This window comes from Eleutherodactylus coqui, chromosome 10, assembly GCF_035609145.1.
Source record: "Eleutherodactylus coqui strain aEleCoq1 chromosome 10, aEleCoq1.hap1, whole genome shotgun sequence".
Taxonomy (NCBI): domain Eukaryota; kingdom Metazoa; phylum Chordata; class Amphibia; order Anura; family Eleutherodactylidae; genus Eleutherodactylus; species Eleutherodactylus coqui.
Genome location: NC_089846.1, coordinates 38,761,331 through 38,833,419, shown reverse-complemented (window position 1 = coordinate 38,833,419; position 72,089 = coordinate 38,761,331). Strand labels below are relative to the sequence as shown.

At 43.8% G+C, this 72,089-nt stretch overlaps 1 long non-coding RNA gene across 1 annotated transcript; it reads right to left on the bottom strand.

The window, feature by feature from the left end:
* Nucleotides 1–38,953: 38,953 nt before the first annotated feature.
* LOC136579719 (uncharacterized) lies at nt 38,954–54,672 on the bottom strand. The gene is made up of 3 exons (XR_010786902.1): nt 54,550–54,672; nt 40,870–40,932; nt 38,954–39,263 (listed from the first exon to the last, which is right to left on the bottom strand). It is a non-coding gene; the product is annotated as an uncharacterized lncRNA (long non-coding RNA).
* Between the last annotated feature and the right edge of the window lie 17,417 nt (nt 54,673–72,089).

The window sequence follows — 72,089 nt, the reverse complement described above, 5'->3', positions numbered from 1 at the left end:
ACTGTTACCTTTCACCAGTACTGAGGTGCTGTGTTGCTAGTTTAATTTCTGTTCTTCTTTTCATTCTCTGCTCTCTCTTCTAAACAGGAAAGATCTGATGGAGGACCTCCGGCTCACTTCCTTCAACGTGAGAGGCCTAAATTCGCCTTCTAAAAGACATAATGTCTCGCTCCTCACTAAAAGGTATGGCACAAAAATTCTTTTTATCCAAGAATCCCATTTTAAGGGAGACAGAACCTTTAATTTACCAGGTAAACACTTCTCCCAAGCTTTCCACAGCACTCACCCTTCATCGGCGTCAAAGGGAGTCTCAATCTACATACACAAGGATATTCAATTCACGGTAGAAACACAATACAGAGATGAAGAAGACAGGGTCTTATTTTTAAAAGGAACGCTAAATAATGTTAAAGTTACCCTAGCCAATTTCTACTCTCCAAACTCGAACCAGATTCAGTGGCTTTTACATCAACTAGAGACCTTGAAACACTTGGCTGTTGGCCATCTAGTGATAGCGGGGGACTTCAATGTCACCTTAAATCCGCTTCGTGACTCGTCCTCGGGCCGCTCACAAATTTCACAAATCAAGTTAAGGAAACTAAGGAAGTGCCTAATCGACCTGGGAGTAGTTGACGCTTGGCGTCTTCTTCACCCCTCGACGAAAGTCTTTTCCTACTACTCATTGGTCCATTCCTCGTTCCAGAGGTTGGACTACCTCTTTGTCTCCTCCGCTCTCCTCGCGACTCTCGAGAAGGCAGAAATAGACACAATAACGATTTCGGACCATGCTCCGATACATTTGGTTCTTCGCTCCCCCCACGGTGTGTCAAGGGAATGGAGATGGAGATTGAATCCGTCCATATTAGATTCTCTAGAAGACAGGGATCACTTAAATAAATCGCTTGAGGAATATTTCCACTTAAATAGTAATGGAGATACCTCGATCCCAATAACTTGGGAGGCTCACAAAGCCTTCATTCGGGGCCAGCTGATCTCACTTGGTACTCGCATTAAAAACGTATCCAAAAAGAGATAGATGAGAAGCTGATAGAGATAGCCAAATTGGAACACTTGACCAAACTCTCTCAAACCAAACTGAATCTTGAAAACCTAGCCGCTCTTAGGACAGACCTGAGACGTTGTCTAGATTCCAGATTCAATAAAAAACAGCTCCACCTAAAACATATTTTCGTTGCTCAAGGGAATAGAGGGAGCAAATATATGTCATCCATTATCAAAAAGACAAAGACAAAAAATTTAATTAAATCTATAAAAACCGAAAAAGGTGACTCGGTATCCGCCTCATCTGATATAGCAAGAGAGTTTCAGGTGTTTTATTCTAAGCTCTATAACTTAAAAGCTAACTCCATCCCTGATGGACAAAAAGACTCCACTCTACTGATAGACCAGTTTCTACAGCAGATAAATCTCCCTAAGTTGAGCTCCGCCGAAACATCCGCTCTGACCTCTCCGGTCACCCTACCTGAAATTCAAAAACTGATAGCATCATGCCCACCAAACAAAAGTCCAGGCCCAAATGGTTTAACCATACACTACTACAAGACCTTCCAAGCTACTCTATCACCCAGACTCGTTGATCTCTTCAACGACCTGCTGAAGGGAGCCCCCCTACCAAAACAGTCTCTAGAAGCCCACATTACCCTGATCCACAAGGAGAACAAGGATGCAGAACTGTGTGGCAGTTATCACCCGATTTCCCTGATCAATCTGGATGCGAAGCTCTGGGCCAAGCTTCTCGCAGAGAGACTGGGTACATGCATGCCAATCCTGATCGGAGAGGAACAGGCGGGCTTCTCTAGGGGAAGGGAGGGGAGAGACAACTGCCTCAGACTTTTGCACGCTGCCCGATACACCCAATCACATAATATACCCTTGGCCCTAGTAGGCACAGATGCCGAAAAGGCCTTTGATAGGGTAGATTGGAGCTACATGGAGGGAGTCTTGTGACATTTTAACTTTCCCAGAGAATTTATTACATCCATTTTCTCCCTCTACTCGCAGCCGTACGCTTGGCTCAAGATAAATGAGGTCCTCTCCCCTCCCTTCGATATAAGAAATGGCACGCGCCAAGGCTGCCCTCTTTCTCCAGCCCTCTTTATATTAGCTCTTGAACCTCTCTGGCTAAAAATCAGACATGACCCAGCCATAAGTGGTTTAAACTGTGGGAACAATTCTCTATCTTCAGCAGCTTATGCGGATGATATTGTGTTCCTAATCACAAATCCAGAGGAGGGGATACCGAGACTTACGGAGCAACTTGAGGAGTTTGGTTTGGTCTCCAATTTTAAAATCAATTTTTCAAAATCAACAATTTTGAATAACTCCATTCCCTTGGCCCGTTATGACGCACTCCGGACAAACTCGCCCTTTTCTTGGTCAAACACCTCACTCGACTACTTGGGTATTAAACTTACAAAGAAAGCAGAAGACCTATACAATGCTAACTTTGCCCCCTTGATTGGTCAAGTGAAAAACCTGCTAAGGTCTTATGATGTTCCCTTCGCCTCCTGGTTTGGCAGAAAAAACATCATAAAATCATACATCTTGCCAATCATAATCTACAAAATACAAATGCTTCCCATTCACTTACCAAAAAGCTTTTTTTAAATATCTCAGCTCTGCCTTCTCGGGGTTCGTGTGGAGGTGGAGGAGGCTGAGACTGGCCCACAGCCTGCTGATAAAGAGGAGTGCAGAGGGTGGGATCGACCTTCCTAATCTCTACGAATTCTATCTGGCTTCCCAGCTGGGATATTGGATAAGTCTAGTTAAACCTTCTAAAGACGGATTACCCCGGATCCTTGCGGAGGGTTGTGACGGGGACTCTCTGGATAAGAACCTTTAGCGCCCATCAAAGACTCGCCTCAGGGGTCAAGGCTTTAATCCCCTGCTCAGAGGCCCATGCGAGGTGTGGAACAAGCTGAGACCCATACTGGCGCCAGACCCCTCTCCTCCCTCTACGTTCTATAGGCAGATTATTAAAACATCCTTCCGATTCATGCTCCGCCTCGACTTGGAGGAGATCCGGATCTTTGACAATTTCAAACCAACAATCTTTCGCACACTTTCCCTCGGACTCCATTGTTCAGGCATTGGGCTTTGCCGATAACCTCTCCTTCTTACACAAAGCCCAAATTAAAAACACTGTTGAGGAATTTTTCAACTCTTACCAAGCATCCAGACCGACATCGCCCTTTGAAAAAACTTTCCTGGAAAACAAACCATGCCTAAGAAAAATTGCGTTCCTCTGCGAAAACTTCATCACCCCTCCCACCGATTTCAAACCGGCATTTCTATCCTCGTGGGAGAAAGAGTTAGGCATCACGCTCACCCCACCCGAGTCCACCCTGATACTCAAAACTTCCTTCGGGCTGTCGCCATGTATCCTAGCCCAAGAATCCCATTACAAGTTATTAGCTAGGTGGTACAGGACCCCACAATGGCTTTCTGACCACAATCTGGCCACTCAGAACCTCTGCTGGAGGTGCAAAAGCGACATAGGCTCCTACCTCCATATTTGGTGGGCGTGCCCGTCCATCACTCCTTTTTGGAGAGGTGTAGAAAAGATTCTCCAGAGAATCTCCCCTGACTTCACTCTCACTCCTGACATAGTCTTCCTATGGAGACCCTCCAATTCCTTCCACCCGCTGAAGAACAAGCTGCTAGCATCTCTGATTGATATCGCTAAAGCCTTAATTCCCCCTCTCTGGCAACAAAGCACGCCGCCCACACTGAAACAATGGAAGGACAGGACAGACCTCCTCTACAACTTAGAGGAACTGCATAGCTGGTCCAAAAACACATATGATAAATTCCTGCAGACGTGGTACCCATGGAAAGCCATAAGTGACTCTGACGTTTGGACCCAGTGAGCGGAGGTCTCCCATCCCCCCCCCCCCCCCTCCCTTCTAGGATGGTGAGTCCCTCTTTTCTCTTCTATTCTTCTCGATGACACCCATTCTGATATAAAAGGATACCCACTCTTCCCCCTGTCTCCTTTCCCCTCGCCCCCCCGCTCCCCCCCCCCCCCAGTACCTACCTACTCCCTCCCAGTGTTTATGATATTGTTCTGCCAATGTTCGTTCTATTTCTTCTCATAGTGACTGTACACTTTTGCGGGGCTTATACAAGGATTTAACTTAGAACGTAAGTTTCACAGTCCCCCTTTTAATGTAACTTTAGTTTACCCAAAGCGATTTGTTGGCGCGCAACCAGGAGCAAATTTATGTCATTCAAATCTGACCTGTATTTGTTTAGGCTCTTCGTTGTGTGACTGTGTACAATTTATATTATAAAATCTAAATAAAATTGATAAAAAAAAAAATAAAGAAATAAAAAAAATAATATAAGGACTAAATAGACCATGTGCTCTTTTTCTGCCATCAATCTTCTGTTTTAATGGAGAGACACCGGTTAGAGATTACAGATTAAGTACCGTATCTCCGCTAGAGTAGTCTTTATTGAGAATCGCCTCAATGAGCTTGCGGGTATTGATGTTGGACAAATGACACTGCCAAATAACTCCACTTGCACCTTTGACCTCTGTTTTCTAGTTTTATTCCTGTTTGAATACGAGATTTTTCTTGTAAATTACTTTCAGTGGTCGAGGTGAGGCTTTCTGCTTTGTCATGTACTGTAACTATAAACCTTTCCGAGATACAATTACTGTGTTCAAAGTAGAGGGTCAAATGCCTTACTGTACACTAGCAAAGGACATTCATGGTGTGAATCACTAAAACGTAACCTTTATTAAATAATTCTAAGATCTAAAAAAGCTGATGAATAAAGTAACATAAAACAGTATTTAAGGCTGAAAAAGACACACATCCATCAAGTTCAGCCCATTACCCCCCCCCCCCCCAATGTTGATCCAGAAGAGGGCAAAAAAATCCCAATGGGGTAGAAGCCGATTTATTATTCATTTAAGGGTGACTACCCACTACAGTTTTTTCACTGCGAAATTTGTAGCGTTTTTTTTTTTCTGCAGGGGTCTATGGGCTATGGGACTTGTAAAGTTAAAATCGCGATCGTGCAAAATCGCGTTTTTGCGGTAAATTGCGATTTTAACATTACAAGTCCCATAGACCACTGCAGAAAAAAAAAAAAAACGCTGCGAATTTCGTAGTGAAAAAAAAACTGTAGTGGGTAGTCACCCTAAGAGAAAAAAAAAATCCTTCCTGACTCCAACCTGGCAATCAGAATAATCCTGGATCACCGACCCTTCAGAAGTAATTAATGATTATAACTAGAGATGAGCGAGCCTACTCAGTAAGGCAGTTATTCGTGCGAGCATCGCTCTTCTCGAGTAACTGCTTAGTGATCCGAGCAGGCTCGGCTTGGCTGCGGGGGGGCGGGGGGAGTGGGAGGAAGAGTGAGAGAGATCTCTCTCTTTTCTCCCTGCTCCCCCCCCCCCCCCCGCAGCCAACCCGAGCCTGCTCGGATGACTAAGCAGTTACTCGAGAAGAGCGATGCTCGCTCGAGTAACTGCCTTACCGAGTAGGCTCGCTCATCTCTAATTATAACATATAATACTGTATCGTTAATAAGTTTATTCAACTACAATGTGGCTCAGGGCGTAGTTTCTCAATGCATTTGTATCGTTCTAAGGGCTTCTTCACATGGGCGTATCTAAGTGGGCATAATGTGACAAAAAGAAACCATTGATTTCAGTGGTTTCATTTTCACTATCGGGATTCTTGCCTGTTAATTGTACGGGTGAGAAAAAATAGGACTTGCCCTATCTTTCCCATATGTAGTTAATACTACGTGTGGGAAAAAGATAGGGCAGGACCTTTCTTCTTGCTGTTTTTTTTTCAAACTCCTATGGCATGGAGTTTGAATGGCCAGAGAAAGGGGGGAAAAAAAGTTCATACACAACTACGCTCCATGCTGGCAAACATAGATGTGCATACAGTCATGTGTTTTTGCTCGAAGAGCAATATGGGTATCATACTCCTCTACACATATTGGCAGGCCTTAAAATTCTTACATTTCTTCGTATCAACCGGTCTATCAGATCCCGACCACATTATTACGAATAGCTTTATTCTGTTGTTTTAAAACTTCATTTTTTTAACTAAGTAATTGTTTTCATAAAATTGAGAACTTAGCAGCATAACTTGAAAGCCGCTCTTCTTTCTGGATTTGTAACAGATGAGGGTATATTTACATGGTGCAATCACATCACTCCTAGGGAGCATTGCATGGCCTATATAACTACCTACACCCTCCCGCTGCTCTTCCCCTCGAGTAGAAACTTGATCCCCCTCCTGGACTCTTTCTTTAAGAAAATAAATGAAATCATTGAATAAAGAAATTTCAGCAATTTTCAAGATTGTGGTATAAATAGAGAATTCTAATGGTGGCTTCACACAGGAGTATATGTAATTGTAAACATATTTGCATTTTCATTTGCGCACGGCAGACAAACATGCCTCAATTTAAATGGGTATTTAGTGTAATGAGTTGCTGGTATGTTCTTTTTCCAGTGGAATTGCGCAACGTATTTGCAAATTGCCTTCCATATTGCACGTACATTTGCGCACCCCCATAGACTTTAATGGGAACCCTCGGTGCGCAGTTGCACACAAAAGTAGACCATGCTTTTTTGTACGTGACTAGAGATGAGCGAACGTACTCGTCCGAGCTTGATACTCGTTCGAGTATTAGCGTGTTCGAGATGCTCGTTACTAGAGGCGAGCACCACGCGATGTTCGAGTTACTTTCACTTTCATCTCTCAGACGTTAGCGCGCTTTTCTGGCCAATAGAAAGACAGGAAAGGCATTACAACTTCCCCCTGCGACGTTCAAGCCCTATACCACCCCCCTGCAGTGAGTGGCTGGCGAAATCAGGTGTCACCCGAGTATATAAATCGGCCCCTCCCGCGGCTCGCCACAGATGCATTCTGACAGAGATCAGGGAAAGTGCTCCTGATGCCGGAGCTGCTTTAGGGAGAGCGTTAGGAGTGATTTTAGGTTTCAAGAACCCCAGCGGTCCTTCTTAGGGCCACATCTGACCGTGTGCAGTACTGTTGAGGCTGCTTTTTGCAGTGTTGCACATTTTTTTTTGTATATCGGCCGTGCAGAGCATTGCGTCCAGAGCATTGCGTCCTGCAGTAATTTTACATAGTCCACGGCCAGTAGTGGTGGTGAGGCAGGGACAGTGAAAGACATATCCAGTCTATATACAAAGTGGGCTTTTGCAAAAAAAATTTGGGAAAAAAAATCTATTTGGGCTGCCTGTGACCGTCCTGACTGTACTGCGTCTCTGCTGGGGGTAGTTGTCCTAATTCATACGCAGCCAGCTAAGTGTTACAGCAGGCTTGCGCAAAATTCTTTCCTGCCTCTGCTGTGCGTTCCGTAAGCGAAGTCAGCCTCCAACCACAGGCCAATAAGCGGCACATTTAATTACAGCGTTCTGTTTCTGCACTACTGGTAATACAGCATGCTGAGGGGTAGGGGTAGGCCTAGAGGACGTGGACGCGGGCGAGGACGCGGAGGCCCAAGTCAGGGTGTGGGCACAGGCTGAGCTCCTGATCCAGGTGTATCGCAGCCGACTGCTGCGGGATTAGGAAAGAGGCACGTTTCTGGCGTCCCCACATTCATCTCACAATTAATGGGTCCACGCGGTAGACCTTTATTAGAAAATGAGCAGTGTGAGCAGGCCCTGTCGTGGATGGCAGAAAGTGCATCCAGCAATCTATCGACCACCCAGAATTCTGCGCCGTCCACTGCTGCAACTCTGAATCCTCTGGCTGCTGCTCCTCCTTCCTCCCAACCTCCTCACTCCATTACAATGACACATTCTGAGGAGCAGGCAGACTCCCAGGAACTGTTCTCGGGCCCCTGCCCAGAATGGGCAGCAATGCTTCCGAATCCTCTCCCACTGGAGGAGTTTGTCGTGACCGATGCCCAACCTTTGGAAAGTTCCCGGGGTCCAGGGGGGTGAGGCTAGGGACTTCCGGCAACTGTCTCAAGAGCTTTCAGTGGGTGAGGAGGACGATGACGATGAGACACAGTTGTCTATCACTCAGGTAGTAGTAATTTCAGTAAGTCCGAGGGAGGAGCGCACAGAGGATTCGGAGGAAGAGCAGCAGGACCATGAGGTGACTGACCCCACCTGGTTTGCTACGCCTACTGAGGACAGGTCTTCAGAGGGGGAGGCAAGTGCAGCAGCAGGGCAGGTTGGAAGAGGCAGTGCGGTGGCCAGGGGTAGAGGCAGGGCCAGACCGAATAATCCACCAACTGTTTCCCAAAGCGCCCCCTCGCGCCATACCACTCTGCAGAGGCCGAGGTGCTCAAAGGTCTGGCAGTTTTTCACTGAGAGTGCAGACGACCGAAGAACAGTGGTGTGCAACCTTTGTCGCGCCAAGATCAGCCGGGGAGCCACCACCAGCAGCCTCACCACCACCAGCATGCGCAGACATATGATGGCCAAGCACCCCACAAGGTGGGACGAAGGCCGTTCACCGCCTCCGGTTTGCACCGCTGCCTCTCCCCCTGTGCCCCAACCTGCCACTGAGATCCAACCCCCCTCTCAGGACACAGCTACTACCGTCTCCTGGCCTGCACCCACACCCTCAACTCCGCTGACCTCGGCCCCATCCACCAATGTCTCTCAGCGCACCGTCTAGCCGTCGCTAGCGCAACTGTTGGAGCGCAAGCGCAAGTACGCCGCCACGCGCCCGCATTCTCAAGCGTTAAACGTGCACATAGCCAAATTTATCAGCCTGGAGATGCTGCCGTATAGGGTTGTGGAAACGGAGGCTTTCTAAGGTATGATGGCGGCGGCGGCCCCGCGCTACTCAGTTCCCAGTCGCCACTACTTTTCCTGATGTGCCGTCCCAGCCCTGCACGACCACGTCTCCCGCAACATTGTACGCGCCCTCACCAACGCGGTTACTGCCAGGGTCCACTTAACAACGGACACGTGGACAAGCACAGGCGGGCAGGGCCACTATATCTCCCTGACGGCACATTGGGTGAATTTAGTGGAGGCTGGGACAGAGTCAGAGCCTGGGACCGCTCACGTCCTACCCACCCCCAGAATTGCGGGCCCCAGCTCGGTGGTGGTATCTGCGGCGGTGTATGCTTCCTCCACTAAACCACCCTTTTCCTCCTACGCAACCTCTGTCTCGCAATCAAGATGTGTCAGCAGCAGCACGTCGCCAGCAGTCGGTGTCGCGCGGCACGGCAGCACAGCGGTGGGCAAGCGTCAGCAGGCCGTGCTGAAACTACTCAGCTTAGGAGAGAAGAGGCACACGGCCCACTAACTGCTGCAGGGTCTGACAGAGCAGACCGACCGCTGGCTTGCGCTGCTGAGCCTCCAACCGTGCATGGTCGTGTGTGACAACGGCCATAACCTGGTGGCGGCTCTGCAGCTCAGCAGCCTCACGCACGTGCCATGCCTGGCCCACGTCTTTAATTTGGTGGTTCAGCACTTTCTGAAAAGTTACCCACGCTTGTCAGATCTGCTCGGAAAGGTGTGCCGGCTCTGCGTACATTTCCGCAAGTCCCACACGGACGCTGCCACCCTGCGCACCCTGCAACATCGGTTTCATCTGCCAGTGCACCGACTGCTGTGCGACGTTCCCACACGGTGGAACTCTACGCTCCACATGTTGGCCAGGCTCTATGAGCAGCGTAGAGCTATAGTGGAATACCAACTCCAACATGGGCGGCGCAGTGTGAGTCAGCCTCCTCAATTCTTTACAGAAGAGTGGGCCTGGTTGGCAGACATCTGCCAGGTCCTTGGAAACTTTGAGGAGTCTATCCAGATGGTGAGCGGCGATGCTGCAATCATTAGCGTCACCATTCCTCTGCTGTGCCTCTTGAGAAGTTCCCTGCAAAGCATCAAGGCAGACGCTTTGCGCTCGGAAACAGAGGCGGTGGAATACAGTATGTCGCTGGATAGTCAGAGCACCCTCCTGTCTATATCTCAGCACGTTGAGGAGGAGGAGGAGGAGGAGGGGGGGGAAGAGGATGAGGAGGAGGGGGAAGAGACTGCTTGGCCCACTGCTGAGGGTACCCATGCTGCTTGCCTGTCATCCTTTCAGCGTGTATGGCCTGAGGAGGAGGAGGAGGATCCTGAAAGTGATCTTCCTAGTGAGGACAGCCATGTGTTGCTTACAGGTACCCTGGCACACATGGCTGACTTCATGTTAGGATGCCTTTCTCGTGACCCTCGCGTTACACGCATTCTGGCCACTACGGATTACTGGGTGTACACACTGCTCGACCCATGGTATAAGGAGGACCTTTCCTCTCTCATACCTGAAGAGGAAGGGTTCGAGAGTGATGCTATACCACAGGACCCTGGCGGACAAACTGATGGTAACATTCCCATCCGACAGCGCTAGTGGCCGAAGGCGCAGTTCCGAGGGCCAGGTAGCAGGGGCGGCGCAGAGATCAGGCAGCATGTACAGCACAGGCAGAGGAACACTCTCTAAGGCCTTTGACAGCTTTCTGGCTCCCCAGCAAGACTGTGTCACCGCTCCCCAGTCAAGGCTGAGTCGGCGGGAGCACTGTAAAAGGATGGTGAGGGAGTACGTAGCCGATCGCACGACCGTCCTCCGTGACGCCTCCGCCCCCTACAACTACTGGGTGTCGAAGCTGGACACGTGGCCTCGCGCTGTATGCCCTGGAGGTGCTTGCTTGTCCTGCGGCTAGCGTCTTGTCAGAGAGGGTGTTTAGTGCAGCTGGGGGAATCATCACAGATAAGCGTACCCGCCTGTCAACCGACAGTGCCGACAGGCTTACACTCATCAAGATGAACAAAGCCTGGATTTCCCCAGACTTCTCTTCTCCACCAGCGGACAGCAGCGATACCTAAACAATACGTAGGCTGCACCCGCGGATGGAAGCATTGTTCTCTATCACCATCAAAAACGTGGACCTTTTAGCTTCATCAATTTGTGTATAATATTCATTCTCGTCCTGCTCCTCCTCCTGAAACCTGACGTAATCACGCTGAACGGGCAATTTTTCTTAGGGCCACAAGGCCAAGTCATATAATTTTTGTAAACAATTTTTATACGTTTCAATGCTCATTAAAGCGTTGAAACTTGCACCTGAACCAATTTTTATTTTAACTGGGCTGCCTCCTGGCCTAGTTACCAATTAAGCCACATTAACCAAAGCGATTAATGGGTTTCACCTGCCCTCTTGGTTGGGCATGGGCAATTTTTCTGAGGTACATTAGTACTGTTGGTACACCAATTTTTGGGGGCCCTCGCCTACAGTGTAATCCAATTAATTTTTTGCCCACCTGCATTAAAGCTGACGTTACATCAGCTGTGCTGGGCACTGCAATGGGATATATTTATGTACCGCCGGTGGGTTCCAGGGAGCCACCCATGCTGTCGGTTCACACGGATTTGTAACTGCATGTGTCCACTTCTAAAGAACCCCAGTCTGACTGGGGCATGCAGTGTGGGCCGAAGCCCACCTGCATTAAACATGACATTACCTCAGCTGTGATGGGCAATGCAATGGGATATTTTTATGTACCGCCGGTGGCTTCCTGGCACCCACCCATGCTGTCGGTCCACACGGAGTTGTAACTGCATGTGTCCACTTCTAAAGAACCCCAGTCTGACTGGGGCATGCAGTGTGGGCCGAAGCCCACCTGCATTAAACATGACATTACCTCAGCTGTGCTGGGCACTGCAATGGGATATATTTATGTACCGTCGGTTGGTTCCAGGGAGCCACCCATGCTGTCGGTCCACACGGAGTTGTAACTGCATGTGTCCACTTCTAAAGAACCCCAGTCTGACTGGGGCATGCAGTGTGGGCCGAAGCCCACCTGCATTAAACATGACATTACCTCAGCTGTGCTGGGCACTGCAATGGGATATATTTATGTACCGCCGGTGGGTTCCAGGGAGCCACCCGTGCTGTGGGTCCACAGGGACTTCACAATAGGGAGTTGTACCTGCCTGTGTCTATAAATTAAAAACCCTGGTCAGGTTGGGGCATGCAGTGTGGGCCGAAGCCCACCTGCATTTAATCTGACGTTAGCTCTGCTGTCCAGGGCACTGCAATGGGATACATTTATGTACAGCCGGTGGGTTCCAGGGAGCCACCCATGCTGTGGGTGCACACGGAATTCCCATTGCGGAGTTGTACCTGCCTGTGACTATTTATAAAAAAACGCGGTCTGACTGGAGCATGCAGACACCTTGACAGAATGAATAGTGTGTGGCACATAGGTTCCCCATTGCTATGCCCATGTGTGCAGCTCCTGATGGCGGTGGCACAGGATTATATTTCTCATTGCTACTGTACAGCATTGTGGGCTATCGCCCCGCCCCTTTTAGAGAGGGTCGCTGCCTAGCCGTGCCAACCCTCTGCAGTGTGTGCCTGCGGTTCCTCCTCATGGCAGACGCACGTATAAATAGACATGAGGGTGGTGTGGCATGAGGGCAGCTGAAGGCTGCGCAGGGCCACTTTGGTGTGCGCTGTGGACACTGCGCCGTGCAGGGGGGGGCGGGGGGGTTGGGCAGCATGTAACCCAGGAGAAGTGGCAGCGGAGTGTCATGCAGGCAGTGATTGTGCTTTGTTGGAGGTAGTGTGGTGCTTAGCTAAGGTATGCATTGCTAATGAGGGCTTTTCAGAAGTAAAAATTGTTGGGGGGGGGCACTCTTGCCGCTATTGTGGCTTAATAGTGGGACCTGGGAACTTAAGATGCAGCCCAACATGTAGCCCCTCGCCTGCCCTATCCGTTGCTGTGTCGTTCCCATCACTTTCTTGAATTGCCCAGATTTTCACAAATGGAAACCTTAGCGAGCATCGGCGATATACAAAAATGCTCGGGTCGCCCATTGACTTCAATGGGGTTCGTTACGCGAAACGAACCCTCGAGCATCGCGAAAATTTCATCCCGAGTAACGAGCATCCGAGCATTTTGGTGCTCGCTCATCTCTATACGTGACCGAAATGCGCTGAAAAAATATGTTTATGCTGACAAACCCATTGAAATCACCGTGTATTGAATACATAAATGTGGAAAAACGCGTGCAAGTACATCCATGTGAAACCACCCTAAGGGTATGTCTAAGGGCTTCTTCAGACGCATTTTTGTGCAGAGAATAGAACCCATTGATGTCATTAGGTTTGTCCTCATGAACATGTTTGGCTCGTATATTTCATGGGCGCACAAAAATTAGGACCAGGAAGACGAAAAGCCCTAAGGCTGATGTGAATGGGGCCTTAGATAGCAATCAGATCACAATTCATTAGCAATCAATGTAGAAATCCAGGTAATTCTAAAGAGTTCCCCTTTTCTTGCTGCTGTAACCATTACGGCCAATGCTGATATTCCTAGTCATCTCTCATGGCTATACAATGGGTCAGACATTGACATATAGTGTAGCTGCCTAATAGTTAGCACCACAGGGACAGCTTTCTGGCTTCTAAAGGAATGCTAATTTGCATAATTCTCCCAGCAAGAATTGCAGGAAAGACTCTAAAAACCAGCTGATCTCCACAAGGAGAATTAGCATCCTCCAAGTTGTGTTTAATATACTGATAGCGCAACTGCAAAAAATGAGTTTAGAAACAGAAGAAATAATGGTCAGTCCTCAACAATCAATAATGTTGGATCGGCTAGCCTACTATAAAGTCAAGAAGCTGCAAGGAAAAGAAAAAATAAGCATCTTAATCCCAAGACTCATATCTCATTACAATTAGTAATTGTGAAGAGTAAGCACGTTCATGATTCAGGAATGTTTCTCAGACCACAGGGCTGACCTCAGTGTGCGAGTCCAAGATGGGAAACATGCTGCAAACGTTCAATAGAAGGCATACATCATAACCTGGCAGTGACAAACACCCACACAGTGAGAAGGGAATTTGCGGTTCAGCTCCTATCGGGATATACTGCAGTCACTTTTATTATGAGTAATTGGGAGAATACTAGTTACTGTATAAGAAGCTGGAGGTCTGTCTGTCTTATTCCTGGAGCTCCAAATCTATAATTATAGCATTATTATTTTTTCTAGTACAGTATGAGTCAATTGATTTTTCTATACGTGCACTAGAAATCAATAAGATATAGGAATGGACAAAAAAAAGTGGAACTACTATAACTGCTATGGGATTATCAACCCTAGGGTGCTGTTTGTCTGGAAACTAAAATACATGAAGAATGATACATTTCAGTTGGATATGACTATTATGTCATGCTTTGAGAAACTGTGCAACAAATTCTTGCTGTGCGGTTCAGAAGGTGGAGGTGCAGAGGTAGCAGACCCTGATAAAATGCCAATTATCTCAATGACCTCTTTAGTGTAGATCTCCAGAATCAGTAGGCTCTGCACAACCTCGCAAGACTAACTGGGCAGATCTGTAAAACCGCCTTCATGGAACCATGTGGCGCTGAAGCCCTGTGTGACAATTAAGGTTGCCACCCAGCTTAGTAACTCACCAGCCGAGCCAGTAATTAAGTCGAAAAGGTCAGTGCAGGTATTGATTTTTTACTGGTTATAATAATGGTTGGTAAAAAATAATTGCTATCTGAGAGTACCTCTGGCCGAGCAGCAACCACACATTCTCAAGTATTTCACTCGCTCACCTTCTCTCTCTCTAGCTCCCATTCAGTTTTTGCTACTGTAATCAGAGGCTGTGACCCCTGACCCTCTCAAGCATCTTCAAAGTGTATAGGAGGTGTAGGATGAAGGCTAGAGAGGGAGAAAGTGAGTGAGTGAAATACTTGATAGTGTGTGGGTGATGCCCAGCCGGAGGTATTCTTAGCTGGTGGTTCAGGGTAGAGGGGCCATATTACTACTGAGGATACTATTGGGGCCACTGTTACTATTGGAGCCACTAAAGGGGATATTATTACTACTGGAGCTGCAACTGGGGGCACTATTACTATTGGGGACACTACTAAGGCACCAGTACTATTGGGGCCACTACTGAGAGTGAGTTACTATTGTATCCACTACTGAGGGCACTCTTAGCATTGTTGCCACTGAATGGGGCACAATTTCTAGTTGAGGCCACTAGAATAGCAGAGGTAAAATCATACATTGTGATAAGCCACACCCCTAACCACACCCACTTTTAATTTGGACATTATTTTTTGCGATAAAGGTGGCAACTCTAAGGGATAATGCTGGTGGGGTGGGGTGGGGTGGGGGTGGGGGGTGGGTTGTCTATAAAGGAATAGCATTTGGTGCCAGACAGGGAGTGTGTACAGTGAGACTTCATGAGCGGCTTAGAGAATCTCATGTTGGCTTCTGACAGCAGTACTGCAGATCTTACATGGTGAAGAATACTTTCACCATGTAAGAATAGAGAGTTGAAAGTTAGAGTAAGTGACAACCAAGCCCTCTTTTCCTGATAGATCATTTGTTGCATTTCACATTACACAGGAAATCCTGTTTATCAAGAGAAAGGGATCTGGTTAGCTTTGCAGCTCACAAATCAGTGTGACTCTTCTTGACGAGATGACTCTTCTCTGCTGATTTGCATATGGCATGTGATAACTTGAAACCTAATTGAAGTACTATGTGGGCTCACTAGAAAAAAAGAGGGAATCAAAAGTGATTGGTTTTTCATCTCCTGACAGTCAATGAAGTCAGTTTTAGGAGTGTGAAGGTCGACCTAAAGTTAAAGTGTACCTGAGTTTTTAATAAGTTTTCTAAAATCTAACAGGTTCTCCTTACCCACACATTTGCCGCTGGTGGCACCCTTCTTCATGTTTTTAAGTTCTGATTTTCAGGTGTCCTTCCCCATTTTTCTCCTACCTTGCTGTTTACAATCCACTTTCAGGCAGAGGCTGTGTTGCAAGCCTACAATTCTGGTAGCAGTTCACTGTCCTGTACTTTATTTCCCTCACATTCCATGCTATATTGTGCTATCTCTGGTCCAATCAGCAGGAAGGCAGTATCTGAATACCAACCCCACTGCTGTCCCAGGAGGAGTGCAGGAGTTGGGCATTCAGACATACTGGGCAAATAATTAGAGATGAGCGAGCATACTCATCCGACCTTGATGCTCGTTCGAGTATTAGGGTGCTCGAGATGCTCGTTACTCGAGACGAGCAGCACGCGGTACTCGTCTCGATTAAACGAGCACTGACCATTGAATTCAATGGGGCCGGCAATACAGCCGGCTCCATTGAAAGCAATGGGCTGCTGGCGATCGAAGGGATGAATTGTCGGGAAGGGCTTAAATATATAAGCCCTTCCCTGCAATTCATCCAGAAATGTGTAAAAAAAAAATATATATATATACTCACCTTGTCCCGGCAGAACGATGTTAGCCCATTGAATTCAATGGAGCCGGCAATACAGCCGGCTCCATTGAAAGCAATGGGCTGCCGGCAATTGCGGTATGAATTGTCAGGAAGGGCTTAAATATATTTCACTCTTGCCCACTATTGTGGCTTAATAGTGGGACCTGGGAACTTGAGATGCAGCCCAACATGTAGCCCGTCGCCTGTCTTATCCGTTTCTGTGTCGTTCCCATCACGTTCTTGAATTTCCCAGGTTTTCACAAATGAAAACCTTAGTGAGCATCGGCGATATACAAAAATGCTCGAGTCGCCCATTGACTTCAATGGGCTTCGTTACTCGAAACGAACTCCTGAGCATCACTGAAAGTACGACTCGAGTAACGAGCACCCGAGCATTTTGGTGCTCGCTCATCTCTAATAAAATCCAAAGCCTGCATGTAAATATATTAAGCCTGTCATGTCATGGGGTGTGAGAGAAGGTATAAATAGGAGTGATTGAGAACGGGAAGAGAGTTCCATCATCTGGAGTAGCAGGTCCACCATCTTGCCTGCCACCTGAGTTCACCTAACACAGGGCTACATGAAGGAACCTTCAGCCTTCCTGTGGAGAAGATGTAGGAGCCTGTGCATCTTTGAGACATATGAGAGCCGTGTGGAGGTACTACATTCAGAAGTCAATTGCCTGCACTGTAAAGTTCCTAGAGACCCGTGGTACTCAAGAACTGATTGTGGCTGCATTTACTGTATTTCTCCGCTGAGGGTCATACCAGTGTGTATAGGAATGGTGGCGTCACCCATGACAAATACAACCCCTGTTATCCTGTTTACCGGGCATCTTCCTATCCTAGGGATGTCCAGGTGGACTGTACTGATACTCTAGCCTTGGCTGCATGTGTTCCCTTGGTAAGTGCTGCCGTGACAAGCAAGCACTCTACCCTCCCAGCTCCCCACGTATGTCAGGTGTCCGTGGTCTCCCTATGGGACGCTGCAGATAGATAGGAGATTGATGATAGATAGATAGATAGATAGATAGATAGATAGATAGATAGATAGATAGATAGATAGATAGATAGATAGATAGATAGATAGATAGATAGATAGGGGATAGATAGATAGATAGATAGATAGATAGATAACCTCAATTCAAAAAAAGTTGGGATGCTGTGAAAAATGCAAATAAATGATAAGAAAGAAGAATACAAGGATTTGGAAATCTCATATTTTATTCACCATAGAACATAAAACACATATCAGAAGGTGAAAGTGGGATATTTTTCAATTTCAATTAGAAAATCCACTCATTTACAAATTGATGGCAGCAACGCATTTAAAAAAAGTTGGACCGGCCATGTCTACCATTGTGTAGCATCTCCTTTTTTTTTTTTTACAACAGTCTGTAAATGTCTGGGAAGTGAGGAGACCAATTGCTGGAGTTTTGGAAGAGGAATGTTGTCCCATGTAGAAATCTAGCTGCTCAACAGTCCTGAGTCGTCTTTGCTGGATTTTTTGTTTCATAATACGCCAAATGTTTTATATTGGTGGAAAGTCTGGACTTCAGGCAGCTGGTTCAGCCCCCGGACTCTTCTGTGAAACCATGCTGTTGTGATGGATGCAGTACATGGTATAGCATTGTCTTGCTGAAATATACAAGGTCTTCACTGAAAGAGACGTCTGGATGGAGCATATGGTGCTCTAAAACCTCTATATACTGCGCAGCATTGATAGTGCCTTTAAGATTGGTACGCTGCTCATGCCATAGGCACTAATGCAACCCCATACCACCAAAGAGGCAGATTCTGAACTGTGCGCTGATAACAAACATGATGGCCCCTGTCCTCTGTAGTCTGCAGGACATTGCATCCGTGGTTTCCAAAAATAATTTCAAACAGTTTTACATTGGATTCAACCTTTATTATTTTTAAATCAACAGCAATGACATTCTTTACACTATTTTTGCTTTTCACAGTGTACACAAATACATACAAGTCCTTGTGCATCTTGACGCTAAATAACATAGGTTTTGCACCTGACAAACAAATAGGCCTAATGCCTTAGCATAACTGAAGTCCATCACCTCATGCCCATTGAGGGTGCCAGTCTAAGGGTCGTCCATCCTTGTCAGACTCTTGGGTCTCCCAGGTACGAGCAGGAGTTCCACACTAGACCAATGCTTGGTTTCCAATTTGAGCTGACTAGACCCTTTCTCTGCTGGATATTTCCCCCAAACCACCTGACCAATAACCCCCTGCAGCATCCCAGCCAAGGCAAGCCAGCTGTGGGGAAGACTGCTGGCATAAAACAAGATGGCAGTCACAGGTGGCTCTGCGATCTCTCTCCACAAAATGGCCATGACGGGGCCTCACTGGGCCATGCGCGAGGGCGGTTTAACTGGATTTGAAATCCCAACCTATTCTCCTCCACACTGCACTGGTATTGAGACGCTCCGGGAGCTTCTTTCCTTCCAACTACGTCTCTCCTTCTCCTCAGACTGCGACCGTATGTCTCCTCATGCTCTCACTGACTGACTTTCTCTGACGGAACGACACACTGACTGAATCTGACTTCTCTTCTCCTCATTGCCCCTCTGACTGACTTCCCACTCAAACTGCTTTGACTGAAAACTGTGTAACTCCTACTTAAATCCCAACTTGCATTGCTCTCTGTTCCCAGGCTTGGATCCCCTCTACCAATCAATGATCTGAGTGGCAGTAACCAATCAGGAGATAGACGTTGCCGAGCAGATTAGGACTTCGTCTGTGAGGAAAGAGGAAATTAGGGTATTTTTGACAGACAACCCCAGAAATGTCTCCTAAGGAGTACATAAACGGGAGTTTTTAAGAAGTAGTGACCACGTGACATCATGTAGGACCATCCGGGCCACTACACCCCTACTAGCCACTTTTGGTACTGCACTCCTGCAATAGATAAATATAGAATAAAACATATACATTATATATGAATTGTGTACATATACCCACATACATATACATACGTATTTCACTTATGTGTATTGGTGTGGGTCTATGTACATGATTGTGTATGTTTCTGCTTTATGACTGTGTGGAAGAATACATTCAGCAGGGGTAGCCTCATATGAACTTTTGTTTTGGGATCCTATAGTTATGTACTACAGGGAAAAAAAGTTAAATAATGTAAAATAACATAAATCTAGAGAAGTAGAGCATAATGAAATGGGATATGCATCCTGCCCTGACATCACATTTTATGTAAAGTACATTAATGCTAACTTGGCAGCTTATCAGAGTGTAATTACAAAAGGCATTTTAGAGCAATCAGAGAAAATGCTATGTTTTGCTGTGCCAGAGGCAATGCTATAGAAATGATGGTTGTTTGTGTCATATGTAAATAATTCTGGTACAGGAGAACAATGAGGTATTTGAATGGCCATACAAGAAAGGATCTGTATGAAATTAATTTGTAATACATTTCATGGCGCTCGGCAAGACAAAGGCTGGATTTTGTTAGCTCTCTTTACGAGCTGTACCATGTATAAGGATCACATAGTTTCCATAGAGACATGTGTAATATATATGTATATATACAGTTTGTGTGATATATATATATATATATATATATATATATATACTATGATCCTACTCTAAGTCTTCCGAGGATTAGCATTTCTAAATTGGTATGGCAGTTTCCTTGGTCCACATGATTGTGCTTTGCCCGCATGCTCACCAGGCATTTAATACTGAGTGCCAAGGAGTGCTTCTTTCTTGTAGCTGCAGAAGTTCCTTTGGGTGTCTTTTGTCCGGAATACCACAGCGCAGGGGTGTAGCTAAAGGCTCATGGGCTTTGGTGCAAAAGTTTATCTTCGGGCTCCCCAACTTCTCTTAACCCCTTAACGCAGGGACATAACTTGAAGCTCCTGGGTCCCAATGCAAAACCTGTAACAGGGCCCCCAACTACGAGGGGCGGCTGATAAGTCTTTGGCTTTACCCAGAAAGAAATGAGATAGGAAGATGAAACTTTACATTTATTCCACATACTGTCCACTGATGTCCACACACTTCTTACATCAGTATTCCAAGTTCTGTAAGCCTTGCAAAAAGAAGGATTTCGGTTGTGCCTCAAACCAGTCATCCGTAGCAGCCATGGCATCAGAAATGGTGTGAAATTTGGTACCCTTGAGGTGTTTCTTCAGGTTTGGAAACAGATGATAGTCGGAGGGAGCTAGATCTGGTAAATAAGGTTGGTGGTCAACAAGCTGGAAGCCTAGCTCCACCAGTTTTGCCGTGGTCGCTTGTGCAGTGTGAGTGGAGGCATTGTCTTGCAGGAACAAGATTCCTTTGGACAGCTTGCTGCATCTTTTGGCCTTCAGAGCTGCCTTCAATTGGTCAAAAAGTTCAATGTAATACCTTGCATTGATGGTGGAACCATTTTGAAGGTAGTCAACTAGCAGCACGCCCTCCTTTTCCCAGAACACAGACGCCATCACCTTAGTGGCTGATTTTTGCACCCTGAACTTCTTTGGGCGAGGAGAACCACTGTGCCTCCACTCTTTTGACTGCTTCTTGGTTTCAGGGTCATACAAATAAATCCAGGTCTCATCCATAGTGACCAGTCCACCCAGGAAGTTCTTATCAGTCCGGAAACGCTGACAAATGGACCGGGAAGTTTTCACTCGCATGCTTTTCTGATCTGTTGTCAAACATTTGGGGACCCACTTTGCAGATAGCTTCTTCATGTTCAAATGTTCATGGAAAATAACACAAACACGTTCACGAAAAATCCCCAAGATGTCTGCTATTCCTTTAGCTGAAATTCCCTGATTCTCCAGAATGAGGTTGTGCACAGCATCAACGATCTCCGGAACAACAACCTCTCTCAGTCGTCTAGGACGTTCCTCATCATTGGTGCTGAAATGGCCCGTTTTAAATTTGGCAACCCAGTTCTTAACTGTAGAATATGAAGGGCATTGATCCCCCAATGTATGCGACATATCATCATGAATATCCTTTGCGGACTTTCCTTGCAGAAACAAGAATTTTATCTCTCCTCTGCTCTCATTTGCTGTGAATATCGCCTTAGACTCTGCCATTTTGTATTCCTGCGTGCCGAGATCACTGTTGCCATAAGCTACAAACACAAAATTTTGAAAACATATATTAGACACATAAGGCTTTTATGTGATGTAACATTCATTACCATAGAAACAAAAAAAGAACATAAAGCCAAAGACTTATCAGCCCCCCCTTGTATAATACTTTATTCATAGTACTTGGCTCCCTATATAGTGAAAAGAGAGAGAGGCCTTATGGGCCCCCTAAGGCTCCTGGGCCCAGGTGCAACTGCATCCCCTATAGTTACGCCAGTGCCACATTGATTCATGTTCCCTACTTCTCTTCTCAGCTCAAATATCTCCTGTCGTGTATAAACTGATTGGCCAACATGGAAGCATTTCCCTTAGCCAGCCAATCAACTACAACTAGTATGTATTTATTCCAGTCCAGCCCTCACATGGGTGCTGGTTATTTTCTTGTGTGCATGCATGTTGTGTGGAGCTCTGTCTGTCTTGTCTAAGTCCTGTCCTGTTTGTGCCATCCATCCAATGTTGATTGGATGCCTAAGTCCAGCTTTGTTTGTTCCACCCGTCCAATGGTGTTCAGACACCTGAATCATGTTCTGTCTATCCCATCTTTCCAGTGGTCTGCCAGATGCTTGAGTCTTGTCTTCTCTGTTCCCTCTGTCCCATAGTGGTAGGATGCCTCAGTCATGTCTTGTCTTTTTTCTTCCATTCAAAGGTTTGCTGTCCTCTATGTGGTGTTTGGTGTAGATGCAGCCTCCTGTCAGCTATGTACCTGTGAGGTTTGTTCAGCTTTACCTAGCTCTATTAACTTTTTTATCTGTTATAAATTCTGTGCTCTATCCTGGAACAGACTAGGTCCCTTAGGCTTAAGAATTCTGATCATCCCAATCACAACGATCACCCTCCTTTAAGCAGGGTCCACCACGTTGGTTAGGAATAGCGTTCCCTCTCCTATATGTATGTTTCCCCTGTCTAGATTTAAAAATATAGTTATATCTTGATCTGTTTTGGACATAATTGTGTCTTGGTTTCACGTGTTTGTGATATTCCTGAGGGCCACCATACTTGTGCCCTGCTCAACCATAACAACTAGTTTACAATGGTTATATGAATTATGTTCTTACATTAGAACATGAAAGCAATGTCATTCATTTATCATTCACATATTGCTTAATTTTTATATCAGTCACCTCCTTTTTTATGAACTCTAGGCCCAAAGGATCAGAAGCACAAGCCAAAAACAGTAAGCAAATAATACCATTGCAGAAGGCCCAAACTTTATGTAAGGCCAGTTTCACATGTGCGTCAGAACCTCCGGCCGGAGGTTCCGTCATGGTTCCCGCTTAAAATCTCAAATGAAAAAGTGCTGCATGCCAAGCCAAGATGCTGGGTGGAAAGCAGATGGACCCCATTATAGTAAATGGAGTCTGTCTGATGCTGTTCAGTTCCAGCCAGAGACGGAACCGTTCAGCCATGGGGATTCTCCTATCCTGCTCCCCGAATGGAGCAGGAAATTAGAACCTCAGTGCAGATATGAAACCACCCCAATATCAATGTAATCTGCAGCAAGACAAACCAATACTACCGCTTATAGGCTGTACCTCCCTTACCCAACTCATTTCAATGGCATGGGAAAAAAACTTTTTGTATAGTGGCAACTTGTGTTTCCAATAAAGAACCATCAGATAGTGTTCCCTGCAATAGCAGTAATTCAATTTTACTTTTATAAGAAATTAATGAGCATTTTATAGAAAATAAATGTGTTCTCCTTTTAAGTCCACCAGGAATTTTGTTTTTGCCAACCAAAAATATTTGATTTAATAGAAAGTGGTACAAACCACCGGGGGATGATTCACTGATGTATTCCTCATTTTTTCCAATGTGCCAAGTTGCAGTACATTCCGTTCACACAGAAAAATATATACTGCTGTATACAAGCTGTTTGAATTGCAATGAGTTTTCTCTCAAACTGCAGAAAGATCCCTCGTACATTTGTTGTGGTTGTAGCATAAATGTAAATTCAAATGCTGAAATAATACAAGCAGGAGAGGCTTTTATTCATCGGTATATCAATTCCCAAGAAGACAAAAGAAAACGTACTTACAATGTAGGATGTAAGAGTTTCCATGAGTTGTTAAATTATTCTTTATGTTGTTGAGTTTCCTAGTCCTGGCCTGCCTGACTATGCTTCTGACCATGATCTAAGACTCTAATGTATCTGAGTCCATCACCATCCTCTCCAGTTTACGGACCTGTAGTCAACGGTATGTTTATGCGTTCCTGTTCAAGTATTGTTCTGTAAGCCGGGGGACTGGCTTAAATGCAGGGTCATCACACAAGGAAATGACAGAGGTGTGGCGACTTAAAAAAACATGGGTCTTTACTAGAGATGAGCGAACGTACTCGGTTCGGGTGTTTTTGGACCTGAGCACCGCTTTTTCCGAGTAACTGACTACTCGGACAAAAAGATTCGGGGGGCGCCGGGGGGCAGGGGATGGCGTGGTGGAGCGGAGGGTAGCAGTGGGGAACAGGGGGGAGCTTTCTCTCTTCCCCCCCTCCCCTCTGCAACCCCGACGCCCCCCCGAATCTTTTCGTCCTAGTAGTCAATTACTCGGAAAAAGCGGGGTACTCGGGTCCAAAAACACCCAAACCGAATACGTTCGCTCATCTCTAGTCTTTACTAGATGCAGAAACTGAAACACATGGCCACGGCATAAGGGCTTCTTCACATGACCGTATTTGCATGCTGAAAAATCCATTGAGCAACATACAGAGAATAGAACCCATTGGTTTCAATGGGTTCATTCTCATTTCTATTTTTCGTGCCTGTGGTTCTCCTGCATATAGATATAAAACAGAAGCCAGTTCAAGTATCCTCACACCAACGGGAATGTAAGGGACGTAAGTTGGCCTCATTAAAATGTAACTTTTATTGAACTAAATTAAAAATACTAAGAGGCATAGGAACTAAAAATACAAACCCCTGCCTAGCAAACCTGGAAGCGCTTAGCCACCTTTAATGTATATCATCTAATGCTGCTGTAATCTGCTATATACTGGGCTTTATGGAGCTCTCCTAAATACCTAGTAGCTATATAAGATATCAAGCGGGTCACTTCTGACTCTGCCTAAATAATATAGCCAGGTCTGCGTGTTTGAGTTTCGTTCACAACTCTAACTTGTTTCGCCAACATAGAGGCGTCCTCAGGTGTTATTAAGGGCGCACCCACCTAAATGACAGCTGTTATATAACATGAGGGAGGGATTCTCCCAATTTGACTGACCAATGAGAGACACTGCATGCTGAACGGCCAATGGAGAGAAAGCTAAATATGCAGGACAGGTCCTTAAGCCAATCATACAGAGTGCCTCCCCCATACACGGCCAATCCCGATGTGGGATGATGTAATCGACACAGAGGATGGCAGTTTGGCCTTTCCGAGCATGCTCAGTGTGTCTGACCTAGGACTTTAATAATTATTTTTCACTTCATTTTGTGGTGCAGGGTCCATACATTAAGCTTGTATTATTATGGGAGCTCTTGAAAGCCCAGTATACAGCAGATTGCAGCAGCATTGAATGTTATATATTGGAGAAGGCTTAGCGCTCCCAGGTTTGTTAGGCAGGGGGTTGTATCTCTTCATTCCCAAAGCGATGCAAGGCTGTTTCGACATGAAAATGCCTCACATCCTCGGGGATTTCACGTGCATGCTGAGCGCTATATGGGGGCGGGAGTTAGCCTGACAGTTTTTAATAAGGGTATTTAACTGAGGTATTTCTTGCCCTTTGGGCAATTTTAGTGTTAATTATTGTTAATAAGCTTGGTGTACACCCCGAGGCACTTTTTATATACTTTAGGGCTACTTCACACTGGTGATATTGTCGCAAGAAATTCACAGCCTTAGAGCTCTTTCCCACAAGTGCATAAACAGCATAGCGATTTTACATTTTCATGCCTGCTCTGTATAAGCGCCTAAATGGGCGTTTTTCTGCGATCACAGCCAGCATTTTCCCGTCCATTCCCACGACCGTGACCATCGTTCTTATAGCAAAAAAATACGCCGCACCCCGGAAAACCCTCGGTCTGCCAAAATCCTCGGGATGCCTTCCAATGCCTATATAGAGGCACCTGTAAGCTTTTCAAAGCTTTGGACACTGCAAAAATCCCTCCCTTCTCTTTCCCTGCTCCCATAGGAGTCTATAGGACCCACCAGGGTATATTGGCCAAAACATAGTTCCAGAACTATGTTTTGGCTTGCGCTACTGACGTATTTACGCACTGTATATTTGCCCATGTAAATGGCTGCAATGGCAACTAATGCGTCCCATGGGCACCGTATATATGCCCGGGTGTGAAAATGCAGCATATATGCGCTCGTAGGAATAAATCCTGAGGGTGCAATCACGCTTGCGATAAAATCGCATGATACGAATGTGAGTAAAAACGCTGAATTATGAAACCAATGGTTTTCAATGGTTTCCTTCACCTTTGCAATGTTTTCACTCATGCAATGTTCGGATACAAAAAAATCGCAGCATGTCTTACCTTTCTGCGTTTTGCGATTTTTTATTTTTTTTAAATCTCCCATGTTTTCCTATGGAGTTTTCTTTTTATCGCATTGCAACACACAAATTAGCGATTTTCGTGCGATGGATTTTTAGCAATAGGAAATCCCATTGACTTTCACGCTGATTTTATTGTGGGTGGAAGCAAAAGCATTTCCAGAACACAATTGTGAATTAACCGCGATTTGCTTGCAGCAAAAACGTGACTGCCAGTGTTGAGGAGCTCTTAGAGAATAAAAACGGACACTGCACCACCCATAATGATGGGTGCATAAGCAAGTAAGCAAGCCCCAATGTGTCCCCTGCAGCCACTCCTGCCACCCATATAGTTATAGAACGTGACTCAATGTGCCCCTGCAGGACACGGAGGAGGAGTCTGGACTGGAGCTGTGCAGGAAGCCGCAGCACTCTATAATGAGGAAGATGGAAGAGAATACACTTCCACTGCATGAACGGGCCCATTGCCTCTGTTGTAATCCGCAATTGCAAACACTATGAGAGTGGGGATAAGCACATTGGCAAGCAGCGTTGCAACTACAACATCTAAAATTCAGCTGGTTGAACTTTTTTCATCCACCAAATTTATTCTCCCCCAGCCTGACAGAGATGGCACCCATCTCCCTATCTCTGCCGACCTTGCTGCTGTGTCACTCTTTCACCAGACTGTCTCAGAAAGCTTCCTCGTGGTGTCACAAAACTATGAGGGTAGAAACAGAACCACCAAAACTACCTCCCAAAGACATGAAAGAGATGTGACACTCTTATGTCACCTGTGTCCCCATGCTGCTTTGAAATCTTGGAGTGTCTTTGTTTTCCTGACCATGTCAACCTGGCTGTAACATTCCATATGTTCTACAAGATACTATCCAATATGATACCACTATGTCTTACAATTCCTGTTTGGTATTGCTCCATCTTCCTTATTTGCATATTTCCTAGAGGAGCATGCATGGCCTTATAAGTCACCTCACTCACCTCCTAGTTGTCTCCTTAAAGAGAGATGATAGCCTGTCTGTCCCACATCATAGGTCTTTCACTAGCCAAGCCAGAAATCTACTGCACACTGTTGAGGGGCAAAAATCCTGAAAGAGCTGTCTGTGTATGGTTTTTGGCTTTTGGTTTTCAATTCCATTGTTATACAGACTTATATAACGAGTCTGACATTGGCTTGCAGGAATGCTGCCTTCCAATAGGTTGTGCTGCAGAGGTATTGTTCCATCTTCCTTATTTGCATACTGTAGTTCCTAGAGGAGCATGAATGGCCTTATAAGTCGCCTCACTCACCCTCTAGGTGCCTTCTTAAGGAGAGAAGATACTCTTCCAGACTTACAATGTCTAAAACATGCATAAAATACTATGAATTCTGCATATATTGTTAAAAAAAAACAAAAAAAACAGAAAACCAATGGTGGTTCTCCACTACTACTTTACAGTTCCTACAAACAACACCCGTACATTATCCAGCAAATCAAGCACTAGGGTTGTTGATGGCCCTAAAGTTGCTGGCTGAGTAGCTCCACCCAAACTAGACCAATCAGCTAGATGGCTGGGTCGGAGCATCTTCAAAAGCAGGTCTTGTTGGTTATTTCTGCAATGCAAACGTTGATTTGTGTGTAGGGAGTGAAAACTAGTCTGTCTGGTTCAATCCCACAGAAGAACTACTATAGCACAAATAGTGGAAATATTGTGGCCTATCACTTATGTGTATGGGGCTGCATAACCGTGTTATACACAAAATTAGGCAGATGATTTCAATGTTATGTCTGACAGCTGTATAGGTGAATTGTGCCCTACATGGGTATTGCATGAACCAGATTCTTACATGTACAGAGTTTCGAATTACAGACATATTGAGTTTTAGCAAAAAAAAGCATAAAAAAGTCACTTTTTCACCGGTTCACACAGTGGCAACTCAATTACCCTATTCCTGTACACTCCAATACTGCACATATATTATTATGGGGAGGTTGTTCTAAACATGGAGGACACAAGCAGACAAGGTCGAGAGGTTCAGTTGCTTATGCTAAACATGATCTGAATGACTTCAGTTGCGGAATGCTTCTTGGTGTCAGGTGTGGTGGTTGATTTGTAAGGCAATGTCTGGCTTAGAGCATTGACCAGTACCCTGTTGTTTCAGTTTGCGCTTGACTGTGCATTTATCTTCTTTGCGTCTGATAGGTGTGTCAGTTGTTGGTGTACACCTGGGGGCAAATAGGGAGGGTTTTTAGTTTCCTCCTTGCCTGGGTTCTGTGCTGTTCAATGCAATACAGTCTGCTTCTGCTGTTGGTAGAGGACATCTCTGGATTTCAGTGGTTCTTCCGGCAGCTCTTCAGATAAGCACAGAGATTTATTGCTGAAATTGATTCTTGTAAGGTTTTCTTTACTCATATAGTGGTTCTTCTTTGTCATTTATCAGGGTTAGTGAGTGGCACAGGCACAAGGGTTAATATAAAGTAATCAGGACAGCGCTCCACAATGTAATAATTGTATTACATAAATAACAAAAAAGGGGGGGACTTACCCGGTGTCCAGCGGGGTACCCTCCTGGGATCCAGCTAGCACCTCCACATCCCAGTAAACATGTAACTATCTGTGATATGGATCTTAACACTCTTCTTTCTAATCCTGTGGCTGCAGGAGAGCTGCTGAGATAATTATGCCCTTTCCGAAGGAACAGGCACACTGTAGCAAATGTTCCAATGCACTAAAAAAATTGCAACACTTTTGCACCAGTAGTTCAGGACAGTGTGGAAACCCTGTCCCCGCTCCACCATTTTATCCTCCCAATTGAGACTGTAACAGGAAATCATAAAATACAGTGCTCAGCAATGTTGGTATTCGGGAGTGGGGGGGAACTTCATGGACTTGACATTCACTCATGACAAGGACATTGCAATAAGACTTAAGTCCATACCGATCGATATGGAAACTGTGGATGGGTCACCCTTATCTTCAGGTCCTGTCAAACAGGAGACAATTAAACTAGAGCTCCACATGAAGACTGACCAGCAAGGAACTATCAGCTTCCAGTTCATCTCATTCCCCAAGTTTCCAGTGATTATCGGGTTCCCCTGGTTTTTTACCCATTATACCCCTATCAACTGGGAGACCAGGACCATTGCCTTCCCCTCAGAATATTGTAAGGAAAACTGCCAGATTGCACCATCCACCCCTAAACCAGTTCAAGACCTCGAGGATGATAAACATGACTTAGATAAATTACCAGTTCAATACCAGATGTTCAGGGATGTTTGCAGCAAGAAGAAGGCTGATCAGCTGCCACCTCACTGGCCGTATGACTGTCCTATTGAGCTGCTCCGTGGATCTTCTATTTCATTGGGGTGTATCTTCAACGTCTTAGAACCAGAGTTAGGATCCTTTTGGGAACATCTGGATGAAAATCTAAAGAAGGGCTTCATCCGTCCTTCTTCCTCTCCAGTAGGAGCACTCATATTCTTTGTTAAAAAGAAGGATTCTTCTCTGCGACCATCCTTTGATTACCAGGAACTAAACAAGATTACCATTAAGAATCGCTTTCCTCTCCCTTTCATCTCAAAACTGCTGGAGAGGCTTTGGACAGCCAGGGTCTTTACCAAACTGGACGTCAGAGGAGCATATAATCTGGGACGGATCCATCCCAGGGATGAGGTGAAGACGACCTTCAGAACAAGATATGGACATTTTGAATCCCTAGTGATGCCTTTTGGTCTCTGCATTGCTCCTGCTTCCTTCCAGCACTTTATCAATAATGTGTTTTGAGACCTGTTGGACGACATCCTCATATTCTCTGACAATTTGGAGGAACATCGCGGACATGTTCGGGTGGTCTTGGAATGATTCCAAAAGAATAATCTCTATATCAAGTTTGAGAAATGTGAGTTTGAACAGACCAAAATACAATTCCTAGGATACATTATCTCCCCAGAGGGCCTAAGTATGGAACCCAGCAAGATCAAAGCCATCCTGGATTGGCCAATTCCAAGAAATCTGAAAGAAGTACAGGACCTGATTGGTTTCGCAAATTTCTACAGAAGATTTATTATGGACTTCTTAAAGGTCATCTTTCCCATCACCTCCCTCACAAAGAAGGCACAAACATTTTCCAGGTCCCTGGAGGCACAAGCGGCTTTTGAGAAACTAAAGGCTCTGTTTATGTCAGCACCAGTACTGATTTGGCCAAACCAAGAATTGCCTTTTGTCATGGACGTAGACGCCTCCGACTCTGCTATGGGAGCCATCCTGTCACAGCAAGTCGGAGATAAGATGGAGCTACATCCTTGCGCATTCCTGTCCTACACCCTCCTATCCTATCACCCACAGAGAAAAACTATGATGTCGAGAACAATGAACTACTAGCCATCAAAGTGGCTTTCACCGAATGGAGATACCTCTTGGAAAAAGCCCATCATCCAGTAACGGTGCTTACTGACCATAAAAATTTAGAATTCCTCCATACTGCCAGGAGGTTATCTGCAAGATAGGCATTATGAGCTCTGTTCTTCTCCAGGTTTAATTTCATTGTGTCCTACCGCCCAGGTTCCCGAAATGACATGACAGATGCTTTATCCAAGGTATTCTCAGAGCCTGAAGAGGAGTTGAATACTGCCCACACAATTCTGACTTCAAAGAATTTTTTAGGTATCCTGCATTCTGAGGACCTCCTAATGAGGTTTAAAGGAGGCTATGAAGGTGACTCTTTTCTGAATCATCCTTCTAAGTACATGAAGCTCTTTTTTTGAGAATGGACTTTGGAGACAGGGACATCCATTATATGTCTCCAAATCTGGTTGACTCGAAGTCCTCAAATTAGTCCATGACTCCAAACTTGCCAGTCACCTTAGTGTCACAAAGACCTTGGAACTTTTACTTAGTTTTTTTTCTGGTGGCCTGACTTCAGGAAGGATGTAAGAATGTGCGTTACTTCTTGTGAAGTATATGCTCGCAACAAGATACTATGAGCTCACCCTCTTGGTTTGCTACAGCCCTTTCCAGTCCTATCCAGACCATGGGGGTCTATATTTATGGACTTTATAGTGGATCTGCCTCTATCAAAAGGAATGACTACCATCCTTGTAGTCATTGACGGACTCACAAAAATGGCTCATTTCATCCCCATAGAGAAGATTCCTACTGCTGAGCACACCACAGAGTTGATAATCCAGGAAATGTTAAGACTACATGGAATTCCTGAGGATGTGGTCTCTGATAGAGGGGTTCAGTTCACCTCAAGATTCTGGAAACACTTCTGCATGGCCCTGGGAACCTCAGTGAATCTTTCCTCTGCTTTTCATCCGCAGTCCAACGGCCAGACTGAGAAAGCAAATCAGACCCTGGAGCAGTATCTTTGATGCTTTATTAGCCATCTCCAGGATGATTGGGGGGATTACTTATCAACTGCGCAGTTTATCTATCATAATGCTAAACACAGCTCTACCATCCAGACTCCATTTTATGCCAATTACAGAGTGCATCCTTCCTTTATTCCCGGCCTCCCTATTAATACATTGGTGCCGACTGTCACTCAGAGACTGACAGCGCTGGCTAGAACTTAGCTAGAGTTAAAGGAAGCCTTACTGGAGGCCCAAGAGGCTTACAGAGAGGCGACGGATAAACACCACCAGACTGCCCCTGCCTTCCAGGTAGGAGAAAAAGTATGGTTAGCAACCATGAACCTGAAGGCCCACATGCCGGCCCCCAAATTAAGGCAAAAGTTTATTGGGCCCTTTCAGATTTCCGCAAAAGTGTACCAGGTCACCTTCCACCTAAACCTCCCTGGCAGTCTTCGAATCCATCCAGTGTTTCATGTATCACTGCTCAAGCCGTTCAAGGAGAACACTTTCCCTAAAAGAAGCCCACCACCACCTCCACCAGTGATTGTTCAGGGCAAAGAGGAGTTCCCGGTAGATCAGATTCTGGACTCCAGAAAACATAGAGGGTGGCTGTAGCACCTGGTTAGTTAGAAGGAATATGGCCCAGAAGAGAATTCCTTTGAACCAGCCTCCAACGTTCATGCTCCTCAACTGACAAAGGAATTTCATCTCATGCACCCAGGCAAGTCAGCTCCTGGGATGTCCAGTCACCATCTTGGAAGGAGGGGACTGGTGTTAGGACACAAACCCAGGACCTCTTGTGCTCCAGCATCTCTCTCCTCTGGGCTATCCAGGATTTGGACAGTTCTTTGCTGAAACCCAGTCTTGCTCTATGCTTCCTTGCTCTTACTAAGTCCATTTCCTGTCTCCCTGTCCTGGCTCTGCCCTGCTACTAATTAGGACTTACTATAAAAGCCTGATCATGCCTCAGATCCAGTGCATGATTATTATGCTCCACCACCTTGATCAAGCTCCTCCTTCTCCTGCTCCTCTGTGATAGCACCAATACCTCCTGCTGCTGACCTCTGGCTTTCATTTGACTATGTTTCTGTCTCATCCTATTGTACTGCATACTTTGATTTCCCGATAACGGCTCCTGGCTATCTTGACTACTCTCCAGTGACCAGCATGGCTACTACACCTGTGGCTCCATTTCAGCACCAGTAAGACGTAACACACCCCTTACACAACCGAACTGCGTAACACTGACTTAATACTATGTCCATATATACAGGACCTGTGGTCACATGTCTATATTTGCGAGTCCTCAAGTCAGTAGAGTAAAGCACTAAGATCACTGATCTGTGACTTCCTAAGTCCTCACCTCTTCCTCTTTCATCTAATACACAAACCTTAGTTCTATGACTTTGGTTTACCTTGATGAAGCACTGTTAAAATGCTTTGCTTTTTCTTTCTCATTTGTCATCACACCTTAAGAAGAATCTTCCGAGCTCTGAAAACTTGCAACTCTATCTTTCTGGGGAGCCAATAAAAGTATAAACTCTTTTTTATACATGCGTATTTAACATTGCATAAATGCAGGATGTCTAAAAGGGGTACACCAGGTTGGGGAAATGTGCACTTTTTAGGGAAAAATGTGCTTTTTTTACTTATATATCTTTTTTTTTCATTTTATTTATTTTTTAAATGTTACAGTATTTATATATTATTATTATTATGCAGTCACAGGTTAGCAGGGAGCACATTATCTCTGTGTTCCTTGCTGTTCCTACATACCAATCACTGATAAACAATAATCTAATGGTAACAGCCCCTTAGATCATTGTTACCCGTGATCCGTATTCACAGACATACAGAGAGGACACACACTGTCCACTCTCTGCATGCCTTCAAGCCCCCATCTACAGAGGGAATCCCTGTGACGTTATTACTGATAGCATGGGATTCCCTAGCAACAAACCACTTGAGTAACCCTTTCACAATCAGGAACATTGAGCTCAATATGAGCTTTATGTTCAGGGTTCTTTGTGGCAAGGTATTGATCATTTCAGTAGCCTTTAATACTACAGGATAGGACTGTCACACTGATAGCACGCTCCTGCTGATGGCGCTGTGTATAGCACCATGAGAGTATGTGAATGAATAGGGTGCAATCACAAGGACCAGGGTGTTTGCTGATTAACTTACATGGTCTGAGGTTAATTATGGAAAGCAATAGAAAGTATACTATTATGATCTCATGATGACATCAAATGGCAGACTTGGATCTACCATTGCCAGATTTTTTTGTTCTTTTAGTTTATTTTTAGGAAAAAATAATCTTTTAGGGTTTAAAATAACAGTCCATTTACATGGAATATGTAGCAACATTAAGCAATTTGCGAATGGCACGTTAACACTAAGCCAGCACCTGTTATTTTTCATGTCAGCACTTATATAAAATAAATGAGCCCTCCATGTACTATAGACCATGTGCTCACACTGGAACACATGCAGCTTCAGAAGATGGCGTGTGCTAGTTTTTCGCAGCCTTCCATACAGATGTACTATGTTGTTTCACGCTGGTTATTAGCCAGCTGTTACACATTGTCATTAGTGGAAGCTGCTTGCAGCAATTTTGCTTGTCAAAAGTGGACAGATTGCTGCAATATGTGCAGATAGCTAATCAGCAGCAATCTGTTACGAATTGCAGCGTGACAGCAAGATTTACAGTTGCAAAAAAAATTCAGATTTCTATATTTCCAAATCTATGAGAAAACCTTGATCTTTTCTGTACAGGAAAAAAAGTGACTATATTCAGCAATGGATATTGTGTAAGTCCTTTTTTTGAGGTTCCCTTTGCTTTTAAAGCTGAGAATAGAGCAGCACACTCTAAAAAATACTTTGTAAGAAAAAAGGAAATAAGAACCCAAAGGAGCAACTATATGGGGGGAAAAACTGATGGAATTAAATGGTAAACTAGAGTTTTCCTTGACTAGAGGGATTTAACCTTTTCCAATCCAATTTGTATCCTGGTTTTCCTAGGGGGCTAACTCTTTTTCTACTGTTATACAACGGCGCTATATGCTGGCTAAAGCCAGTACTGCATGAGGTGACACTTTGGATAGGCTCCGACAGCAGAGAGGCTGGCAATATACAGTAAGAGTACCCCGACGGACGTCTTCCAACATCGGAGCTGTACAGCCTTAAATCATAATGTCTTTAGACATCAGACAGTAGATTGGAAAGGGTTAAGACTCTGTCAAAAATACTATACCTACCCGCCAGTTCCTTCCCTCTGTTAATACTTCACTAACCCTCCAATTCTATCTATAAAACTCCGAAAATAACCACAGACATTGATGGTGGTTGAAAGTAGACAGCAGCAGCCATCTATAAAAAGCATTTTTTCAACATACTAGGAAATACCTCATTAAGGCATTCAATACAATTTGACATAACATATTAACAACATTTTAAGACGTATCAACTTTTACAGGAAGAATCAATGAAGGCAACCAAACCCACTCTACAATGGGTGCAAACTCCACTTTGCAGTAACACAGAGCAAGCACCGCCTTTACCCTTGGCCACACCCACTTGACCCAAGGACACCTACAGTAAACAGCTGGTATCTATTGCTTAGAATTGCTTAGAATGTCTCCTATATACTGCATATTGCCTCCGAAAACCATTTCCTGCACAGCATAATGTACTCATCTCCCTTAACTAAACCCCCGACTGATGGTAACCCCAGAACCCGCATTCTCCACCTCATGAGACTTTACTATCATTGTCCTGATAATGACCCACGTCATGACGCCCTCCTCTAAACAACGACCACTATGCCAGCCCAACTATAGACATCACTGCTTCCCGTTATTAACCACATGCTCTGTTTCTCGAATTTCCCTCCAAGCTGTTTCCATCTCCCCCTGCTACCAGCTATACCCCGACTACCTAAATAGCTAAACGTCCAAATCCCACCTCCTCGTCCTTTTCCTGCTTAAACGCCCATCACACTACGTCTACAACTTTTGCAGCACACCTTACTGTACACTTTTGCAGACTTGAACAAAATAAAAAAAACAAAAACTGATGCAAAATATTCACCAAATCTGCAATATGTGTTACATGCGGACTTTCATGCAAACTTCCTTGTAAATTTTACCCTTTGCATTGCAAAGGGTGCAGTCAATGGTAAACCCCAAACACGTTGCCATGCTTATGATCGCTATCTACTGTTTACAATATACAAGACTGGTGTGCAGCGTTCCACTCTCATACAATTTAAGGTAATACACAATTAATGCCCTCTACACTTACTTCTATTTTCTCTGTTTTACCCCTTCAGCAATCAGTGCCCAAGTTGACGTGAAATTGTGGAAAGCAACAGCACATATAACAAACAAATATAATTAGTGTTACTTGTTGTGACAGGCTGGTAGTTTAAATCAGGCTGATTTTTTCAGAATCGGATCAGATCAGCCCAATCCATTACTTGGCAAAAATTGGCTTTACCATAATGCATGCTTGACGGTTTTTGGTGCCTCTTCAATGTATGCGGCTAAGTCATTAGCACTATTGCCTTGCAGTGCTGGAGTCCTAGGTTCAAATCTCATCAAGGACAACATCTTGTTTGAAAAAACTGCATATATATGTTGCCCTTGGTCAAATTTGATTATAGAACTGAGCCACCAAGCTTGTTCTCTCTGCTTTCTTCTCTGGAGGAGGAGAAGGGGTAGAAGTAGGAAAAACACAAAAGGAACTTACAAAGTACATGCAGATGTTGTCCTTGGTCAGATTTGAACCTAGGACCCCAGCAATGCAGGGCAGCAGTGCTGATGACTGGAGCCACCATGCTTATTCCTCCTCCTCCTCCAAAAAAAGGAGAAGAAGGATAAGGCTAAGCGTGTCTTCTTCTCCTCCTCCGTTTCCTCCTCCAGAGAAGGAAAAAGCAGGAGAAGGAATAAGCTTGGTGGCTCATTACAAGCAACATCTGTATGGAGTTTTTTAGGTTCTCTTTATGTTTATTCTTATCCTCTTTCCCTGTAGAAGAAAGAACAAGTGTGGTAGCTCAGTTGTCAGCACTGCTGCCTTGCAGTGCTGAAGTTCCAGGTTCAAGCCTCAGCAAGGGCAACGTGTGTATAAAGTTTTTCATAGTTCATGGAAATGATGTACTTGATGAGATTTCACTGTAGGACCCCAACATTGCAAGGCAGCAGTGCTAACTATTGAGCATTTCCATTAAATTTGGGGATGGTGCGGAGGGGGGGGGGCATTAGGCTACATTTTGGACCTTCTGGAGGTCCGATCAGTCCTTGAGTAAATGAAATGGAGGTCATTTAGGCACACTACTGCTAGATTAATTTCAATGAAAGTGGTGAGAATACCAAATTCTAGAGCTTCGACAATCTCCAGTGCTATCATTGAAGTGAACGGAGCAGCACTGCACCTGTTCAACCTCCACTCCATTCATTCGGGGACCCGACCTCCCTTTTTGAGGTAGTGGGGGTCTTGGCGGTTGGACCCCATCCATCAAAAAGTTATCCCCTATCCTGTGCATAGGGAATAACTTCACAACTTGGCACAACCTCTTTAAGAGTAACTGTACTTTTTACAAACTTTTGAAATCAAAATCGTGTTCCCCCGATTACTTTTGAAAAATCAGTCCAATCACTCCTGACCTAGTTATTCCAATGCCCACTCATCACTAAATATAACTAACATCCTCTGATCTGGGAACAGCTTTAGCTACCCTTCATCATTTCACAGCATGAATGGAACACCTTTTCATGTTTCATTTTTCTCATTTCCAGGGTGGACTAACCCTTTGCTTCTGAGTCTGTTTATCCAGTCTGTTCTCGATTAGCAAAGAATCATGTGTCTAGAGCATATGACTTAATACATTTATGCCCAGTCTGCGTGCTTGAGAAAATGGGAAGATAGTTTACTTTTAGTAACTTAACTAGAAGTATAACTTTAATACTGGTAATTCCTAATAAATTACAGACAAGATGTTCCAGGCCTGTTGATAATATTTCCAATAAACACCTTGAGTTATCTCAACAGTATTTGGAGATTAGTTCAATCTGCTCTGTTTTTCATGTCCTGAAGTCTATTATCAATGATGTCACCAAGTTACAGTATCAACCTCAAAGCAATAACAAACAGTGTAAATCCAAGGGCCGAGATTGGGTCTTCATGTTTTTAACAAATTCCAAGAATATGAAGTGTGGAACAGCTGCCTTCTAAGAGTCTCAGATGTTGACTTGTCATGTCTCCACCATAAACCACACATCCTGCTCTTCTCAACTATCCGGGGATAACATTCTGCCTCATCTCATCAACGTATTCCTTGTGGAATCCTGGTGATGATTAGTGATTGATGCATTAACGACTAAGTTATCCCCTGCGACGGGTGAGTCTCGTTTCCAGAACTCACATGGAAATGTGGTTAAGGCAATCTATCAGTGATAATGTTCTTCACATCTCTTTATGACATGAATACTTTTACCGTGAAGTCATACCGTATGTTTACTAAGCATGATACAGAGATAGTTACATCACAGTCATGTTACGGGAACACAGAGAAGACAACAAAGGATGTATTCTTATACATATCCCGGAGATTACACTTGTCAAGCATCTGGATGGCTTCTTTTTCTAACTCCAGACCAGACATGGGTTCGAAACTGACCATATCATAAAACATAATTAAGGCTCGATGTATTTTGCTTTTGTATCAGCAGATGTTCTAAATAGTTTCTTGCCAAAGCCTACAATATTTCACACCTGGCTGGTGTTTTTTAGTCCAGAAGACCAGTCCAAAGACAGCTTTCATGTTCATAAGGTGCAACTTGCGTTGCAATGAAAATAACCGGACTGGTTCACCAAAAAACTTCTTTGTATTAAACTTGAATGACATTGATATTTGCATTTACTGCAAATCCCTACAATTTATACAGGAGAGAAAAAGAATTGAAAATTAAGTGCAGAGGTGTAACAAGGCAAGATAAATCCCTTATGCTTAGGGTTGTCTGTCCACAGAGGTATCGTAAAAAGTCAGTTAATTACGGAAGCTACTTTGAATCAACGAACAATTTATTCATAACTAATTTATTCATAAGAATGGCAAGCATGACTGAATACGTGAAAGTATATAAATAAAGCGACTGGATAATGACACACCATTTATAATAATATAGTCTTTTCATTTATAAGTTCATTGGTAAAATAGCATTTGTAGTATGGAGCGGAGACAGAGATTAATGTGAAAGCACCAGGCTACCTGAAATCTGAAACTTTGCAGCCTGTGTATTTTATTCTCATTTAGTTAACACAAATTAACTGGCAGATAGAGATATTATCCTCTTTGAATTCTGTGCAAGTACTCTTTGCTTCCTTGACCAATGGAGTACATGCATAGGAGAAAAAAGGTCTTACCAGAAACATTTGAAATGGTGTCAAATTTTGCAACAAGACATTTAGTGTTTATTCCCACCCCCAGCAGCATTTTCACGATCCTTTGGTCAATTTTATAAGACCGTGTTTGTTAACAATGTACAAATGTATTTGGAAAGTCTTTAGACCCTTTCACTTTTTTTTTTTAGAAGTGCTATGCTGTGGCCTTGTGCGTATTACAAAAATTATTCAACCTTTTCCCCATCATTCTGCACTCAATATCCCATAATGATAAAGTGAAAATAGAATTTTTGTAATCTTTGTAAATTTTTTAGAAAATGGAAAATTAACACATTGCATTGATATAAGTTTTCAGCTCTTGTACTCAGAACTTAGTTGAAGCTCCTTGGTAGTATTTACAGCCTATGGTCTTCTTGGGTATGATGTCACAAGGTTTGCAACCCTGGATTTTGGGAATTTATGCCATTCTTCTCTGCAGATCCTCTCAGGCTCTGTCAGGTTGAATGGGGACCATCTGTAGACAACCATTTTCAGGTCTTTCCAGAGATGTTTAATTGAGCAGCCCAGACACTAAATGATGTTCACAGAGTTGTCTCTAAGCCACTCCCGTGTTGTCTTGTCTGTGTGCTATGATATGTACCCTTTTGTCCTAGAGGAGGTAAACGTACAGGGAGATAAGTTTATTTTCTGTGTAGATATGCTCCACTCTCTAATAAAGTTGCAATCCCTATTTACTTAATAAAAGCTAAGGTTTTTCTTATCATAGTCAAAAATATGAATTTGGAGCCCTAGCACCATTGCAGGCATTTCACTATGGTAGAGTATAAACAATTACTATTGAGATGTCAATAACAGTTGGTTTCACTCTCATTTAGAAATTTCTTAGTTGATATATATTACCATTAGAGATGAGCGAGCACCAAAATGCTCAGGTGCTCGTTACTTGAGACTAGAGATAAGCAAGTGTAATCGTTAAGGCAAAATACTTGAGCTAGTATTGCCATTTTCGAGTACATGCCCGCTCCTGAGAAAAGATTTGGGGGCCGGCGGGGGTGAACGGTGAGTTGCGGGAGTGAGCATGGGGGAGCCGAGGAGTGAGGGATGTTTCCTTCATCCCCGCTAGTCCTGCGGGGGGACACAGCAGTGGCACAGAGGTAAGTTTATTTATTTATTTTTTACACTAAAATTATTGTTTTTCAGGGAAGGGCTTATGTTTAAAGTCCTTCCCTGAAAACCAATGACGGGGATGCCGGCAGCAGGATTCTCTACCATAGCTGTCATGCGTCATAGCTGCGGTACGGAATTGAAGAATTCCTCTGCTGCATCTGTCACAGATGTGGCAGATGTAGCAGCAGGGAATTCTTTTTACTAGCGGGGATGAAGGAAACATCTGCCGCATGCGGCAGATGTGTTCTTCACCCCCGAGGCGGACACAGCAGCGGCAGAGAGGTAAGTTTATTTTATTTTTTTAACACTAAAATGATTGTTTTTCAGGGAGGGAAGGGCTTATATGTAAAGCCTTTCCATGAAAAATAATTCAGGGGTGGGCAGACCATTGTTTTCAATGGAGCCACGGCTCTATCGAAAACGTGGGGAGGAAAGGGTGACATTTATTCGAGCACCCGAGCACTGCGTGGTGCTCAGCTTGAGTAACGAGTACATCGAGCAGGCTAATGCTTGTACAAACATTGAGCTCGGACGAGCATGCTCGCTCATCTCTAATTACCATCAATATCATCACCATCATCACATACCTTTGCCTATAAGTTAAGTAGTGGGAAAAGGCAAGTTAAGATAACCTTTTGTGCCACAGTTTATTTGCGCTTTCAATTGCTTCACAATGGTTTTTGTTTTGATAACAATAGCTTTCAATGGCTCAAGATAACATCTCAAAAAGTTATCACAGTTGGGTTAAACTTGGCTATATCTGTACAAATGATGTAGCTCTATGCTGACTATACTGCTGGAAGAATAATTAGTTACAACCTGCATTCTGTGATATCCAGAGGCATAACTTGAAGCTCCTGAGCCCCAATGCAAAATCTGGAACTGGGCCCCCAACTATAATGCTTCATAGATAGTACTAGTTGGGGAAGAGAGACCTTATGGGCCCCCTAAGGCTCCTGGGTCCGGGTGCAACCACACCCTCTACACCCCTATAGTTATCCCTCTGCTGATATCTCTTAAAAGTTCAGGTACCCATAGAGTATTGGCTATGTCTCGGCTATATTGACACGGACTAATAAGAATGTTACCTTATCTTAGCCTCCTCCTTCGACTCGGACAAACATGATGTGGACTACAATTCCACTGTAGCACTGGCAAAGGGAAAATGAAATATTAACTGTTACACACATGATATCAATGGAATGTCTATGTAATTTAAGGACAGGCAAAGTCAACCCGAGATGTTCTTTGCAGCCGGTCTCTGCTTTGGCTAAGAGTTGCAAGTTGTAAGCCTCATACACACGGTCAAGTTTTAGCTCTGCACAAGGTCTATATTGAAATGGAAGCATAATATGAAATCTTTACCCCCGTATATATCCAATTTGAATTCATGGTGGTCATTTTTATTTTTGCCAAATCCCAGGTTGCTCATTATAGCATATCAAGTCTTGTTGTTGCTCACACAGGTATTGATCTTAGTAATGAGGCTAAATAGCCCTCACCAATGACATTTTCCACCTGGGAAACAAGTCCCTTGGGTAGTAGAGAGAAAAGTATCAAAGAAAGCCTTTGTGAAAATATAATGGGATCTGCCACGGGGATGTTGGCCATCTGTTTGGATATCCGTTTGCTGCAATTTCATAGAAGGGTCTATTTGGCTTATGATTTATTAAACATTTAGATGCTATTCACTGATGGCAGTTAGTTCTTGACAAAACATCATAGTAAATCCTTGATGAACAAATAAACAGAACAAACTCCTAAAATGAATTATGCATTAATGCAATCATAAAGAAATGAATTCATTCTATGCAATTGCTTTTGAAGTGTCGGTGAATAAGCCTAGGCGACATTTTCCACATCTGGATGGTCTATTTTGTTGTCTGTTCCTGGACAAAGGTTAGATGGTGATTTTTGATCAAAAGAAAGCAAGGCTAATTATTGTCTACAAGTTCTATTTTTCTCAATGCTTAAATGGTCCCCGACTCACCTCACTTGGAAATAACTTGCTCTTATGTTAAAGCCAATGTGATAAGCATACAAAAGTGTTAATCAAATCTAATTAAATCTACTTAAAAAAATGACTCTAAAATGCTGGCCACTAGGGGCTTCCTTTCTTTCTAATTTACTGACCACTTTCTGCTGTAACAGAGAAAATAAGACAGATGACGGAAAGTAGAGGAGAGTGTTAACTCATGCTGGCTATAGAAATCTATAGAGAAGGGAGTGGGTAGCGAGTCTTAGACAGATGATGTAGCAGCTAACCAAAAATAAGTAATAGAGATGAGCGAGCATACTCGCTAAGGCACATTACTCGAGCGAGTAGTGCCTTAGCCGAGTATCTCCCTGCTCGTCTCTAAAGATTCGGGGGCCGGTGACAGGTGAGTTGCAGCGGGGGAGCGGGGGTGAGAGAGGGAGAGAGAGATCTCCCCTCCACTCCTCCCGCTCTCCCCTGCTGCTCCCCACCCCCGCCGGCCCCCGAAGCTTTAGAGACGGGCAGGGAGATACTCAGCTAAGGCACTACTCGCTCGAGTAATGTGCCTTAGCGAGTATACTCGCTCATCTCTAATAAGTAATATATCCTGCAACCTTATGTAAACTCATGCATAATTTTGTCCATAGTACTATTGGATGTGCAATAGTATGTTCACTTCTTGTGTAATTGCATAGGGTTTTAGGGTATACCCTTTTCCAACATGGCACTGCTGAACTCCTGCACTCACATGTATATATGCAGAGAAGAGTCATCTGGCCAAGAAGCGTCATGCTGATTCATGAGCTGCCAAGCTAACCATGCTCCCTTCTCTTGATGGACACTGGAGGAAATTCACTAAGCTCAGCATTTCCTGTTCTGAGCATAGTAAGATTTCCACCAGCAGACAGTGTGCTGAATACATATACTTAGTACATCTCACTTACCTCTATGTACTTTCACAGAAATGCACATCTGGTCCTGACAAGGTGTACATTTCTGGCATAATTTATGCCAGTTTGCGGCATAAATTATATATAATCTGTCAGTCTGGGACAGCCATGTCCCCTCCCAACAAGTGCCGCTCTCTTTTCGGAAAAGTGGCACGGCTGGTGCAGGTGGAAGAAAAGTTGTGAACTTTTTGCACAAGCCGTCTTGTGCAAAAATGTGCAACTTTTTAACACTAGAATTCTGACCAATTAATTAATGTCTTCTAGTGTCTTCCATCAATCAATCAAGAGTAAAGAAGTGTGGTTAGCTAGGCAGTTCATGAATCTGTGTAACTCTTCTTGACCAGATGACTCTTCTGCTTATTTGCGGCGTATGGCACGGTATAATTGTGGAAGACAATTGCAGAGGTTCTTCAGGTCATGGGTAGAGAGAGACGGTTACAAGTTATTAATTTTTCATCCTCCTCTGGCCTATAAAATCAGTTTTTGGGGTGAGATGGTGATACAAGTTTATTTTTTAAGCATAGTTGTCTTCTATCCATAATATATTCAGAGACAATGTCTTAAGGGTATACTGCACTTCAGATAAAACAAATATATGCTCAATAAAGTAGGGCCCAAAAGATCCATTTAGCATCCCTGTGGTAAAGGGAACCAATAACAGAGCAGGGACCCGGAGACAGGGAGCCTGACTTGGGGGGCAGGCTATATAAGAGCCCCATGTGGCACAGAGTATTAGGACAGCAGAATGCAGTCCTAAGCTCTCACTCCTGACCTGAAGGTTGCGAGTTCAATCCCTGCATGGTTCAGGTAGTCAACTCAGCCTTTTATCCTTACAAGGTCGATAAAATGAGTACCCAGCTTGCTGGTAGGTAAAAATGACTGCGGAAGGCAATAGCAAACCACCCTGCAAAAACAGTCTGCTAAGAAAATGTGACGTCACCCTAGGAGTCGCTCATGGCTCAATGTTTGCACCAGGGGACTTTACCTATATATACCTCCCCTGCTGCTAATACTTCATCATTAAGCCCTGAAATCAGCTTTTGATATGTCCGCACATATATGTAAAGGAGGCTAGAATGGTGGATTGCATGATTCATTATTTATTACAGAGTGGTTCTGTGCTTTCTGCATCAGGTAATCCTCAATCCCTCCCGCTAGCTCTTGATTGGCATTGCAAGTATAATGATCAAGAGCTATGGGGCGGGGTTGAGGATTGCCTGACACAGAAAGCTCAGGAATACTCTTTGACAATGAGCCATCCATCGGAGCATTTTCCAGTCTCAGTGGCATATGACTCATGACTACATTAAAAGTTGATTTCAGGGCTCATGATAAAGTATGCGCTGTATAAATAAAGGTGATAATACAGAGAAGAAAATCACCAAACACAGGAAGATGGTGCTGGACAGGAATCAGAGATTCTGATTAGTCTGTGGCTATTAAACTCTAAATGCAGCACTCTGGGATGAAATATTTAGCCAGCATATACTTTATCAGCAATTTGTGTTGCAGTAACTCCTTTCTGGGATTGAACAGGAAAGGCTGGTCCTTGCTCCCATACATGTCAAAAAACCTTGGAAGCCCTTGACCTTGTCACTGGATGGATGCTAATCAAAGCATACCAAGAAGACAAGACCTTCTGTTTTAGAGATGCTCTGACCCAGTCAACTAGCAATAACTATTTGTCCCTTGTCAGATCCTCACACATCGACTTCTAGAACTGACTGTGCCAGAGAAGGAGGAGGAGGAAGTAGAAGGAGGAAAGAGAAACATGGTGGCTCCATGGTTAGCATTGTTGCCTTTCAGTATTAGGGTCCCAGATTTAAATATGACCTAGAGTAACATCAACATGGAGTTTGTATCTTGTCCCCAGGTTTATGTGAGTTTCCTCCCATACACTAGAAACCTAATATGTGAATATAAATTGTGAACCCCAATGGGGACAGAAAAGATCAAGCGGTGTAAATCACTGTGTAATAGCATTTGCTATATAAATAAAATTGGTTATTGTTGAACACAGGGAGAACATCCAAGCTCCATGAAGATGTTGTCAGATTTCAACCTAGAATCCCAGCACTGCAGGACAACAGTGCTAACAACTGAATGACCACCTTCCTCCTCACTGGGTTCAGCTGGGACAAACCACCTAAGGTTCAGGTTACTGCAAACAGAACTTTCAGCAAAGATTGACAGATTCAGTTCACACGACACTATCCAGCATGAACAGGGTTTGGGAAAAGGGCTATAAAGGCAAATAAATGCATACATGTATACATTTGTGATTGCATATTAATGAGCTTATTGTAACAGCTTAAAGGGAATCTGCCAACTGGAACATACTAGCCAAACTGCAGACACCATGTTATAGAGCAGGAAAAGCTGAGCAGATTAATATATAGTTTTATGGGGAAAGATTCAGTATAACTTGTATTTTATTTATCTATATCTCTGCACATTCTGAGCTAAACAGTCGAGTGGGTGGAGCTATCAGTAATGGACAGCTACCCCTGTATACACCGTGTTTCCCCCAAAATAAGACACTGTCTTACCTTATTTTTTTGCCCCAAAAGGGCACAGTATCTTTTTTGGGAGGGGGGGGGGGGGGGGGCTTATACTTACCTGGTCCACGGCATCCCGATGGTCTCTGGCGGCGCTGGGGCAAGTGTCCTCCCCGTCTGCCTGTTCAGCTTCTTTCTGGCGACGGAGCTTTGAATACCCCGCCTCCAGCAAAGCGAGCACTGTGATTGGCTCATTACAGCTCCAGCAGCCAATCGCAGCCGGCGCTCGATGAGCCAATCACAGCCATTTAGTGATGTCATCCACTGAATGGCTGTGATTGGCTCATCAAGCTCGCTCTGCTGGAGGCGGGGGTATTCAAAGCCCCATCACCAGCAAAAGCTGAGCAGGTAGACGGGGAGGACTCAGCCGTTTGCCGCAGCGTTGCTGGAGACCATCAGGACGCGCACACCATCCGGACTCCGCGGACCAGGTAAGTATTGATTTTTTTTATTTTTGGGGCAGCGGCGCTAGGTCTTATTTTTGGGGGAGGCCTTATATTTCAAGCCTCCCCCCAAAACCCGATAGGTCTTACTTTCGGGGTAGGACCTATTTTTGGGGAAACACGGTACCATCATACACAGATAGCTGAATCAAACTTTTCAAAAGTTTGCTCAGCGTTACTTTTCTGTGCATCTGAATCTCAAGCCCGGATATTGATATATCAGAAGCTATTCTACAGGATGGCAAGCTTTACTTTGATTTTGCATATGCGAATACACCAGCACCATAGAAAAAAGACATGGACCGCATATCCACATACAGTATTATGCATTGCAATATTTATAGCCCTGAGGTTCTTTGTTACTTTTACATGGTCTGCGGAAGAGCTGTAGACATAAAACAGTAGGAGATGTTTAATAAAGACCTACTGCAACGCTGCTTCATATTTTTTTAATTTTAGGCACACTGGAACAATAGCAAAAGACAGTTGGACAGCTAGACATGCCTTACAGAGATTGTTTGCTGCTAGATTCAGACTTCCAGTAAATCATGCCTTGTGCTCTGAATTTTAAATATTTACATGCCAGTCATATTAAGTATAAGACGAGTTAGATAGCAATGGAAAGGGAAAAAAGTGAAGATGGAATGAAGGATAAGAACTCTTGAAACATAAAATTATATAATTAGTAATGGGAATTTCAAGGGCATGCGGAGAGATTGTTCTCCTGCCCTGCATCGCTTCTCAGATGTATACTCATTAAGCATATGGAACAGTAGTTTTACTATATAATGAGATGTCAAGGGAAGATTATCAGAGCTTTATGACAAGATACAATACATCTGAAGAGATGACATGTAGAAGACAAGAGTCACAAAGCTGTTAATGAAAGAAATCTCAGACAGCTCTATAGATTACACTTTGTATCAGCCCAACTGTGTCTTTTAGACAAAACTAGCTTATATACCCAGCGTTGTCCGGTATGTCTTGATACATTGGCTCTTTCCCTCTTTTTTCAAATTCTGTCCTTAAGGGTCTCTGCAGCCCTTGATATAGTGGCTCTTTTCTGCAATTCTTGACATTGGGTCTCATGCTGTTCTGTAGTTTCTGACGCCTTTGTTGAATTGGTTCTGTCTTTCTCTTTTTGAGTTTGGACCTGATGCTGTGCTGGGGTCTCTGCAGCCCTTGATGTCCTGGCTCTTCCCTGCTCGTTCTTAAGTCATTTGTCAAGTTCTTCACTTGTCTCACTCACTCACAGTAATTTTACTTTCTTCGCTTTTGGCTGGATTTGACTGATAGGTTTCTGTTTTCTCTGAGGCATTCCGGATATATCACATGCCTGAATTATTCACCACACTGAATCACAAAGCATCTTATTGTATCATAGATTGGACAATAGGTCTCATATATTGAAATTGTGTAAAAGACTAGGTTTATTGCACACAGCAAGCAATCATCATTCCTTAGCAAAATTGAATCAGTGCTGTGATTGGTTGCTATGAGCAACAAACAGTTGAACACCCCTCAGTATGTTAAGTCGGATCCCAAAAAGTATGTGTACCAAGTTTGGTTGAGATCCATCAAGGCATGTAGGAGCTTATAAAGAAGAAAGTAACACATATGCAAAAACATTTTTACTGATAATATATATACAGGGGTGGATAAAAATATGGAAACACTGAATGCAATGCATGGGATTTTAACCATTAGCACAGAGTTGCCCCTTGCCCCATGCTAAGGCTGAGAACTTTCCCGCCAAATTTGTGTTTACTTCACCTCCTGTCATGCTCTGGGTGGTTTTGGGAGCCAGCTGGTAACAGCAGCTGTGTGGCTCAAACCTCTGACCAATGTTACCCGGCAGCATTTGTGTCATACTACATCGACTTAAGTTACACAGAATTATAAATCATGTTTCAATAAGACATGTAGAGACCAATTTTAAGGCATGCATGTCATACGGTGTTTCCATATTTTTGTTCATTCCCTGTGTGTGTATAAATATATATTATATATATATAATGATCAGTGACTACTGCCAATAAATAACACCGATCCCCACTGTTGCAGTGGGAAGTCTGTAAACATCACCTCCTTTAAAAGGCTGTTTAGTCCCATAAAATGCCATTAACCCTTTCCAATCCACTGTCTGACGTCTGAAGACATTCTGATTGAAGGCTGTACAGCTCCGATGTTGGAAGACGTCCGGCAGGATATTCTTTTTGTATATTACTGGCCGCTCTGTTGTCGGGGGGCCTCTCCAGCATGTCCCATACCGCAGTACTGGCTCTAACCAGCAGATGGCGCCATTGTATAATGGCACAAAGAGAGAGCCCCCTAGGAAATCCTGAATCCAAAATTGGATTGCAAAGGGTTAAGGCTTTCTGCACATGAACGTAATTTGCTGTGCTTCTCCCGTATATGACAGTCATGTTGCACGCAACAAGTACAGAATGACAGTGTGTACTTGCAGCGGGTTGCCAATTGCCGTGCACTATCTTGGCGTGTATTTGCACGTAATACATGCCAAGATAGATCATGCTGTGATGATCATACTGCGATCTTTATTGCACATGTATTTCATGCAACATGTGTGATTGGCAGCATGGGAGCCTATGGCAGATTGGTACTAACACAGTCGTGTGAAGGAGCCCTCTCTCAGAACCTGGATGTCTGCACAGTATACAGTATTTCTCAGATAGTCCATAGATCTCAATGGACACCATCTAGTGCTTAATTTCTCTTGTGACTGTGCTGCAGGGAAATTGACACTTGATTCAAGGTTTTCCCACAGACTAACGCTGATTGCTGGGAGTCCCCGCAGTAGGAAACCCAATGATTAGCTTATCTTTGCTGGAACCTTTAACCCTTTCCAATCCATTGTCTGATGTCTGAAGACATTCTGATTGAAGCCTGTACAGCTCCGATGTCAAAAGACGTCCGGCAGGGTATTCTTACTGTATATTACTGGCTGCTCTGTTGTTGGGGGCCTCTCCGGTATGTCACATACTGCACTACTGGCTCTAGCCAGCAGATGGCGCCATTGTAAAATTGTATAAAGAGAAAGCCCCCTAGGAAACCCTGAATCCAAAATTGGATTGCAAAGGGTTAAAAAAAACAGTCCTTCCTCATTCCTTCCTGTACAGGTTTTTATTAGTCTTGTTCCTTAAAACATTCCATCTCTTAGTCCTTGGGGTTTTAAAAATCACAGTGACATAACAGGAAGATACAAAACCATTGATTTCAATGGTATCGAATCCATTTGCAGGATTCTCGGGCATTAATACTACGCCCGAGAAAAGATAAGACTTGCCCTATCCTTCTCACACTTAGTTAATACTACATGCAAGAATGATAGGGCAGGACCGATCTTTCCGTTTAGTTTTTTTTTCAAACTTGCACGGAATAGCTCGAAGTTTGAAAGGTAAACAAAAAAAGATTGTTACCTTATTTATGTGCAACTACTCTCCGTAGCGGCGAGCGTAATTGTGCATATGCCCATGTGAAGAAGCCCTTAGGCTGCTCTCACAATCCAGTGGGCGCTTATGAGATGGCAGAAATGTTTTTACTTTTCTTGCGGATAACCATGTACTGCATGTTTTTGGACAATTGTTTCTTGTTCAAGCAGTAACTCGATACATTATTGCTCATGCCAACTCCTTTGGGGCTAGGGCTGTGAATTTTGCATTACTTCTAAGAGTGTTATGCAATATTAATAAAAATAAGAACAAAATCACTATAATACTTAGAAAGACAGCTATAAATTAATCTTTTCTTAAAGTAGAACTCTCTATATACATATTTGCTTCAGTCTTTAAGGAAAAGCAAAAAAAAAAAAGAACATATTAAAAATTCATTATATGCCTTAAAAATCCAGAAATACTATTTACTAGTTACTAAATAAGTTATTAAATTGTGTATATTGTTCTGGGAATTTTCTCTTTATATCATTGTGTTTAAGGCACCATAATGTTTTTAAGACGTGCCATAATCCTCAAAATACTTCATCTTATTTGTCTGAAGTAGTCAATTAAAAATAAATGTAGCGTGTTCAGGCCAGCTCCACAATGATTGGTGAGATGAGTTTTATATATGAAAGTTTCTCTGGTAGTTGAATTGTCTTAAGACTTTATTAAAAGGCTGAGAATTGACTTTTAAATGCCCACGCATTCACAAGATGGCCAGGTCCTCATGAGTCATTATTTTGCTTGATGATTATATCACATCAATATATTTTTAATACCCTGGCCTATTGCAAGGGTCCCGAGGAATGGATCCCTGCCAATCTGCTACTGGTGTCCTACAGGGAACCCTTCTAAGTTCCCTATGCAAAAAATACACAGAAAAGATGTTTTGTTAAAGAGTAACTGCAAAATAAAAATTGATAGAATAGGTGCTTGAACCCCCAGCACTGTGTAAAGAGAAGCTGTTCTGTGCTGCAAATGGCTTCTCCCCTTCACAGCGCACCAGCTCCCTACCAGGCTTTGTCTGGGCATTGGGTTGTGACATACAGTACTGTACACCCAATACACTGAGACTCTGACAGTGCTTCGGGTCAGGCAGGGAACGGGCGCTGTGAGGAGGAGATGCTGTCTGCAGCACAGAACAGCTTCTCCATGCACAGAGCTGGGGGACAAGCAGAGAAGCAGGAAAGGAATTAAAGTAGCAGTGGGACAGATAATGCATGCACAGACTAGGTATGGTTGAAAATCAATAAAATACAGTATAAAGCAGGCTTTATTAATTGGTATATGACACCAGCTGTGCCTGCACTAAAGAGAACAGTGCAGACACAGCTAGATCTTCCTTCTTCTGCTATGCAGTTAGCTAACTGGAGACAGATTTCTCAGCACCGTCTTCACCTACCTGCATAGCTGAACAGTAAAAAAAAATGTACAGAACAGGTTGATAAAACCTACTGCAAAAATACTTAGAATGATCAATTCTGTACATTAAAAAAAGCTTTAAAAGCTCTTTAAAATAAATACTTTTTTTCATTACATTTATGTAACTTGCACGTTTGGAATCCTTATGTGAGTAACAACTGGTACTTTAAGATCTCATGTCAAAAGGCATGCATGGATTCCAGGGGAAGGATCTTGCAGCGGTTTCCAGCCAAGAGGCCAAAAGTCACATTTTACTCACCTGTCCGGATGCTCGCGGGGCTCTTCTCCATTGCGGCCGGATCTTCTTTCTTCTGTACAGCGGATCCGCTCGTCACACTGGTGGCGTGCCGCGTGCATGCTCCATGTTTTTTGTTTTTTTTTTAACTCCTGCTTTCCTGTGGATCCGCGGCACAGCCACAGTGTCATCAGTGGCTGTGTTGAAGCCGTCCGTGTGGGAAAACCGCAGAAAATGGAGCATGCTGCAGTTGTTTTCCCATAGCATCACACATGCGGGAGACCCACACAGATTTTTTACATCCATTTTCCCTGTGGACATGAGGCTTTAATGTATACATTTTATTCCGATTATCAATTAACAGTAAAAAAAAAAACAAAAAAAAAACATAAGTTTATTTATGTTGGATTTAGTTGAAGTCATTTATGGCATACTGTTAAAGCTACCTCAGTGGAAGAATGAGGGCTTCTTCAGACGTCGTATTTGCGAATGTTTTATACATACCTGCATAATGCGCAGAGAATAGAAACATTCATGTCAATGAGTTTGTTCCCATGAGTGTGTTTTGCACGTGCAAAAAAAAAACAAAATAGGTCCTGCTTTATTTTTCTGCATATTTGTGCACCAAAGGTCCCATAGAAGTCTATAGGAGGTGCACAAATATGTGCTCAATGTGTGCGCAAATGCGCAATTGTGAAGGAAAAATAACATATCTGGACTTCATTAGGCTAAATAGCCTTTTAAATCATGGGAGGAGTATGTCATGTCTGTATGTGAACTGGCCCTGGGAGCTCAAAAAGTACAATACTATGTGCCGATTCGTGCGCAAATCTACCTCATTCACTGCGCAAATACAAAACTGCCCTTGCTTTGTAGAAAAATCCTGCAAAACGCAAGGTTTTTGCTTGTAATTATCAAGTTGTGTAGTTTTGCATCCTGATTGAAGAATACATCTGAGAATGTTCAATGCCTGCCATGTCTGATGCCGCCATTCTAGTAGACAGCAACTAAGGCTTTTACATGACTTCCAACATGAAGTAGAGATTTCGTAGTTGATATCATACGTGCCGTAGCTAGAATCCTTGGCTTCCTTTATATACGGCTACAATGCTCTGGTCCCGACTGCCAGCTAACTCTGAATGCACTGAATTACTTCCATTCTACACTGTATTCTCCATATGCAGATGGATCCCTTATTAACATCTGAATACACATAAGGCCATGTACAGGCAGTGCATGGGTGGTCTATACGTTGGGAGACTCTCTAAATCTATATGCCCAACAGTTATGTTCAACCATTCGAGTGACATCCATACATCCTAATAGGACAGATGAGCGGTAGTTGTCTCCATGATATACGGACCTGCATGGGCCGGTCAACCAGGGTAGGAATGTGAGGGCTTGTATGGGAAGTGAAAAGTGTGATTCCCCTTCATTTGTTTAAGAGTTGATGATGATGTTTGCGGTAGACCGTTACATTAATAGGCGACCGTATTTGCGCATATTGCTGTCTGAATAAGCCCTAAGAATGGCTGCACCAAGTTCGCGGGATTCCGCTGAACAGAGCAGTAGCAGTGGGCGAAAGGAAATGAAGCCAGCATTGTGGAGTTGACCCTAAGGGCCATTTTTGTACACGTTTTTGCGTGTGCAATATGCAGAGAATAGAGCCCATTGATGACAATTGGTTCATACGCGTTTCCGTACATTGCGCACATATTTTGCACGTGCAAAAAGAAAAAGACGCGGCATGGTGTACTTTTGTGCGCAGTCTTTGGTGGTTGGGCAAATGTGCACGCAATAAGCAAGGAGATGTACGAAATGCTGTGCAATTCTGCAGAAAAAAGAACACATCTGGAACTCAATAGGCTAAATAGCCATTTAAATTGGGGTGTAGTGGGTCCCGCCTGCAAACAAATATGTCTTGTACGCAGAAAAAGTACAGTAAAATACACCAACTTAGACAAAGAAAGACTCGTTCACGGGAAAAATATGTTACGCTATGGTGTGCACAATTGTGCATATGCCCGTATGAAGGAGCCCTAATAGTGTTGACCATTACCTGAGTGCCGTCGATGGACATCAGAGGTATTGTCTACCTGGGAGGAGAGGCAGCTGAGGTAGTGAATGCCAAGTGAACTGACCGAAGTGAGCACCAAACACGTGCCGAATCCGTAAGAACCAAACATGTGCCGAGCCGGTAAGTACAGTCCACTGTCTGTCTCAGTTTGTATCCAGTAAAGAATTGTTTGAGAAAAACACTTATTTAATATGGTTCCACCCTGCTGCCTCATCAAGACACCAACCTCGACTGGTATGATTTCATTAAGGGGTTGTCCCACTTCTAGCTGTTTTGCGGCAGGAAGCAGAGAGCTCCAACAGTGGCCTGGTGTGGTACTGCAGGCTGAGCCCTACTGAAGTGAATAGGAATTAGTGCTTATTCAGATGGCCGTAGACACAACTTCGCTCGGCGGCATTCAGCGTAGTTGCACCTGAACGAGAGAAGAATTTCCCCTTTGCCAGCTTTTCAAACTCTGCACCAGAGCGTGGGAGTTTGAAAATAACCACAGGAAGACATGTGTCGCCCAATCTTTACCGCACGTTGCTTAACTATCTTTTCTCAGCCGTACAATTAACAGCCGAGAAAAGAGGTAATGAAAACAAAACCATTGAAATCCACTGATCAGTGCTTTCATTTTGTCCCATTAGCACAGCCATATAAGGAGAAACACCACACTCATCTGACTCCACCCTCATCCTGCAATACCAACTCAGGCCACTGCACAATGTATGTCGCTATCTGCTTCCTGCAGCAAAACAGCTAGAAGTGGGACAACCCCTTTAAAGTTATACCATCTCCAGGTATTAGTGTATCTTGACGCCATCGGAAGTAGTCGTGGAGTCAAGATACAAGGAGTTTCACAGGGTGTTGCAGACCCCTGTTTGTAATTGGCTGCATGTTATTGTCCCCTTTCTGTGGCTCACAAGGTTCTGCTTCTGGGGCGCCGTTCACTGTACCTGCCGTCCTAGTATCCCTGCTCTCCTTGTCCCTGGCGTTCACCTCAGCTGGCTTGTAGCGGGCCGCTGCTACTCTCCCTATGGAGCCTTTGTCGGGCAAAGCACCTCCTGCTCCTGGCTGACTCCTACTGCCCATGCCGAACACTGGCACTTCATAGGTGACTATAAATCCCACCCACCTCCCGCCGCCGCCGCTGCTGTGCAGCGCTGAGCAATCCATACGTCCAAAGTGCCAAGTGCTGCCGTTAAGTGCTGCGGGCCACAGTAGCGCCATGATCTCAACACCTGTGCTCATCGCTCCGCAGCAGCACACCGCTCTGAATGTCAGCGCTCAGCCGCTGACAGCCGCCACTCACCACTCCGTCGCACAGTTGGGCTCTGAAGTGCACATGCAGTGCTGTCACCTTCCTCCACGGCATGCTCCAGTGCCCTTCAGTGCTGATAAGCTTCAAGCACCGGCTCTGAGCTTCCTCCAAAGCGGACGGCACTGGCTACAGGACCTGTGAGGGTCAGTTCGGGGAGAATACAGGACAGCCAATCATGACGAGGGGGTAGCAATCCCCTGTCAAACTCCTCCTTTCTTGGCTCCACCAGTTCTTCTGGTGGCGTCAAGATACACTAATACCCCATCTCCATGTGTGCGGAACCTGTATGATATCTCAGCGACTGCCGACCCGGAGTACCGTGTCCCATCCAATGAGCCTCGGCTTACCATGTGACAATCCATTTAAAAAGTTTCACCGGCATGTGTTATCTTGTTTCATGCACCTTTTTGGGCAAACTGTTGAAAAATAATCTCCCACAAAGGCTGAGCAGTTCCGTTAAGTACACTGTTCCCAATGTCCTTGTTCTGTTACAATGAAAAGAGACATGATTATAATGTACATTAAATTGAAGAGACGTTCTTCTCACTATTTTTGAGAAGCATTTTACAAACCTCAGATGTCATTATTATAGAAATAAAATGCATTAGACTTGTTGAAGAGGCGTCAGCAGTGAACAAAGCCGGCGCGTGCTGCGGTAGAAGTAAAATGTGACATTCTTCCAATACTTGCAGAACATTCTCGAGCAGTACATACACGGATTACATATTAATCTACTCTGACTCTTTGTTATGATGACCTGCATGAACCACTTCAATGTTATTGATATCAAATATTTAGATTCGAAGCATGGCGCTTGTGTTAGTGTTTGTCTTCACAGTAGTTCTGGCATTGTATTCGTGAGTCCGTGCTCCAACTTTATAAAAACTTTGAAAAAATTGGAAAACTGTAATATTCTATGGAAGTTTTCCAGAAGTCTGATGTATTTGTGGCTGCTACTGCACAACATTTGGTCCCTGAACACTGGGGTCTAGGAATAAGCAAAGTATTTTCTTGTTTATATAACACCCCCAATAAAAAACTTGTTCTTTTACTGTCGCAGTGTGATATCTGGATTTGATATTGTATCTCACAATAACTAAGTCCAAAAGTTGCCTGGACTTACATTCGTAGTACCACAAGGTTCCATATCTGACCTAATATTTTATATATTTATAGCCTTTTTTAATAATGCCCTTGTGGATGGGGAAGTGCAACAATGCTGGCTGGATGCTAAACAGCAGAAGCAGCTTCATCTTTATCATTTGCCTGTCCTGGGTACTAATAGTGTCTGCAAATACTAAGATAACCTCAGGACTTACAGTAAAGTCAAATACCATCATAACTGGACACTTCAAGAAACATAGCTATGAAGTATGTATCAGCATAGTTAAAACCAATTGCAACTAAAGACTCACTGTTTGATGACAGGAATAGAGGGTGATGGTAATTAGAGAATTATATTGATGAATACAATGTAAAGGGCAGTGAAGACTGGATCAGATGGTGTGGAACTGAAATAACAAACAGATAAATGCTGACTTTAACACTGGCTCTCCCTATCTTCCATAATCTCTCCTTAACACTGTCCCTAACACAGCTCTACTAAGTTGTCCCTATGGATGATCCTGTCTAAAGTACTATCCCCAAGAACAGAAGGGCACTAGAATCAAATGATAGAATAACCCATGTCAGACAGAAGCAAACAAGTAAAGATTAGACTAATACAAACTAGAAAACACCAACATAAATAGAAAACCAAGGAGCAAGAAAAAACTGACTGGACAGACTAGACAAGACTGGACTAAAACTAAGTACTTGAAGTGGAGCAAGGAATACTGGATAGAACACATGTTGTTACAGCTATCAACTGCATTGCACTGCAGAAGGCAAAAGTATTTAAAGAGAGGCAAACTAATCAGACTCTCCTCTCTGTGAAGTGGCTAAGCAGTGTGATCACCTGATTCCATCCAGTGAGTCAGCTGTGGGAGCAATTGCATGGCAATTGCCCCAACAGCAACTTAGAAAGCAGGAGATAGCTATACAGAAATGTTCATCATAAGAGAAATACAGTAAAGTGCCAATGCCTCGCAACTATGTGGCATATATTATATGGCCCCACTAAAATTGTTATGTCTCATGTTAAAAATGGGGTACAGTTGTGGGTACCAGCATTCCAGGTTTCATCATATATCATCGTCATTAAAGTGTGCCAAGGAAAAAGTGTCATAGATAGTTATATAATAATTCTGTCCATATGAAATAAAAAAGAAGCGTAGAACTAAGCAAGGCTCTTATTTTTCCACAAAAGATCAGCCAACATAGCCTGTTCCTGGCAAAATTGTTGGAGCCATGAATGAGAGCAGCTGCAGAGATGAAAGAAGAGGAAGAGTTGGTCATTGTGGGCTCCAATGTATCCATTTACTTAAATAGCAGTCCCTAGGGATATTAGAATGAATCACTGCTTAGAAGCACTCCCAAGGCAAAATACATTCCAGTGCTAAAAGTTACCTCTTGTAACTACTTTAATAGAGATGAGCAAAACTGTAGAACCCGAATTCAGGTTGAACTCTCCTAAAAATACAGTACGGTGAGAACCTGAACCTCAGGTGGTTTGTTTCCGCCTAACCAGAAGTCCACAATAGTTAGTATTCATCACTGTCTAAGAGCATAGTGGTAGGTGTTAAATGGATGGGCCTAATTGGTTAGTACTGTTACCTTCTGTATTGGAGTCTGTGATAGAGATTGCAATAAAGGTAAGTAAAAAGTCGTAGACTAAAGGCACAACACTTATAATACAGATAGAATGTTACAATGAGTTATTAACTGGGTTCTTCTTCATTAGATGATTAAAAACAGCCAATATTAACACGTTTCACCGACGCATCCCCTTCTTCAGAAATGATTGTGAGAAAGTGCTGAGTCTGTAAGGAGAGAGGTTTCCTACCACACTAGAGAGGAGAACACTGTGTTAAGAGCTCATTGTAACTTATAACTGCATTATAAATTTAGTCTATTACTTTTTACTTCCCTTCATTCCAATTTCACACGCTTAGTGAATAGTAGACAATTAGCACCTTATCTTGTCTTTGCACGGAAGATTACTTCCTCTACTTACAGCCTTAGTAGACGTTGCTCCACTCCTTTTTCTGTGATGGAGATTGGCTTGAATGGACAAGCCTTGTCGGCAAACTGCATCAGGAGAATGCATGCCATGGGGTTTTTTTTCTAGTGATAATGGTCTCTGTATTATAGCAAAGATGTGTGTCTTGCCACATTAATTAATATGGGGTCGTCTGCTGTTCAAGCCTTACCGTTTTTTTACTTGGACAGCCCAAAGGCTGAAAAAAACTCCTAGCTGAAGTCAAATGTGCATGTTTAGTACAGCAGAGGAAAAAAAGTTGAAGAAGAAAAAGGTACAGTCGGAGAACTCATCCTGAAGAGAAAAGTATATCAGGCATGTAGAATTTCTGGATGTCCTTGTATCCGTCTAGAGATAGATGACTAGCTTTATTGGGTTGCCAAATGTATTGCTCCTCACCCATCAAATTTGATGTTAGCAATAACAATAAGAAGCCCTGATCTTCACTGGAAATTCTCCTTAAGACATTTTGTGGACAAGTCCAGTTCTCATGAATTTCGAGAATATACAATGATAAGGAAGGTATTTTTACACAAATGACAGAACTGTATAACGATGTGTTCATCTTGACACTGGAATAACTGCGCAGTGGGTGGACATGCCTGTGCGCGTACAAATGTGTGGGCGCTTATTGAGTAATTGTGCCTCGACATTTTCAGGTTAGAAATAATATGTTGTTGCTGACAACACTGAGTTATAAATGTCCGTGTTCATCTATTTCGGTTCCTAGATAAGACTCGGAAGCTATCAGAAAGCCCTTTATTTGCCATTGAGATGCTTCAAAAGGCATTTTTTTGGATTAAATGGGTTGTGCAACTTCTAAAACACGTTTCAATAGCCCTGTTATGTGCTTCTAAGGTAATGGACGGAAGCCTTGACCCTCAGCAATTAGCCAAAGTGAACATTAGCGACAAAGAGAATGTATCACTGGAGGACCCAATATACCCATGTATTAGGCATGTGTCACACATGCGTATGCTCATTTGTGCGGCATGAGCGTAGCGTTGTTGCAGAATGAACATTGTTTTTATGTGTTCGTCGGCATATTTTACTGTACTTTTTGCACCCATAAGACATGCTCATTTGTGAGCAGCAAACAAAGATGCACCAATTTAAATGACTAATAAGTCTAACGAGTTAAAGATGTGTTCTTTTTCCAGCTAAATTAAGCAGAGTATCACGCATTTCCTTGCATATGGCGCGTACATTTGCACCCCCCCCCCCCCTCTGACTTCTGGTGTGAAACTTTGGTGTGCAAATGTGCATTTTGTTGGGGTTTTTTCGCACGCTACCAAATGCGCAGGAAAATAAGAACATGTGAAGTCGGAGGAATAAGGGGGCCATGCAAATGCACAGGAGAATATTTGGACACCCGTCTAAAAATGTAGTCATACATGTAAAGGTTCAGGCACTCAGAGTGCAATGTTTAAGCCCTGCTCTCACACTTTTGGGAAGGTTCCCAGCATTACTCGTTATTACGGATGTCTTGTTATTTGTATAGCGCCAACTTATTCTGCAGTGCTTTCAGGTAATTTGTTTATTACTCCCCCACAGCTAGATGGGTGCTTATTTTACCGACCTTGGAAGGATGGAAGGCTGTGTTGACTTTGATCCGGCTACCTGAACCATGCAGGGATTGAACTTGCAACCTTCAAGCTGTGAGCCAGAGCTTAGGACTGCATTTCTGCTGCCTTAACAGTCTGCGGCTCATGATATAAAGCATGACAGAGTTTTTTTTACTTCTTAAGTGCACAAAAAGCTTTTCAACTATTTTTTTTTTTACTATGTATTGTTTTTTTTACATTTTTTTTATGTACATGTAAGACCCTTGAACCTGCAATGCTATGTTTTCGCTGATAATACATTGCATTATCACTTATCATAGCTATACCAGGCAATTGCAACACATCGTCCCTCTGTGATTACATGGGAAAAGGTTGATGAGATTACGGAGGGAGCACCCTCCCTCTGCAAAACTTTTTACATGCCGTGATAAACATTGATTGCAGCATGTAAGGGTTTAACAGCATGGATCGGCTCTCAGTCACAGCCGATGACACAGGCTCAGCTTCAGAGATCCATAAAATGTACCTGTATGCCTATTCTCAGGAACCCCTTCTCATGCAGGGCATATATGTAGATAGATAGATAGATAGATAGATAGATAGATAGATAGATAGATAGATAGATAGATAGATAGATAGATAGATAGATATGAGATAGATAGGTAGATATGAGATAGATAGATAGATAGATAGATAGATAGATAGATAGATAGATAGATAGATAGATAGATAGATAGATATGAGATAGATAGATAGATATGTGATAGATAGATAGATAGATAGATAGATAGATAGATAGATAGATAGATAAATAGATAGATATGAGATAGATAGATAGATAGATAGATAGATAGATAGATAGATAGATAGATATGAGATAGATAGATAGATAGATAGATAGATAGATAGATAGATAGATAGATAGATAGATATTAGATAGATAGATAGATAGATAGATAGATAGATAGATAGATAGATATGGGATAGATAGATAGATAGATATTCCCTGGGGCAGGAAACGGATAGGCCTTTGTCACGTGACGTGTATTTACAAGCACGTTTGTGCTGTGTTTTTGCTGAATTGGCATCGCATTCTGGCATGCACATGAGTTATTTTTGCTATTATTTTTCCGCTGCAAGTCAAGCGCAATTGCACATCCAGAAAAACACGCAACGATGCTTTCAGCCATTGTAATAGCCAATTAGTGTAATGAGTTCAAGATGTGTTCTTTTCCTGCGTAAATGCACAGGAAAATGAAGCATGCTGCGTATTGAAATCGACTTGCGCATGCCAAATCCGTGCATTTGAACGAACCCATTGAAATCAATGGGTTATATTTTCTTTGTATCGCGCTCGCAAATATGCTTTTGTGACACAGCCCTAAACCCCTTCACACGAGCATATGCATATTTTCGCACACCTAAGCGCTGCGTATATTTGCCGAATGAGTGATGCCTTTTTGCGCACACATTGGCGTATTTTACTGTACTTTTTCCATATTTTTTTGCATGCGGCAAACAAAGAGGGACCAATTGAAATGGCTAATTAGTCTAATGAGTTTCAGATGTGCTCTTTTTCCTGCACAATTACGCAGGGCTTAACATTTCTCCTAGCGTATTGTGTGCATATATGTGCCTCCCCCACTTTTATGGGAACATTTGGTGCACAAATGTACAGGGATTTTTTTTTTTGCATGACCAAAATGCGTAGGTAATATGCGCTTGTGGATAACCCAATGAAATCAAAAAGTTATATTCTCTGTATTGCACATGTAAATGTTGTGTGTGCAAATACGCCTGTGTGAAGAAGGCTTTAAAGGGGTTGTCCCGTGCCGAAACAGGTTTTTTTTTTTTTCAATAGCCCCCCCGTTTGGCGCGAGACAAACCCGATGCAGGGGTTTAAAAAAAAAAAAACGCATAGTACTTACCCGAATCCCCGCGCTCCGGTGACTTCTTACTTACCTTGCGAAGATGGCCGCCGGGATCTTCACCCACGGTGGACCGCAGGTCTTCTCCCATGGTGCACCGTGGGCTCTGTGCGTTCCATTGCCGATTCCAGCCTCCTGATTGGCTGGAATCGGCACACGTGACGGGGCAGAGCTACGAGGAGCAGCTCTCCAGCACGAGCGGCCCCATTCAGAAGGGAGAAGACCGGACTGCGCAAGCGCGTCTAATCGGGAGATTAGACGCTGAAATTAGACGGCACCATGGAGACGAGGACGCTAGCAACGGAACAGGTAAGTGAATAACTTCTGTATGGCTCATAATTAATGCACAATGTACATTACAAAGTGCATTAATATGGCCATACAGAAGTGTATACCCCCACTTGCTTTCGCGGGACAACCCCTTTAATGTTTACTTTCAACAGCAGAGAAAGACATAGTTAAAAATATAAACTCCTAACATAATATCCCAATTATTCATGAACATGGAGATAATATCAATATAATTATGCATGAAATTAGGGATCACGCTGTATATTTCAAAGGTTAACTTTCAAATGTCCAGGCTTATTCATTCCATCCATTGAGGTCATATTATTATGTAACATTATGACTCATTTCCTATCCAGTTCTGGCATCACATAATAAAAATCATAAAACAGTATAAAATATTTAAAGCGAGGAAACAGAAAAAAATCATCTCAAATTAAAATTGCATTTGCAATGGCAGTTTTCATTATAGAAATGGAGACGGAGAAAATTAAATAAAATATTAAAAATGAAGCTCACGCCGCGCAGAATTTGTGCTCCGAAACTAAATTATATTCCAATATTGTTTACGTAAAAAGTTATGGAAATGTTGGACAGATAAGAAACCCCATGATTCTGATGAGGTAGCAGTTTGCAATTTATATCAGCCCATGGGTGATGGTCTTGGAGGGTGGGGCCAGGCAGGTGCTATCACATGTACTACAATTTACACCAGAATGTGGCGTAAATTCTAGCTGAACTACAAGTCAACTCATCGCTGGCATAAATTTCAGTCTGAGGCCTTAGTCACATCGCCGTATATACGCAACCACTTAGCTGCGTCCAAAAATCGGGCGAAAATCGATACCATCTGAAGCATTGAATTCCAATATGTTCATTCAGATGAGTGATTTTTAGCTGCATAAAAAAATTATGCCGGCAAAAATAGCACATTGGCGACCATTTTCAGTCGCCGATTTTATACACTGCATTCAAAGATAGGTGTCAGGAGTCAAACCGGGGATTTCCTACTCTCCCATCAGTGGCTCTCACTACTGAGCCATCCAGTCTGATGACTGTACCCTTGAATTACCATCAGCCTTGTTCTATGATCCCGGTTATTTAGCTCCTGCCTCCTGGTCCTGACCCAGCCTCTGTCCCTGATTATGCTCATTATAAAAGCCTGACCCTGCCACTGCACCAGCATGTAATTAATCTGCTTCACCGCACGGTTTGATCAAGCTCCAAGTTGCCTGCTCCTCCGCAGTTCCTTCAAGCTCTCCTGATACTGACTTCTGGCTTCCTCTCTGACTACCCTACCCACCTCATCCATTTGTACTGCAAACTGAGACCCCTATTGCTGATTTCTGGTTCATCCTTCACTACTCTCCAGACCTGTGGCAGTTACACCTGAGACTCCAGCCTCGTGCCCGAAACCACTACAATAGGTTTTGCCCAATCTTTGGCCGAGATACGCTGGATGGTCCCATAGATTTCTATGGGAGCTGAAAAAAAAGGGAGGGGGTTTAGTTGCGTCGAACACTGGGAAAAGGAGAAAGCTTGCTCTATTTAAGCATTAGAAGTTATTCCAAGAATTTCTGCCGACCGAGGAATTTCCACGCTGTAGCGTATTTTTTTGCCCATGCGCTGCAGCCGCTCATGTGAATGGCTGAAAATATGTGGCTAAAGATTGTGACTTGATTGTAGATATTTTTCATTCATGTGATTTTACGGCATGTACGGCCGACTGTAAAACCGAATACGGTCGTGTGAAAGAGGCCTGAAGCACAGAGGGGCTGCCAGATGGAACAACTGTATTATAAGGTTTTGCACTTACACGTCACAAACTTTGTAAAATTAAATTTAGAGAGCGTATCCAAAGTAAGATCATCTTCTTTGAATTCTAAAATTGTACAAAAATGCATACAAATGAAATATTGTGATCTGATAAATATCCTGAAATCTATATTTCACACCCGCATTGTGGGTTCCGCTTTCCTGTTTGGGGAGCAGGAAAGGGGAATCCCCATGGCCAAATGGTTCCGTCTCTAGAATAGAATCAGGCAGACCCCATTGAATATAATGGGGACTGTCTGCTCTCCACCCAGCTGCCCAACTTTTGGATGGAAGAAAACGTGCTGCATGCTTCCATGATGGAACTTCTGGCCGGAGGTTCCGACGCAGATGTGAAAGCGGTCATACTCTCATTAATAAGGTTAAAGAAAGAACATAAAAATAACATTTTTAGAAGCGCCAAAACACAAGGTAACAAATTATTAGATTGCCGTTAACAAGAGGGTAGGAAAATAGCTTATATAAGGAGTGCACAGTGTTTGGAAATTATTAACAAATCTCACTGGCAGAGAATTTCGTTAGGAGGAGAATTTAGTCAATTCCAAACTATAAAAACTGAGAAAACTCGTTAAGGCTGGATGCAAAAACCTGATCAGATAAGCAACTGGCATTGGTACTGTTAATGGCTTCTGTTAATGGAGGGGGTCTAGGATCTCTCCAATAGTGCACAATTTTTAATCTAGGAGCTGTGTAATACCTAATTGTTGTATGTGTGAAACGTTGAAATGGAATGAACAATGCTTTTTTGCATATTATACGGCACTTTTTGCACCCGTAAGGCATGTTCATTTTCGAGTGGCAGACAAAGACATGCTAATTCAATTGGATAATTAGTCTAATGACTTCCTGGTATGTTCCTTTTCCTGCGTAATTTTGCAGTGTTTCCTGCATCTCCTTGACGTGGTTTGTGAGTGTGAGAATTTTGGCCAAACTGTGAACAGATGCCTCATATTTAGCATTTTTACAGGCCACTGTCTGGCCTTATGATGATGGAGGAGATTGAGGTGTCATTACTTTGTATTGTGGTGGCCCAGAGTTAACGGGGCCCCTCCATAAGTATTATTGCATTTGTCTTGTGCATATGTGTTGTCAGTGTCTTCATGAATTTGATGTTCATTGCACCTCTGCAGCCCTGAATGGGTTAATGTCTGGGTTATGTCTGGAAAATGTATCTTGCTGTGTGTCACATGATCATGTGATATATATGTGTTTGCAAGGTGAGTTGAGTTGGTCTTCTTGCAAAGATTAGTCTGTAAGTTGGTTGGAGTCTGGAGACCTGAGAGATTTCCAGTAAGTGGGAGAACTTGTGCTTGGTCTTACGAGGAGCCCTAGGATGCAGGAGGCTGAGCAACGGCCTGATGTGTGCCCTGGGCCCAATTGACCCAGTCCTTCCTGCTGTTGACCTGGAGGACTGAGAAAGTGAAAGGAACCGCCATGCAGTGCTGAGTGTCCATCTTCCAAATGTGAGTGTTCACCGGTAGATAGCTAGAGAGAGAGAGAATGAGAGTGACCTGGAACAGAACCCCGCAGATAACTTGGACTGTGAACTCATCTGTTATCCTGTGAATCCTCCCTGTCACACCACTTTTGTGTTCTGCCCCATTTTTCCTGCTGGTGTGTGAAAAATTGAACTGTAAATAGTTCTGCAAATAAACAAGCTTAATCGACCATTCCCGTTGAGAAGTTATCCTTGTGTGTGGACTGTTTATTTAAACATCTGGATTCACCGCAGAGGACGGAATGGAGGCATCACGAGTAACAAAAGGACAATAAGGCAAAGCATTACTTGGGTTACCCCATGAGACTCCTCAAGCGCTAACTTGGACGGGTCCCATGCTACCCCCAGGATACGGTAGAACCCTGTGACAAGGCCTCAATCTACGCTGCTATCTCCTCGGCTGTGGGCCTGCTCCTCAGACGCTGCAGTATGGAACACTTAAAAGTTGTACTGGACAGCCTGCCTGTTCTAATTGTATGGGCATGACCAATGGACAGCAAGTCAGCATGGTGCACTCCAAGTGACTTGCACCCTATAGAAACCTTATCTATATGCAAGTATAATACTAAGGAGCCCCCTCCTTCTATGAATGGTAGGTGTGTGAGTGCACGTTCATCAGTATTTTGTACCAGTGATATCTCCCCCTCATAGCATTGTGGTTTGTCTGTATCCTGCAGTGAACTAATGTTTTAAACCTGTTTTAGTAAATAAGACCTTTTTCAGTGGCATGTTGTAAGTTCAGAATATGATAAGACTTCAGTGATGGATAATTCTTAGAGGGATTGTTAGTTGTAAACTGGCTTATCCCCAGGATAGTTCATTAATAATAGATTGGTGAGGGTCTGATACCTGGGACCCCCACTGATCAGTTGATTGCCAGACTGCTGTGCTTGGCATTACACACAAAGTTCCCATTCACTTCAGTGGGAACTTTGCCTGCAATACCAAGCCTGGCCACTGGAGTGGGAACAGAGCTGTTTGCTAACTGCAAGAAATCAGCTCAGTGCTCAAGTGCATTGGCCTGGTGAACAACTGATCTGCATGGATCCCGATCAGCATATCCATTCGGATTTACCGTTGATGGCCTATTCTGAAGATAGGCCAACAATAGTTTACAACTGGACAATCCCTTTAAGACAAAGAATGAAAAAGGGAAGGTGACATACTGTTCTTTATCACAAAAACTGTGAGATCTAGGGCAAAGGTCTCTAAAGGGAACAGTCAGTGACAAGCACAGTCATATTCCATTCTCTTAGCACCACTGTTCAGATACTGGGAGTAGAGTTAAAGGGGTTGTCCCGCGCCGAAACGGGTTTTTTTTTTTTTCAATAGCCCCCCCGTTCGGCGCGAGACAAACCCGATGCAGGGGTTTAAAAAAAAAAAGGACAGTACTTACCCGAATCCCCGCGCTCCGGTGACTTCTTACTTACCTTGCGAAGATGGCCGCCGGGATCTTCACCCACGGTGGACCGCAGGTCTTCTCCCATGGTGCACCGTGGGCTCTGTGCATTCCATTGCCAATTCCAGCCTCCTGATTGGCTGGAATCGGCACACGTGATGGGGCGGAGCTACGAGGAGCAGCTCTCCGGCACGAGCGGCCCCATTCAGAAGGGAGAAGACCGGACTGCGCAAGCGCGTCTAATCGGGCGATTAGACGCTGAAATTAGACGGCTCCATGGAGACGAGGACGCTAGCAACGGAACAGGTAAGTGAATAACTTCTGTATGGCTCATAATTAATGCACAATGTACATTACAAAGTGCATTAATATGGCCATACAGAAGTGCTGAACCCCACTTGCTTTCGCGGGACAACCCCTTTAAGCGAACGTACTCTGCCGAGCTTGATGCTCGTTCGAATATTAGCATACTCGATGGTGCTCATTACTCGAATGAGCATCACGCCGTGTTTGACCCCGCCCCAGTTTTTGACTCCTCCCCACCGCGATGCAGCACGCGTCAATGGCAAATTTTTTGGCTGCTTGGCAGAGAGAGAGAGAGAGAAAGAGAGAGAGAGGGGGAGAGAGAGAGAGAACGAACCAAGAAAAAAAAAAGAAGCTTTGGACCCTGCGTCCCACATACAAAAATGCTCGAGTCTCCCATTGTAGTCAATGGAGTTCTTTACTTGAGTAGAGCTCTCGAATTTCACGAAAAGCTCGACTCGAATAACGCGGACCCGAGCATTTGGATGCTCGCTCATCTCTAACTGGGAGCCATGATGTTAGCAGAACAGTACCCGACTGTTATGTCCTCTGCTTGGATGCAATGGTCAGGTGGTAGCCATTCCTAAACATAGGCTGGTAGGACTGCGGGGCTTCAGCACTGGATCCCCAGTGGGGAGGCGGAGTGGGATGGTTGGAACGGGTAAGTACCACTGTATTCATTGTTTTAACAGAATTGGCTCTATTTTTGAAAAGCTGTCTCACACTCAGACATCCTCTTTAAGCCATAATGTCCTTTTCATACACATTCCATCATATTAAACATTTAACCTTAACAACCAGCTGGACTGTTCTATGTTTGTATTATCCATCTCTGACATCATATGTGATATACGTACGGTAAGTGTTTCATAAGCTCTTACTTAAATAAAGGAAGCCTAGTGTGGTCATAAATGTTGTATGAGCCTCTCTCGCATACCCCAATATAAGTGGGATATATAGTAGTTCACTGTCTTGGCTGCTATGACCGAATCCACCTCTATATGGCCTAACATTATATATTATAGTGACAGTAGTATACATAAAATATGCCAAATGTTATAATGAAAAGAATTAATGTACAGTTATTCTAAACAAATTAATATTAAGCGCCACATAAAATGTTAGACACGTTAAACCACTTACAAATATGAAATAGTTGGATTTGGTGATATAGTATGCATAAATAATGGATGGTGTACACAGGGCAACAAGATAACATGGTGGCATGACCAGCACTCCGGTAACTTTCATCTTCTGGGCCTGTGCCTTATTCAGACACCTATGAGGTCTGCTTTGATGGGACCTGGACGTTCCTTTAGATATAAACGTATCCCCTATCTACAGGACAACGTTATGATTGGTGGGGTCCAACCACTGGGAACAGGGGTCTCATAGGACATACATGTGTGCTACCACTCCATTCATTTCAACTGGAGTATTGGAGATTCTGAGCACTTGCACTTGACAATACCATTGAAATGAATGGAGTGGCAGTGCACCTGAGCAACCTCTGCTTCATGCGTGTGGGGACCTGTAAGGGTTCCAGTAGTCAAACCCACACTGATCATGCAGTCATTATGAGATGTGAACTGGGCCAGGGGAAGAGGGCATGAGCTCCCCGGGCTGGGCCCCCAACAAGCATTTCAGGCCACCTAGCCCCTGCTCTGAAGTGTCCAGCTCCAGTGTTAGCGCTTACAAGGACTTCCTTTTGTTAGAGACACACACCGGTAAGACTTCTTTGACATCTCCGATGCTTCTCGCTGCGCGTTATGTCTCACACAGCATTACATTACTCCTTACCCCTCCTGCAGCGCTCACTGTACTCTGAGTACTGCAGCAGGGGTGGGAGTGGTGTAATGCATCAGATGGGAGATAGAAATCCTGTCAGTATGTGTGTCCAAGGAAGCTATTATCAACTTCACCAGCCAGCTCTATGGCCCAATGTTTGGGGCCTCAGAAATGTCAGTTATATTAATGGTAGAACAGAAGGGTTCTTTCCCTAATAAGGGCCACAAACAGGGATGTCCTATTTTTAACAGGGGCAACAAAGGAGATCATATAAATAATTGGAGCCACAGCAGAGGTCCTATTACTAATTGGACCAAAAATATGGGTCCTATTACTAATTGGAGCCACAGCAGAGGTCCTATTACTAAATAGGGTACAACAGCAACCTTTTAACTAATTGGGGCCACATATAGTTCCTATTACATATGTGGGGCCACAGTGGGCATACTATTACTTTTGGGGCCACAGCAGATACACCACTATTAAGTGGGGCCACAGCCAGTACAGCATTACTTAGTTGGTTTACTGGCAGGAGTCATATTACTAATTAGGGCCACAGAGAGGTAACATAGTAACATAGTTCGTAAGGCTGAATGAAGACAATGTCCATCTAGTCCAGCCTGTCTAGCCTCCTGTTTTGTTGATCCAGAGTAAGGCAAAAAAACCAAGAGCAGAAGCCAATTAGCCCTTTTGGGGAATAAATTCCTTCCCGACTCGCTAATGGCAATCAGACTGTTCCCTGGATTAACCCCTAATAGTTCCTACCTGCCTGTATACCCGGATTAACAAATAATCTTAGATTTATATCCTATAATATCCTTCCTCTCCAGAAAGACATCAAGTCCCCTTTTAAACTCCTTTATGGATTTTGCCATCACTACATCCTCAGGCAGAGAGTTCCACAGTCTAGCTGCTCTAACAGTAAAGAACCCCTTTCTATGTTGGTCTTGTTACTTAGTGGGACCACAGTGGAGGCCATATTAGTGGGACCACGGCAGCATACTGTAAATGTAGGTGGCACTGAAAAGATCATTGGGGTAAAATGGAGAGAGTGTGCAGAAGAGAGTCATGGGTGGTCGACTGGAAGAGATACCAGAGAGAAGAAAACCAAAAATGGACAACTTCAAAAAAATCCTTGGAGGTAACTGCAGTATAATCACTATCGCTCTAGAAGAAATATAGCTCTTGGTTCTATATTTATGTACTGAGCTTGCTTCTGACAGTGTATGTTTGTCATGAGCTTAGCTTTTGGGGTGTATTTATGTTATGAGCTTGGTTCTGGTATTGCATTTATGTACTGAGTTTGGTTCTGGTGCTGTATTTATGTTAATTAGATAAACGAAGCTGGAAATACACAGTGTGGCTGGCTGCAGGTGGCCAATAGCTGTTCAGTTCTGCCAGTAATTTGTGTGGCATGGTTTGGCTGCCTGTGACCAGTCTTACTTTCCTCTCGTAGGGGGCATTCACATATTACCGATTTACTGTGGATTTTGTCACAGATTTTGTTGCAGATCTGCAGTAGATGTGACAAAATCCGACCTCCATTAAAGGTGCATGTGGTAAATGCTAAAATGCTGTCTTAAAACTCATATGTCTAGGGGAGCGCAGACACAGAGTCGAAGAGCTGCTGATGGCTCTGCAGGTCCAGGCTGAAACGTGGCTGACCATGCACAATCTGAAGCCAGGAAAGGTTGTATTTGACAATGTGGCCAACCTGCTGGCAGCCCTTCGCCTCAGCAATCTCCCACATGTACTTTGTCTGGCCCATGTGATGAACATGGTAGTGGAATGCCCTTCACAGATATAGACAAAATTAAAATAAATAACTTTAATTAATGACTTGTTTAAAATTAGGGCCACATAAATCATATAACAAACACTAACAGACGTGGACTGACAACATGGATCGTACTGTGTGACTCAGTGACCGGATGGAATGAGGGTCTCAATTCCCCTCGGGTATCCAGTCGGGTTAACCCCTATTGACAAAATTAGGGGACTGGGTCACTGGTTTATAGCGGTATGTCACAATAGGAAGTAGGTCAAAAAGACCTGCTCACCATCAGAGCCGCAGGCACTATACCTCTTCTCCTTTCTTCCTCCCGCAACTTACCTCCCCTTACTAGTAGGGCTGCGCAGCCCTGTCCGGCATCTGGGGCAACACTGCTTACCTATCTTTGGCGCATTGGATGATTGATCCAACCCTATTAGACTACTCCTTACAGGCTACAGGCTGTAATAGGGCATCGGTCCAGTACCTATAGACTTGGACATACGGGTCTATGTGCCTAGCCCTTTATTATATTTTTTTTGGGGCACGACTCAGATCGCGCCTTTGAAGGAATTGTCTCTGGAGATTCCTTCTGAGAACGGGGAGCTGAGATATTTAACTTTCTCCTACTTGCCGTGAGACTCATATATGACAACTGGTCTCACTGCAATTAGTAAAGTTGCTAGCCATATACTTATAGGCTTTCATCGGTCCGTCTGCTATTTTATCTAGCAAAGCGACCCTTCACACTAAGTCTCTGAGCCGAGACGGGGGAAGTAATAGGAGGAGAACTTTGTTTTATTTCCTTCTAATAAAAACAAGGACTACCAACAAGGGTCTTATTCACTATAATAGGATTCATAGGGATTATCACATAGATTTTAGGGCAATTCTCGGCCCTGCTCCTGAAGAACCGCCCCAGACAGGGACGGAGAAACGCGTTGAGCTAATGTCCTATCCCTAAAGGAAATTAATTTAGAAATAGAGCTAATATCTGAACGAATAGCCACTGAAGTGATCACTTACTTCTGGAGCGACTATTCCGCTACTTCAAACTGATGAACGTTTGAGTGATCACTGAGTGACTATTCGAAATATGTACACTAAACACTTGAGCAGTCACTCACTGTGTGAAATCAATACACAACTCTGAGTCTATACGTTAAAAAGTGCTGAAACATTGAAAGACACCCTAGTAGTCACCTACTTGCTGAGTAATTATCTCACCCTCAAGACATGAAAAGAATGCTTGAGTGATTATTGAGTGACTACTCGGTTACTAACGTTGGAACACTTACACTAATATCCGAGTGATTATCCACTGTGGGGTATAATTCCCCTATCATTAACGTGGAAATATACGAACCACGAGTGACGATCTATCCAGTATGGTGTAACATAGACTTCTGATTAACCATATGATCCTTATTGAAAATAGCGATAATAATGGTCGAGGGGTTTCCAGCTATGAACTATCAACAGCCACGCTAGATCGGAAACCTAATATCTTTTTGACCTACTTCCTATTGTGACATACCGCTATAAACCAGTGACCCAGTCCCCTAATTTTGTCAATAGGGGTTAACCCGACTGGATACCCGAGGGGAATTGAGACCCTCATTCCATCCGGTCACTGAGTCACACAGTACGATCCATGTTGTCAGTCCACGTCTGTTAGTGTTTGTTATATGATTTATGTGGCCCTAATTTTAAACAAGTCATTAATTAAAGTTATTTATTTTAATTTTGTCTATATCTGTGAAGGGCATCTCTAAGGTTATATAGATTTGGAATACCACTGTGAATTCTGGTAGTGGAATGCTTCCTAAACAATTACCCATAGGCGTACCGGCAGGGGGTGCTGGGGTCGCAACCGCGACCCGGCTCCTGCATTTGAGGGGGCCCAGAGGCCGCCCTCCACCATACACTTCGCACTACACTGTCGGCTGCCGTGCGCTTAGTGCCCCTGAGCCTTTAGGTACGCCCCTGCAATTACCCATAACATACTCCTGGTCTTACTGTCTCACGTCAATGCTCCCATATCTTTCCCTGCAATGGCAATGGAAAACCAAGGAGAGGAGCCAGAAGCACTGCAAAACAAGACAGCAACACTAGGAGTATGTGATCTGAGTGCTGATACTGGCAGCAGGAGTTTTAGTGCAGTGCCATGCAAGGCCACGGAGCCAGTCATGAGTACTACAGTTGCAATGGGGGGCCTCTGGGCCCCCTGGCTTATGGGCCTGGTCACAACTACGACCTCTGCGACCTCTATAGCTATGCCACTGTTTGCACTACTGCTCTCTATCTAGGAATGTCTAATGAAGTGACTTTACTTTGTTTAGGCATTACAGGAGAAGATGGATTACATTTTAAGG